Consider the following 69124-nt stretch of genomic DNA (forward strand, 5'->3'; position numbering starts at 1 on the left):
GTGGTTAAACCGTCATTAATTGCAGATTTTAAAGAATTGTTGTTTATTTTCACAAAATGGTGTTTGGAGACAACACCGGCAACCGAATAGTCTGGTGCACGATAATATTGTTACTCCACTCTGAAACTAACCAAGAAAATGGCCTCCGAGGCTGCGACAACTTTGTCCTCGCCAGCCGCTATGATGTGAAAACAGCAAAATCTTCCTGTACCGGACTGTATTCGGTAGCCGGTGTTGTGTCCAAACACCAATTCGTCCAAATCAGCAATTACTGATGGTTTGAGGCTGGGTTCACACTACTACACTACTTTCATCCTACTTTGCTCTGCTACATTGGTCCTACATTTATCCTACATCGGTCCTACATCCATCCTACTTTCATGAACAGGATACTACTTTGGTCCGACTTCAATGATATTCAATGGGTTGAAGTAGGATCAATGTAGGACCAAAAGTAGTACAGGGAGCATTTTCAAAGTCGGACCGACTTGTGTAGGACGCTACAAGACGCTCTCATAGGGAAACATTGAACACAGAACAAAGTAGGATGAAAGTAGTGTAGTAGTGTGAACCCAGCCTGAAGCAGTGGTCACCAATCCTGTCCTCAGGGCCCACTAACAGGCCAGGTTTTAGGCATTACCTTGGGGAGATGCAGACTAGAATACTGCAATCATTGAGCAGCAAATGATATCACCTGTGATGTATTTCAGTTATCTTGCAAACCTGGCCTGTTAGTGGGCCCTGAGGACAGGGTTGATGACCACTGGTTTAACCACTTCAATACCAGCCCATTGTCATATGACGTCCACAAAGGACCTCTACCGATCCGGGTGGACGTCATATGACGTCCTGGGCTTTATGGGGGGATATCTGAATGATGCCTGCAGCTAGAGGCATCATTCAGATATCCTTCTCTTCTGCCGGCGATTCTGTGCAACATAAGAACGATCATAGCGGCGGTTCCGCCGCTGGATCGTCTTATAGGCGGCGGCCATCCAGTGCTTTTCCGGGTTCTCCCGTGCCATCGGGGGCCTGGAGAACGAATCGTCCGGCGCTGGCAGGAAGCATAGAGATGACTGGTGACCAGATGGTCACCAGTCATCTCTATGACCGTCGGAGGACCCGGGCGCGATGTGATGACGTCACGCCCGGGTCCCGGTAAGTAAACAAAGCCGCGATTGCGGCTGCTAAGCAACAGTAATCATGAGATCGGTGAATTTTTTTCACCGATTTCATGCTTTCAGGCCTGGAGGAGAGATGCGGGGGTCTTATTGACCCCGCATCTCTCCATAAAGAGTACCTGTCACACACATTCCTATTACAAGAGATGTTTACATTCCTTGTAATAAGAATAAAAGTGATAATAAAAAAATAAAATAAAAAAAAAAAGTGTAAAAAAAATAAATAAATATGTAAAAAAAAAAAAGAAATAAAACATTTTTTTTTAACGCCCCTGTCCCCAGTAGCTCGCGCGCAGAAGCGAACGCACACGTAAGTCCCGCCCGACATATGTAAACGCCGTTTAAACCACATATGTGAGATATCGCCGCGTGCGTTAGAGTGCCAGCAACAATTCTAGCACTAGATCTCCTCTGTAAATCTAAAATGGTAACCTGTAAAAAATTTCAAAGCGTTGTCTATGGAGATTTTTAAGTACCGAAGTTTGGCGCCATTCCATGAGTGTGCACAATTTTAAAGCGTGACATGTTAGGTATCTATTTACTCGGTGTAACATCATCTTTCATATTTTACAAAAAAATTGCGCTAACTTTACTGTTTTGTTATTTTTTTAATTCATGAAAGAATTTTTTTCCAAAAAAAAAGGCGTTTGAAAAATTATTGCGCAAATACCGTGCAAGATAAAACGTTTCAATGACCGTCGTTTTATTCCCTAGGGTGTCTGCTAAAAAAAACATATATAATGTTTGGGGGTTCTGCGTAATTTTCTAGCAAAAAAATTATGATTTGTACATGTAGGAGAGAAGTGCCAGAATAGGCCTGGTATGGATGTGTGTATAAAAGCCCGGTATGGAAGTGGTTAAAGAAAGCGGAAATGACGTGGTTAGTTTTTCTGCCAAATTGCCTACTTTGTCAGGACACCGTAACTAGTTAAAGCGGGGGTTCACCCAAAAAACAAGTATATAACATTACATTCAGTATACCTCAAACATGTACAGTATGCTGGTTTTTTTTGGGGGGGGGGGGGGGGGGGGGTTTACATATGGTATTATCTGTATTTTCCTCCTGGCTTGCGGGTACTCATACCCGCGGGACTGGGCGTTCCTGTGCAGTGCCGCAATGTCATCTGGGACTTCGCCTATATGATTGACATGCCTGAGAAAAACTCCCACTGGCGTATAAGGCGCGTCATGACTTTCCGAAAATAGCCGAACTGCGAGTCGGGTCTATACGGCGCTTGCGCAGTCAGCTCTACACGGCTCCTAGTCGGTGCGCAGGCGCCGTATAGAGCCATCACGCAGTTCGACTATTTTCGGAAAGTCATGACGCGCCTTATGCGCCGGTGGGAGTTTTTCTCAGGCACGTCAATCATATGGGCGAAGTCCCAGATGACATTGCGGCACTGCACAGGAACGCCCAGTCCCACGGGAATGAGTACCCGGAAGCCGGGAGGAAAATACAGATAAAACCGTATGTACACCCCCCCCCCCCAAGAAAAAAACATGATGCATTGTGGGAGTGTAATCAAATGAGTTCTATGAGTGGTGGAGAGAACAGAAGGAGGCAGGTGGGCAGCTTTGTAGCTCTCAAAAGAGCGGATTGCGCTTAGTCGAATTTCCTTTTGCTTTCTTTACTTATCACATTGATCACCAGGACAACTAGAGAGCGGGAATTCCCCCGGAGGGGACACAGACAGCAATATAATCCTGAGAGAGGTTCTAACCCTTCTCCACTCCATCAAAAGAAAAAAAAGAAAAAGTTTTGGCTTTAGTGATAAAGACCTCTCAGGTCGACCAATGTCTGATATAGGGGGACTTATTCACATTTGCAATATACGTTTGATCTTCTGGTCACTTTGGCCACCTTCCACCTGATGGTGACAGGGCGGTTCTCTTGTTCTGGGACTCCATCATATGACATCGCCCCAGTCTCGCAGCACGGACATTGGCGGTGCTGCGTCCCTGGGAGGCGGCGCGTCCCCGATTTCGGTAAACAGCTAATGACGAGGCCCTTTACCCATGTGATCAGCTGTGTCCAATCACAGCTGATCACATGTAAACAAGGAAATGCTGGTTATCGGCTCGGCTCTCCTCACACTGACAGCGGAGGAGAGCTGATTAGCAGCATTTCCTCATAGGGAAGATGGGCACTGATTATCACTGATAGCAGACAGTGCAGTCCCAACAGTGCCCAGAAGTGATGCCAGTCAGTGCCCAGAAGTGATGCCAGTGCCTGCTCATCAGTGTTGCCTAATAGTGCCTGCCAATCAGTGCCACCTATCAGTGTCTATCAATGCTGCCTATTAGTGCTGCATATCAGTGCCAACTCATCAGTGCCTATCAGCGCCGTCTGATCAGCGCACATCAGTGAAGGAGAAAAATTACTTATTTACTGAATTTTCTAACAGAAACAAAGAAATTTTGTTTACTGATTTGGATTATTTTTACCAAAGAAATGTAGCAGAATACACGTTTGGCCTAAATTTATGAGGAACAATTATTTATTTGCAAAATGTTATAACAAAAACATGTTTTTCTAAATATTCTGCCTTTTTTCGTTGTTTTTATTTAGCACAAAAATAAAAATCCAGTGGTGGTTAAATACCACCAAAAGAAAGCGCTGTCTAAAAAAAAAAAAAAAAAAATAGTTTGGCTACAGTGTTGCATGACCACGGGCACAGTGGCGGCATTTGACGGGCACAGTGGCGGCATTTGACAGGCACAGTGGCTGTATATTATGGGCACAGTCGCTGCAATTGATGGCACAGTGGCTGCATTTGACAGGCACAGTGGCTGCATATGATGGGCACAGTGGCTGCATATGATGGGCACAGTGGCTGCATATGATGGGCACATTGGCGGCATTTGACGGGCACAGTGGCGGCATTTGACAGGCACAGTGGATGCATATGATGGGCACAGTCGCTGCAATTGATGGCACAGTGGCTGCATTTGATGGGAACAGTGGCGCCATTTTTATGGGCACAGTGGTGGATTTTGACAGGCACAGTGGTGGCATCTGATGGGCACAGTGGCAGCATATGATGGGCACATTGGCGGCATTTGATGTTTTTTTCAGTATTTTTCAGAATTTTTTAGTTTGTTTGCACCTCCCCAAAATCTTTGAGCACCAGCCGCCACTGGCACCAGTGTGAGAGCTCTGAAAGCTAAAAATTGACCTGGACAGGAAGGGGATAAAAGTGCCCTGTATTGAAGCGGTTAAAGGTATAGTGCACTATAATCAGGGGTCAAGTCCTGGGGAAAAAAGTGTGGGAACTCCCACCCAAGGTCCACTCCCCCACCAAAAAATAAAAAATAATGATATGCTCATATGCATAATTACTAAACCGCATGTTTGTTTTTTTCGATCCACTGTACCTTAGTAATAAGCAAGTTCTTTCTAAATCCCGCGATAACTCGCGGCAGACCTCCGCAGTGTCTCCTGGGAACAATGACAAAGGCTCCCAGGAGACATTGCGGCATCGAGGAAGTGACGGAATACCCGCACACTACTATCCGCACACTACCCGATGAATCCATATACAGGAAGCGGCCAGTAACATTAAGTATTACTAAGGTTTGCCTGCCCCTGACAGTGACACAAGCTGGGCATCGCCGCTTAGTGAAGGATTGGCTCGGGCGGCTCGGCTGCTCTCGGCTGCTCTAGTCCTGCAAAGGGAACCGAGTTCCTGCTGTGAAAAAAGTGCAGGAGCTCCGTTCCCACGCGTTCCCGCAGGACTTGAGCCCTGACTATAATGCACAGGCTGGCATTGCTGAACACTTTCCAGAAATGCCAGTTGCCTGGCTGTCATGTGAGCCTTTGGATTATAGAACTGTATTTAAACATCAATGCTGCCCCAGGTGCGGCAAAATAATGGTTCTGTTTTGTACAAGCCCCGCCCCTTGTGTCATGGGATCATGATGATTTATTCTTACTATTTGGTAACATCCAGTGTTGGGATGACGTATTGGAGGAAACATGGAGTGCGCTGTATATGCGGCCTGTATATTTTATCATCAAAGTGAAAGAATGGACAGCGAACAACACTTCACTATTCTCTCTACAACGCTACGGGATATGTCAGCGCAATAGATGCTCAGGTGGTACACACAACTTGCGCTCCACCCCTAGCAGATCTCTGTGCTTGCTGATTGGTTGGTTGTCAGCGGTAGCTCCCCCCAGTTTAGTCAGGACTCCCTTGCATGACATCATCAGCCCGCCCCATTTCAATGACGCACGTTCAATGGCCCGCCTAGCGCCGACCCCCAACGCGGATTGGCTGACGGTGACGTCATGCGGCTCTTCTTCCCGGTGAGGTCATCGCAACCGTCCGGAGGACGGTGACCCGACTGCGAGGCCTGATCGCCCGAGAGCGGGTGAGTACAGCGAATGACGTCATTGGGGTGATATCGGAAAGTTAGAGGGGACAGCTGTCACCTAGACATTCCCCTTCCCTCAACTGCCCCCCACCTGTCATTTGTGCCCCCTTTCTCTCTGTCTGCCCAGATCACCTCCAACCCCGATCATCAACAATCCCACCTTATAGAAACTTTATCCAAAACTTTCCCCCCCCCCCTTCTCCCTAACCAACTATATGCCCCTCCCCCTTTCCCCCCACTATCACCTACCATCTCCCCCTCTACCTTCCTTCTCCTCCCTTTCTTCCCTGTTGCCCCCTTTCCTCCCCTCACTATCCTGTTTGCTGTGACCCATCTCCTTCCCCTGTTATCTGACCACCCCCACCCAACTATCTGCCCCCCCCCCCTTCTCTCCCACTATCTGCCCTCCTGTATCCCCCCTTCTCTCCCACTATCTGCCCTCCTGTATCCCCCCTTCTCTCCCACTATCTGCCCTTCTGTATCCCCTCCTTCTCTCCCACTCTCTGCCCTCCCATATCCTCCCTTCTCTTCCACCATCTGACCTCCTGTACCCCCCCTTCTCTCCCACTAACTGCCCTCCTTTTATCACCCCCTCTTCTCCCCCACTATTTACCCTCTTCCTCTCCCCTACTATGCCTTCCTTTTCATCTCCTACTATTTGCCTTCCTCCCCCCCCCCCTCCCCCCTCTTATCCCCTGCTGTCTGCACCCCCCCACACTCTCTTCTTCTTCTCCCCCCACTCTCTTCTTCTTCTCCTTCTCTTCTCCCCCCACTCTCTTCTTCTCCCCCTACTCTCTTCTTCTTCTTCTTTTTCTTCTCCCCCCACTCTCTTCTCCCCCCACTCTCTTCTTCTTCTGCCTCCCCCCACTCTCTTCTTCTTCTGCCTCCCCCCACTCTCTTCTTCTTCTGCCTCCCCCCACTCTCCTCTTCTTCTGCCCCCCCACTCTCTTCTTCTGCCCCCCCACTCTCTTTTCCTTCCTTTTCTGCCTCCCCCCACTCTCTTCTTCTTCTGCCCCCCCCACTCTCTTTTTCTTCTGCCCCCCACTCTCTTCTTCTTCTTCTGCCCCCCCACTCTCTTCTTCTTCTTCTGCCCCCCCCACTCTCTTCTTCTTCTGCCTCCCCCCACTCTCTTCTTCTTCTGCCCCCCCCCACTCTCTTCTTCTTCTGCCCCCCCCCACTCTCTTCTTCTTCTGCCCCCCCCCACTCTCTTCTTCTTCTGCCCCCCCCCCCCTCTCTTCTTCTTCTGCCCCCCCACTCTCTTCTTCTTCTGCCCCCCCCCCACTCTCTTCTTCTTCTGCCCCCCCCTCTCTTCTTCTTTCCCCCTCCCTCTCTTCTTCTCCCCCCCCCCCCCCTCTCTTCTCCCCCCCCCCCCCTCCTTCTCCCCTCTCTCTCTCCCCCCCCCTCCTTCTCCTCTCTCTCTTCTCCCCCCCCCTCCTCCTCTCTCTCTCTCTCTCTCTCTCTCTCTCTCTCTCTCTCTCTCTCTCTCTCTCTCTCTCTCTCTCTCTCTCTCTCTCTCTTCTCCCCCCCTCCTTCTCCTCTCTCTCTCTTCTCCCCCCCTCCTTCTCCTCTCTCTCTCTTCTCCCCCCCTCCTTCTCCTCTCTCTCTCTCTTCTCCCCCCCTCCTTCTCCTCTCTCTCCCCCTCCTTCTATCCTCTCTCTCCCCCCCCCTCTCTCTCTCTCCCTCTCCCTCCTTCTCCTCCTCCCCCCCCTCCCCCTCCTTCTCTCCTCCCCCCCTTCCCTTCCCCCCCCCCCCCCTTCTCTCCTCCCCCCCCTCCTTCTCTCCTCTCCCCCCCTCCTTCTCTCCTCTCCCCCCCCTCCTTCTCTCCTCCCCCCCCTCCTTCTCTCCTCTCCCCCCCCTCCTTCTCCCCCCCCCCCCCCCTCCTTCCCCTCTCCCCCCCCCCTCCTTCTCTCCTCCCCCCCCCCCCTCCTTCTCTCCTCTCTCTCCCCCCCCTCCTTCTCTCCTCTCTCTCCCCCCCTCCTTCTCTCCTCTCTCCCCCCCTCCTTCTCTCCTCTCTCTTCCCCCCCTCCTTTTCTCCTCTCTCTCCCCCCCCCTCCTTTTCTCCTCTCTCTCCCCCCCTCCTTCTCTCCTCTCTCTCCCCCCCCCTCCTTCTCTCCTCTCTCTCCCCCCCCTCCTTCTCTCCTCTCTCTCCCCCCCCTCCTTCTCTCCTCTCTCTCCCCCCCCCTCCTTCTCTCCTCTCTCTCCCCCCCCTCCTTCTCTCCTCTCTCTCCCCCCCTCCTTCTCTCCTCTCTCTCCCCCCCCTCCTTCTCTCCTCTCTCTCCCCCCCCTCCTTCTCTCCTCTCTCTCCCCCCCCTCCTTCTCTCCTCTCTCTCCCCCCCCTCCTTCTCTCCTCTCTCTCCCCCCCCCTCCTTCTCTCCTCTCTCTCCCCCCCCTCCTTCTCTCCTCTCTCTCCCCCCCCCCTCCTTCTCTCTCTCCCCCCCCCTCCTTCTCTCTCTCCCCCCCCTCCTTCTCTCTCTCTCTCTCTCTCTCTCTCTCTCTCTCTCTCTCTCTCTCTCTCTCTCTCTCTCTCTCTCTCTCTCTCTCTCTCTCTCTCTCTCTCTCCCCCTTCCCCCCACCTACCCTCCTGTCCATCCCTCTTTCTTTCCTGTGTCCTCTTCTCCCCCCTTATTCTGCTTTCCCACCCCCCTCTCCTCTACTTTCTTTCTTCCTTCCTCTGCCCCCCCCCCTCTTCTCCACTATCTGCCCTCCTTTGTATCCCTCTATTCCCTCATTTTTTTTCCCCTCCTGTCCTCCTCTCTTCTCCCCTACTATCTGTACTTCTGCCCCCCCTCCCTTCTCCCCTGCTGTCTGCACCATGTCCCCCTCTTCTCCACTATCTGCCCCCCCCCCCACTCTCTGTACCCTGTTCCCCCTCCCTTCTCCCCTACTATCTGACCTCCTGTCACCCCCTTCTCCACCATTATTTGCTGTCCTGCCCCCCCCCCCTCAATAATCTGCATTGTGTGCAATGGTTTGTTTTAGTTTAAGAATGATAAAGCATGCAATGTGGTCACTTGTGTGATGTAGTCACATATCGTCATCTTGGTACAAAGCTCAGTCTGTTCACATGTCTGAAGTTCTGAACCATATGCAATTTTTTGTGTTCTTCAAGCTTTGGACTTTTGCCTCGGAGCAGCTCCAAAACCCACAGAAGAACACTAAAAATAAAAAGGATATTTTTTAACGTGGTAGATCAGACGTTACCTCTATATTAGGATGAGAAAAGGAGAAGGTGTTTTGTAGTCCTGTCCTAGTGTGACAACGCTGCTGACAAAAGTATAGCAAGTGAACATTGTAACTTTGAAACATGAAGTGTTTTTACTGGCAAGATCACCAAATGTAACGGGGGGAAAAAAAAAAAGCCTGGAAAGAGAAAACGAATGCAGCCACCATATCTAAGGCTAGGTTTAGATTATTGCGGGTCAAAAACGCACTCACAATTGCACACGTTTCCAACACGTGAGAGAAACGCGCTTCTCTTTACTAATGGCACCCCCATACATGGGTAAAACGCTCATGTTTTTTGCACATATAAAACTGCATGGTGCCGAAGTTCCATGCAGCATGATTTTAAGAAAAGGGTCAGGTACTTATTTCCCTGTGATTCTACATGTAGGGCGACCCGTTGAAATGATTGGGCTGCCCTACATGCAGAACACAGCCCACACAAGTGTGAGCCAAACCAAAGTCATGGTAAGTTGTATTTTATATTATATTTCTGTTTTATTGAGTTCCTATATGCTTTAAAGTGGTTGTAACCCCTTTACATGTACACAGTGTAGGGACTATCCTGAGGTCCCTACACTGTGTACATGTAAAGGGGTTACAACCCCCAGGAACAGAGCTGAGGCTGACAATCAGTTGGAAGTCCCTCCCCTGCCACCTTTTTTCTCTTGGTGTCAGGAAATCTTGTTAGAAGGGACTCCTGCTGATGGCAGAGGAATGAAGCAGCAGACAGAAATCGCACTTGGTGCTTTTAATTGAGACACACTATAGAAGTATATGCTTTGCTCATATTTCGTGGTCTACAACCACTGTAAGGCTCTGTTTCTACCCCAAAGTCGCGCAATTGTGCCGCGATTTTGATGCAACTTGAAGCAATGCCTGTGTATTCCTGAGGTCCTGGACCTCAAATCGCATCAAAGTGGTACCAAAGTAGTGCAGAGACTACTTTGAAGTCGCTGCTACTTGAAGTCGAACAGATCTGAACAGTACTGATTGGAAATCATGGGGTACGACTTGTCATGTGACTTTGCAGTCCCAAGCCGCATGAAAAGTCGCACAGGTGGAAGCCGAGCCTTAGTATACGGGTCGGGTTAAACTTGAGATAGTAGTTTTTTCCTTTTTTGTTTTTTTTCAGGGCCCTTTTACATCTTAGTGGTACTTTTAACATTCGTTATGTTGTGCATTGCAACAATCCAGATTATTCTATTGAATTTGCTGCCTTATGTACTAAAATGCACCAAATAAAGGCACAGGTGGCATTTTTTGGCAGAGCCCCATGATGTATGTTGCACTTCTATCAGAAAACTGTGGGCTAGATTCAGCATTGATTTACGCCGGCGTATCTATAGATACGCCGCGTAAATTCAAAGCTGCGCCGGCGTATCTTCTTTCTGTATTCAGAAAGCAAGATACGCCAAAATTAGCCTAAGATCCGACTGGCGTAAGTCTCTTACACCGTCATATCTTAGGGTGCATATTTACGCTGGCCGCTAGGTGGCGTTTTCGGCGTAGAATATGCAAATGACCTAGATGCGCCGATTCACAAACGTACGTGCGCCCGGCGGAATTTATTTACGTCGTTTGCGTAAGGCTTTTCCGGCGTAACGTTGCTCCTGCTTCTATGAGGCGTACGCAATGTTAAGTATGGACGTCGTTCCCGCGTCAAATTTTTTATTTTTTACGTTGTTTGCGTAAGTCATTCGCGAATAGGGCTGGACGTAATTTACGTTCACGTCGAAACCAATACGTCCTTGCGGCGTACTTTGGAGCAATGCACACTGGGATATGTACACGGACGGCGCATGCGACGTTCGTAAAAAACGTCAATCACGTCGGGTCACCATCCATTTACATAAAACACGCCCCCCTCACTCATTTGAATTAAGCGGGCTTAAGCCGGCCCCATTTACGATACGCCGCCGTAACTTAGGAGGCAAGTGCTTTGTGAATACAGCACTTGCCTCTCTGATTTACGGCGGCGCAGCGTAAATACGATACGCTACGCCGCCGTAACAATGCTCACGGCTACCTGAATCTAGCCCTGTGTTGGCATGCCACCCAAAATAAATAACACTGCAGAGCACCAACACGCATAACGTGCGTTGTGTGTCGCCGCAATGTAATAATGTATGATGATTGTTTGTTTTCAGTACAAAAACATGTGTGCCAAAATCTACCGAAAATACCGTGGGGCGTGGGCACAGATGGCCTATGTAAGGTTGTCATGTCCTGACCTCGCTCCTCTACCATGACATGGGGCATAGGTTGGGCGCAGGAAGCAAATTTGGTCTTTATTTTTTTTTCTCAAGCACATTATCAGTTAAATTGGACTGACACTGATGAGCCCCAATATACAGAACACATGACACAGTGTATATATAATATACCGCAATAATAGCTGTCACCTGTCCCTGTCTGTTACTCCGCTCTGATGCTTACTCCTTCTACTCCTGCCATGTGATAGTTTAAACTTCCACTACCGTACTAGAGACGCCCTTCAAGTGGCGTATCCGGAGCTCCTTCAAAAGTGTGTTTTGATTTTTTTTTTTTTTTTTTTTTTTTTTGTGAGCAAAAAAGTAGTGGCTGCTAAGCCTGGATTCACACCTATGCATTTTTAGTGCTTTTTGCAGATTTGCACCACAGTCCATGTAACATGGTTTCCTATGGAACACGTTCTGTGGTGCAAATCTGCAACATGCAAAAAGCACTAAAAATTTATAGGTGTGAATCCAGCCTAAGGGTGGGTGCCAGTTTCCCTCTTTTTTTGATTATCTTCACACAGGTACCACATTCGCTCTTTGCAGCTTTTTTTAATGGAAGGACTTTGGGGGTTATTTACGAAAGGCAAATCCATTTTGCACTACAAGTGTAAAGTGCACTTGAAATTGCGCTGAAAGTGCACTTGGAAGTGCAGTCGCTGTAGATCCGAGGGGGACATGCAAGGAAAATAAAAACAGCATTTTAGCTTGCACATGATTGGATAATAAAATCAGCAGAGCTTCCCCTCATTTCAGATCTACCCCTCAGATTTACAGCGACTGCACTTCCAAGTGCACTTTCATTACAATTTTAAGTGCACTTTGCGCTTGTAGTTTGCACTTGTAGTACAAAGTGGATTTGCCTTCCGTACATAACCCTCTTTGTTTTGTCGGTACATTCTGGCAGAGTGATACCTAGAAAATATGCATAAAATTAGTAAAACAATCAGATGGTCCGTCTGAACCAACAGTATTGGGCTAGTGAGCATAAACACAATTTAGAAATAAATAATAAAAAATTGGTGAATAAATATATAAATAAATAAAGTCCATTCAAAAGTGTTGAATAAAGTCCATTCAAAGATGTTCTTATCAGATTAATGCTGAAAGTTCAGTGTAAAAGGTGTCCACCTCCACCAAGAAGATCCCCCAAAAGTGCGCTAATGGATGGCTTCTTACCACAAGGTGTTGACCTAATTGTTTAGAAAAGGTCAAATAAAGCAGTTGGTCACTAAACCAGTTCAGAGATTTCCTAGACTCAGGTACTCTCATGATATTTGAACAAAGAGGGAGAGGGAAACCACGAAACGTACGTCGAGGCGCCTGGTTATGTACGAATGACGCACTTCCGGTCCCGCTGGCTCTCTGGCCTGGAACGCACGACAGTTCCCCAGCGAGGAAACTCTCATCTGGCTTGGAAAGCACGCCAGTTCCCCAGCGAGGAACTTTCATCTCATTTGTCTATCAGCCATGCCGACTAGCCTCAGTGCCGGGTCCAAGGCACTACAAAAGTAAGAAGCCATTTGGCGACGTTGTTTATATTTTTGAAATATTTTATTAAATAGTACTTCACTATGATTGTTTCCCTCTCCCTCTTGGTTCAAATATCATGAGAGTACCTGAGTCTAGGAAACGTAGAGCCGCGCAGCTGAATCTCTGAACTGGTTTAGTGACCAACTGCTTTATTTGACTTTTTCTAAACAATTAGGTCAACACCTTGTGGTAAGAAGCCATCCATTAGCGCACTTTTGGGGGATCTTCTTGGTGGAGGTGGACACCTTTTACACTGAACTTTCAGCATTAATCTGATAAGAACATCTTTGAATGGACTTTATTCAACACTTTTGAATGGACTTTATTTATATATTTATTCACCAATTGTTTATTATTTATTTCTAAATTGTGTTTATGCTCACTAGCCCAATACTGTTGGTTCAGACGGACCATCTGATTGTATTACTAATTTTATGCATATTTTCTAGGTATCGCTCTATTACTTATTCACAATATATCAGACAGCTTTTATTTCAAACCCTTTAATAGTTTCAGGCTGAATATATATTTTTTTCTTTCTCCAATATGAATGTTTCCTATTTTTCTTTTTGCAGCCTGGTGTACAGAAGAGGGATCAAAAGAAGCGTTTTATTCGGCACTGAGATACAAAGAGCCATTAGACCGCCAAAAGAATTTCCAGGTGAGATTTGCTGTTTCTGGTCACAGATGATCTCTGCTCAACGCGTTGGGCTTCAGTAGTATACTAGGAACTGCATGAAGCTGATCGGTCGTTGTAGTCAGCAGACAGTTCTTCTTTTTTTTTTTTTTTTTCTACTCGTAACTTGCAAAAAGTTTAAAGTGGACCCGTCTGCATAAATAATTTGTGACATATCACAATATACAAACACAAGGGCCCAGACCATTTCATGTGGTGTGAACTGGTCCTTATTGCAGAAAAGATATACAGTGAAATCTTTTGAGAGTAACTTGGTGCAAGACGAGCAAAATTGTTTACATTTTTGACTTGATATACCAGCAACGTCTTGATATACAAGTAGCGTCATGTCACAACTGAGTATTAAAGCGAAGAGAGGCGCCTCTAAGTGTAGCAATATGGTTACATTTAATGAAGGTACAACATTTAGCAACTCACATGGTTGATGATTAAAACAGGCACATCCAAGTATGCAGGCATCCGGGGTAAATCTGTCCACATAGAACAGGGATATGCAATTAGCGGACCTCCAGCTGTTGCAAAACTACAAGTCCCATCATGCTTCTGACTCTGGTGTCTTGCTTGTGGCTGTCAGAGTCTTGCTATGCCTCATGGGAATTGTAGTTATGCAACAGCTGGAGGTCCGCTAATTGCATATCCCCGACATAGACCATCCTCCACACCGCCCTCAACGTTGTCCCTTCCACGAGCTGTTCAAGCCTCACTTTCAGATTGCTCTACTGCAGGGTAGTCTTCTGGTCACGATTGCAGACTGACAACAGTGGTACAGAGGATGATCTATGTGGACCTCTTTAGGGTCCTTTCACACGTGCGGATCGTTTTTTAGATCAGTTTTTTATCATCAGTTGTCATCCGTTTTTTTCATCAGTTGTCATCCGTTTTTTTCATCAGTTGTCATCCGTTTTTTTCATCAGTTGTCATCTGTTTTTTTCATCAGTTGTCATCCGTTTTTTTCATCAGTTGTCATCTGTTTTTTTCATCAGTTGTCATCTGTTTTTTTCATCAGTTGTCATCTGTTTTTTTCATCAGTTGTCATCCGTTTTTTTCATCAGTTGTCATCCGTTTTTTTCATCAGTTGTCATCCGTTTTTTTCATCAGTTGTCATCCGTTTTTTTCATCAGTTGTCATCCGTTTTTTTCATCAGTTGTCATCCGTTTTTTTCATCAGTTGTCATCCGTTTTTTTCATCAGTTGTCATCCGTTTTTTCATTAGTTGTCATCCGTTTTTTCATCCGTTTTTTCATCCGTTTTTTTTGTTTGTTAGAACTCTATTTTTATTACATATTTTGATGAAAAACGGATGTTAGCGGATCGGATGTTAAACAGATCGTCCGCTAACATCCGTTTTTCGTCCGTTCCGTTTTTTTGACGGAAGAAAAATAGGGTTTTCTTCTGTTCAAAAAAACGGAGCTTAACGGATACAGATGTTAACGGACGTTAGCGGATGCTCATCCGCTAACGTACGCTATCCCATTGGAAAGCATTGCAGTCCGTAAACGGACGTATGAAAAAATGGACGAACGGTCCGCACGTGTGAAAGGACCCTAACTCCAGATGCCTGCATACTGCCTCTTTTAATCCTCAACCAATTGCTAAATGCCGTTAAATAATGGCACGTCTGCCAAAGAGTAGCATATTTTGGTGTATGTCGGGAAAGGGTGCGGTTTTGCGTGTGTTCCCGGCACACATAAATGTAAACTAAGCCTTCGATAAAATCTGCAACACTATATTTTGCTGTTCTCCATACAGAAGATTATGTTTGCCTCTAACCTGCACAGCAACGTTATATAGATGTGAAATATATCCGCTATGTGTCATAGTGATTCTGTACCGTGTATCTCTACATTATCCGGTCTGTTACATGATGACCAGAATATTATATATATATTTTTTTAAGCAGCCTATTAAAGTAGATGTAAACTCAGTCACTATAATCACAGCTTAAAGAGGAAGTAAAGGCGGAAAAAAAAATACAGCCTGAAAGACAAAGGCATAATACGCTAGTATGTATAGCATACTAGCTCATTATGAATTACCTGAGGTCAAAGCCCCCGCAGCGGTCCTTGTGCCCCTCCTCTGTTGCCGCCATGTCTCCCAGAGTGACTTCCGGGTATCGCGACTCCGGTGCTGTGATTGGCCGGAGCCGCAATGACGTCAATCCCGCCACTAACGGCATGATCGCCGTTAGTATCGGCACGCTCAGTGCTCCTGCGCGCCGTTGTCTATGGCGCATGCACCGTAGATATCGATGCCTGTCTATTGCAAATATTTCCTAAACCGTGTAGGTTTAGGAGATATTTCTTGTACCTACAAGTAAGACTTCCCCCTTGCCCCCCTTTTCTAGTTACGACTACCTGGTTACAGCAACAGAACCCAATAGGGTACATGATGCACTATAGGTTTTTTGACACCAACTACCTATATATTAGTGGTTGTCTTGCGCATTCCCCCCCCCCCCCCCCCCCCATTTTCCCTCTATATTTGATATGAAGACTTTATCTAGGCTTACCTGTAGGTAAAAGTGGTCTGTAAGGGTTTACTATATATATATATATATATATATATATATATATATATATATATTATTTAGTGTGTGTTTTTTAGTATTTTTTTGCTCATTCATGGTGGAGTCCTGGTTTTGCGTTCTCCATGTGTCAGACCACATGCTCCTCATTACATTCACCCGAGACACAAGAGGGTCATTAATAGGAGTTTGTTTGCAGGAAGATTCTGTTCACATGATTCCACTTCCTCTGATTGCATCTTACATAACGCAGCTCCATTTCCCAGAACCTATGTATCAGTTCTCTGCTCATTTAGCTTCATTCTTCTTTGCGAATTTCCCGCAATCATTTGATGGGATTTCATCAGTAATCCTTTGGCAGGTTGTAAATCGGCACAAAGCTCTCATGGGAGTCACTATATTTGATTGTCCCCGCCATTGTTGCTGTGGTCATATTTCTCACCACAATGGTATAAATATTGCAGGAGCTTGGGTGAGAAGGGTCAGGTGAAGTAGACATTGGATCTTCTACACTGCAGGTAGTCTGAGGTGTCCTCAGGCACTGACCACCAAGGTTCATGGGAATGGCAGTCATTAAGGGTGGACTAGGCCAGGGGTGTCCAACTCGGTTTCATTAGGTACTGCATCAGCATTAGAGTAGCCAGTTGCATATGTAAGACCCAGTGCCCCCCCCCCCCCCCCCACTAAAACCAGCTGTCAGGATTCACACACCCTCCCTTACATCACAGTGCACCCAGTGGCGTCACTAGGGTTGGTGTCACCCAGTGCGGTAAAACATGGTGTCACCCCCCCCTCTGTCTAGGCTGCCCAGCACCAAGCAGACAGCGCATGGGCACAGGGCGCACCCCAAACCAGCCCCTGTTAATGATAGTATAGTGGCAGGTTAGGGTAGTATAGAGTGGTATAGTGGCAGGTTGGTGTAGTGGGGTGGTATAGGACAGGTTAAGGTGGTATAGGGCATGTTGGGGTGATATAGGGTAGTTTGGGAGGCATAGGGCAAGTTAAGGTTGCATAGGGCAGTTTGGGGTGGTACAGGGCAGGTTGGGGTGGTATAGTGCAAGTTAGGGTGGCATAGGGCAAGTTGGGATGGCATGGGAAAGGTTGGGGTGGTATAGGGCAAGTTATGGTGGCACAGGGCAAGTTAGGGTGGCACAGGGCAAGGCTGTGGTGGTACAGGGCAGGCTGTGGTGGGGTACAGGGCAGGCTGGGGTGGTACAGGGCTGTTTAGGGGGGGGTACAGGGCAGGCTGGGGTGGTATAGGGCTGTTTGGGATGGTACAGGGCAGGCTGAGTTGATACAGGTCAGGCTGGGGTGGTACAGGGCAGGCTGGGGTGGCACAGAGCAGGCTGGGGTGGTACAGGGCAGGCTGGGATTGCACAGGGCAGGCTGGGCATGTCAGCTAAAAAAAAAAAAAAAAACGGGATGGTGTCACCCGGTGCGGACCGCACCCCCCTAGCAACGCCTCTGAGTGCACCTCCCTTACTTGGTGCTGCTGTGGGGAAGAAGCTCAGGTAGAGCTGGGAAGCAGAAAGTGCAGGGTCTAGCGGAGGATCAAAGGAGCTGAATGCTGAGACCGGGGAGGTGGAGATGAAGAGGTGCTGCGGCTGCAGAGAGGCACAGGATCTGTATCATCAGTTCTGCCCCCCTCTCTGCTGCTGACTGCAGAGATGAGGGGGGCAGGGGGCAGAGACGAGCCTCTCCACAGCTGCATGGAGAAGCACAGGATCTGGAGGAGGCGTTCTGTTCTCCTCTTTGCTGCAAACTGCTGAGAAAAGGGTGGGGGTGGAGAGGAATGGGGGTTTCGCAGCTGCAGGAGAGAAGTGTGACGGGCAACATGTCTCCTGGAGTTATTTCCGGGTTGCGGGCTCTGGCGCTGTGATTGGGCACGGCTGCTAAAGAAACGGCTTGAGTGGGCCGCTTCTTCAGTACGCATGCGCCGATGATGCGTATATGGACAGTTTAGGAGATATTTACAGGACCTACATGTAAGCCTTATTCTAGGTCTACCTGTAGGTACAAGTGGTGTAACAGGGTTTACTACCACTTTAAGCATTTCTCTAGAATTTTCCAAATTCTATTCAGTCATTGTCCCTTTATAAATGGCGGAAGAAGGAAAACCATGCCGTCGCAGGTACACAACGCGTTTCATTGCCACCCGGGGAATCTTTCCCAAGTGGAAGCAGACACAGTGTCTTTATTCCCTGATTGCATTTTTAATCGTCTCTAAATAATATGTTGCAGGTAAATCTTCCAGTAAGGACACTAATGCCGCGTAAAGACGGTTGTTTTTTGTGATGAAAAAAAACGACGTTTTAAATCATGAAATAAAACGACGTTTTTGAAACTTAATTTTCAAAAACGACGTTGCCTACACACCATCGTTTTTTCAAAATGCTCTAGCAAAGCGCGGTTACGTTCAGCACTCTTTTCCATTGAAGCTAGCTTCATAACTAGCTTCTGAGCATGCGCGGGTTTAAAAACGTTGTTTTAAACGTTGTTTTGCCCACACACTATCATTTTAATTGACACAAAAAACGACGTTTTGAAAAACGACACCAAAAAATTCAAGCATGTTCGAATTTTTTTTTTGGACGTTTTTAAGAAGATATAAAACGACGTTTTCCCCACACACGGTCATTTTAAATGACGTTTTCAAAAACAACGTTTTTTTTCATCACAAAAAACGATTGTCTGTACGCGGCATAACAATAGGATTTCTTTCTTTTGTGTCTTCGAGCCCACACTTATCTTAAAAAGGTGCCCTTTCCTAATGCATGTAAAACAAGCAAAAAGTTTTGGTTTTTAGATCCACCTATATACCTTCAGATCTGATGGGTTCGTGAAACTCGGCTTTTTCTCAAGGGATGTTGTTATAATCTCCTTTGCTCATATTTTACAAAAGCTTTGTTGTGAATTCTCACTTTCTAAGACCGGTTTGTCGCTCAGACCTAGACTCTCGCCTTGTGTTTTGCCTCTTTCTGTCCTGGCAGGCAAGGGGTTAAATCCCATGGAGGGTGACATCATGTGTTAGTGGGATCACAGCTGCAGTGGCGGGTCGGGGGGAGGAGGGGGGGCGTTGGACCCCTGGCTGTGGCGGGCTGCAGAGCCATGATGTCATGGTGAAGTTATGTTACATGTAATGGTGGGGAGGCTCTGTTCTCCTGCAGGCAGCGTGCAGCATAATAAATGACGGTGGCTGGGCGCCTGGCATACAGAGACTACAGTGCCACTCGGGGGTTAATCCCCACTCCAGAGACATTGGGGGGCCCATTCCTCAATGTGTCCATGGGCCAGAGTCTGAGGTGCTTCATACTTCGCTGGTAACAGGAGTGTGAATAGCAGTGCTCCGTTCAGAGACGTTGGCAGTGAGATTTTAACCCCTGTGTTGCTCTAAAGTCTGTCTTTTTCGGAAGTTGTAACTAAAGCTTTCCTAGTCGCCTTCCCTATTCAACATGCTTATGACATTTTTTAAATAAAAATGTTGTTTTTCTTTCCATATTTTATTTTGCATCCAGTAATGTCATCACTGGGACTCTGTGATTCTCTGTGCAATGCAGGCAGATAGGAGAGGCCCACAACCCTTCGTCTCAGCCAGCCAACCACTCCCACCCCCTTCGCTCGCTTGATCCCCATTCCAATTCCCCCCGATCGAACAATCAATCACCACACTCTGCTCGCCCATCAGGCTCCCCGCCAGCCCCGCACTTACCCCCTCCAGGTCGCGGCTTCGGCTGTCCCACCCCAAGTCCAAGCAATTGCTTCTCCTCGCGGCCAATCGGGTCTCAGGACCCGCTTACTGATTGGCCGGGGGGAGATCAAGAAAGACATTAGCAAATATTAATTTGATAATGTCACACAACTGGGTGGGCTCGGGGTGTCCCAATCCCACCCTTTTTTAAGCCAATTGGAGCCTCATGCTCTAATCATGCTTCAAAAAGAACCCCAAAAAAGAAAAATTTTTAAATCCATGCGTCCAACGCCCTGCATGTAGATTAGGGGCCGGGAGCATGGATTGGAGCAGGGATCCTCAAACTATGGCCCTCCAGCTGTTGTAGAACTACACATCCCATGAGGCATTGTTACACACTGATATTCACAGACATGACTAGGCATGATGGGACTTGTAGTTCCTGAACAACTGGAGGGCCGTAGTTTGAAGACCCACGGATTAGAGGGACGCCCCTAATGGAACGGCCATGACTCCTCTATTCACACCAATGCATCTTTCATGCTTCTTTTTTTTTTAGAAACGCTGGACATGTTTTTTTAACATGGGTTCCTATGGAACATGTTCACATCAGTGCATTTTTGTGCCTCTGCGGTTTTGAAAATGGTAAGGGACTTTTGTGTTTAAAAAAAAAAAAAAAAAAATGCTTATTTTTTTGAGGGTTCAATAGACTTCAATGGAGACGTTGCAGAAAAGCATGTAGTGCATTTTTCATGCGTTTTGCATTATTTAATCTGCCCAACAACAAATTGGCTAAATTAAAAAAGGGGGGGAGCATAAAAGCGCATCAAAACACGTGTCCAAAAACAGAAAGCACTGCAGAAACATTCAAAAGCAACATGCATACATTTAATTCCAGCCTTGCACCCATATGCGATATAGAGCCTTTTGAAAGAAGGGAAATCCAATAAATAAAAGGGGCGGGCCCAGTCAGTTTGGGGAGAAAAGGGCTGGATGATGCTGGAATGTCCACTCCTCTAGACTAACATTGACCCATGAAGACGTTTTGATATTTGCTTAAAGGGGTTTTAAAGGTAAAAAAAAATTCCCTAAATGGCTTCCTTTACCTTAGTGCAGTCCTCCTTCACTTACCTCATCCTTCCATTTTGCTTTTAAATGCCCTTATTTCTTCTGAGAAATCCTCACTTCCTGTTCTGTCTGTAACTACACACAGTAATGCAAGGCTTTCTCCCTGGTGTGGAAAAAGCCTCTTGAGGGGGCGAGCAGGAGGGTCACAGCTCCTTTCTCTATCTGCAAAGTAGAGAGTGTCCTGACCCTCCTGCTCGCCCCCTCAAGAGGCTTTCTCTAAACCAGGAAGAAAGCCTCGCATTACTGTGTGGAGTTACAGACAGAAGAACAGGAAGGGAGGATTTCTCAGAAGAAATAAGGACATTGAAAAGCAAAATGGAAGGATGAGGTAAGTGAAGGAGGACTGCACTGAGGTAAAGGAAGCTATTTAGGGGAATCGTTTTTTTTTTACCTTTAGCTCCTCTCAAGAGCAATTGCATAGAGAAGTACAGAGACCCATTGAAAAATCACTGGGTCGCAACTACAATATGTAAAAAAAAATGGAAGGATTTTAGTTGTCATTGTTGATGATCGGGGCGGAAGAAACCATAGGAGGGAAAATATAGGTAGATAATTTAAACCTTAAAGTTGCATTCATCTACCATTGAAGGCCCCTAACCAGCAATCTCTGGCCACCTATTTTATCTCCTACTAATGTGGCTGAATTGGCAGCTTTTTAGATGCAAGAAGCTCAGAATACGGCATCTGGGAAGTCCCGGGTCACGTTTGTGTGATTTCATATATTCAGCTGTCCTTGTTGGCTCTTCAGTTCTCATAATGTCTTCTAAGGACCGCGCTGCTGTAGTCAAACCCCCATTATTCAGATAATCGCAGATTTAGCATTTTGTTCTCTGATAAGTCTGTGTATAATCCATTCTGAGAATAACAGGATCGTCTAATGCTGCATGACGATCGGTTTTCGGACCACGATCAGCTGAACACCAGGGCATATAATGTTCCCAGAGCTAACCAGTTCTGCTCTCACACCTGTACACTCCCGATGGACCAGAGCAATTGTAAGGACTCGTGCACAATGGTAGTCAAAAATACCACTTTTAAGGGTGTGGGTTTTTTTTTTCTGTCTCTGAACACCCCTTCATGTTACCCTGTGGGGGTTATTTACAAAAGGCAAATCCACTTTGCACTACAAGTGCAAAACTGTAAATCTGAGGGGTAGATCTAAAAATGAGGGGAAGCTCTGCTGATTTTATCATCCAATCATGTGCAAGTTAAAATGCTGTTTTTTATTTTCCTTGCATGTCCCCCTCGGATCTACAGCGACTGCACTTCCAAATGCACTTTCAGTGCAATTTCCCTTGTAGTGCAAAGTGGATTTGTCTTTCGTAAATAACCTCCTGTGTATTCATGCACACAGCATTTAGAGGCAGAAGAAAAAAAACGGATCCAGCACATTCAGGAGAGGAGCATTTTGCCGCAAACAAAATTGCGGAACACATCTAAATGCATGTACATGCTTCTAAACGCACAGCACTTGAGCGTTCATTTCAGTGGCCCAAAAAAATGTCATACGGTGAGTACAGTTCATTTTGCACAGAGTGGCCCCGAAAACCGACTTCTGGGGTCCCTCGGTGGCTCTCGCAGCTCCTCCCCACATCAGATAACCCCCTAGGAGAAGTGCTCTCACGGGGGGTTACCTTGCGGGCATGCTTCCGAATCCATCATTCGGCACCCGCGTCATTGGATTTGATTGACAGCAGGGGGAGCTGCGCTGCTATCAATCTATCCAATCAAGTACCGAGAACCCCGGGCAGAGGGACAGCGCGTTCTCGCCAGGTGAAATTCCAAGACTCTGGTAAGTAAAACTGGGGGGGGTGGGTCACTGCCAGGTGTTTTTTCACCTTAATGCATAGGATGCCATAAGGTGAAAAAACATGAGCGTTTACAGCCCCTTTAAGTGCTTGACGTGATTAAACGCGTTAGTAGAAAACTTGGTTTTAGGCGCATTTTTTTTGACGCTGCTTTTCTCCTGCCAGGAGAAAGGAATGTAAAAGCGCTTGGCTTGCCCAGTGTGCATGGGGCCTTACATTTCTCCTTTTGGGCTTGTTGATTCCATGAACTTTATCTTTTTTATGTAAGATAACAAAGTAAAGTCTCCAATTTCGATCCCTGTCAGCACGACCTGGCTCAACAATAGTCCAGTTCATTTTTGCCAAAGGAAAATTCTTTGCCAAGCAGCTCCTTCATCCAGTAAGATGTTCTTTCATCCTGTCGGCAGGCTGAACAAAATAAATCTAGAAGTGTATATCTAGCTTAACCCCTTCGCGTCAACTGCCCCCCACCAATTTGAGTTCTAAAAGCCGTAAGGCAGGCGTTCGAATCATGTGACCGCTGTAATTGGTTGTTACAGCGGTCCCATGATCGGAAAGCTCCCAATCTCAAGTATGCATCAGGTGCTTACCAATCCCCGCGCCCCCCCCCCCGGCTCCCATGCTGGGAGCGTGCTTTCAGAAGTCTAGCGCTAAAAATAGCGCTGCTATACCGCCTGATAAAATCGTGCCCTGCAGTCTTCAATGTGAAAGCCCGAAAGCTTTCACACTGAAGCTGTGCGCTAGCAGGACTGCTCCAAAAGTCCTGCTAGCCGCATCTTTGGAGCGGTATAGGAGCGGGGTGTTTACTGCTCCTATATCGCTCCTTCCCATTGAAATCAATTGGAAACCGCGGTAATACCGTCAGCAATGCGCCTCTGCCTTTTTCGGCTGCTAGCGGGGGATAAAACCGCACCGCTAGCGGCCGAATATCGTGGTAAATACGACGGTGAAAGGGGTCTTAGTGATTTACACAGGGCGGCGTATATGTGGGCACTTGGCGTTAAGGCCCTCCCGCCAAGTGGGCACATATGTGTTTGTGTGGCCAGTGTCAATAAGAGGTTAAAATATATATATATTTCTTCTTTCTTCTTTTTTTTTCCTTTCTTTTTTTTTTTTCTTTCTTCTTCTTTTTTTTCCTTTCTTCTTCTTCTTTTTTTTCCTTTCTTCTTCTTTTTTTCTTTTGGACAAAAAACAAGGCTTTCTTTTGGTATTGTATTACAATAAATTAAGAGGGTGAAGGCACTAATTGCATATGGAATGGAAACCAACTTTATTTACAAAAACAAACTCTCATTTTCTTTATTTTTTATTTTATTTCTATGTCAGGTCTTTTTAACTGACATATTCATATTTGATCTGCAGATGAGTGGATCAGTCTTACATTGTGTCTATCTTCTGAACAATGTTTATAAACAGTGTCAGACAGTCCATTGTCTGACAGTAGCATATTCTACAGCAGCTATACTTACACAGCAACTCCCAGCTGTCAATTTGACAGCCGGGAATTGCCTGCAATTGCACAGCCTTTGTTGAAAAAAAGCATCGTCCATGTCTTGCTCTACCCAGCCTGTTTAAGCCTATGGTGGTTCTGCAGGCCACCCAGAGGAGTACAGCTCCAGCCATAGCAATGATTAGCCAGAGTGGTATGTGGCACAGTTGGAGCTGGACGCACAGGCTGTGTGGCAGCAGGTAGATGGTTGGGACTACCTAAGTATAAAGTGTAGGTCGTGGCTAAAGGAAAGAGGGGGACATTTAAAGGCCAACTTTATGTAATGTAAGGCTCTACTCCTTTCCTGCTTCATCCAGATTTAAATGCAAAAGTTTTATTACAGTTGTGCTTTAAATTTCAGACAGTATTGCCTGCAATATTTCTATACAAAATATATAGATCTTTCTCCCAGTGAATCTAGTGCCCACACAAACGGTTGGTACTCCATATGAGGGGAGTATTTTTTCATGCTGATGCTGTACTACATGTCCCAGTGTTCCTAGACTCTCCCTGTTCACTATAACCCCTTATTTTCTGGTCCCTGGAAGTTATCGATAATCTGCGCTCTCCATCATATGAATGCTGTACTAGATTTGTTCGTCTTCATATTGTGAGACTCCGGAGGCTGAAATCATGCCAGGATGAGTCAGCGGCGGCTGTGCGCCATTAACCCTCTCCTGCCTTTATGCAGCTTTTATTTTCATGTCATCTTCCATCACTCTTGGACCCAGAATGTTGGATTCGTACGAGGACAGCAGCAACATTTTATTTTTTGTCTGCTCCTTTGGACTTCCACAGATGACAGAGCAGGGGCATTGCAGTCGATGACTTTGTTCCCCAGAGTCAATATTTGTATATCTGAGTTATTTGGGTTTTGGGCGCGCATTAAGAAGGCATGGAAAGCTACCTTTCCTTTCCAGACCTACAGGGTCAGGGGTACTTTCATACATGGACTGGCTTTTGGAACTGTCAGTATCTTATTATGTCCACACGAAGAAATACTTGACATGTCACAGTATCATTTTTCATAAAAATGGCATGATTAAAAAGCTATCCTTGTCTGACTTGAGATGATGTTCTGAGTTCATTGCAGGCAGGAGGAAGCAAGTCCTTCCCCAGTAGTCGGACTGCAGCATTGTGGCTTTGTAACAAATCATTAGGTGAGAGGCTGCAGCAGGGGCTGATCTTTGCCAGAAGTTTGTTAACACAGCCAAGAACTGAACAGGCACCAGGATTTGCCCGATTGTCATCTTTGAACAGGCATCTCAGTCCAGAAAATAAATGGTAAATGAATAAATGATGCCTGAATAAAGATGGCCCCATACTTCTGGAGAGAAAAGCAGATGAAGGTTTTGTCAGGGAGGATTACTGTGATCTCTGAGTGGTAATAAATGTATGGAAGGGTTACACCGACCCATTATTAAAGGGGTTGTACAGGTACAATTTATTTAATTTTTTTCTAAATGGCTTCCTTTACCTTAGTGCAGTCCACCTTCGCTTACCTCATTCTTCCATTTTGCTTTTAAATGTCCTTATTTCTCCTGAGAAATCCTCACTTCCTGTTCTTCTGTCTGTAACTCCACACAGTAATGTGAGGCTTTTTCCCTGGTGTGGAGTGACGTGCTCGCCCCCTCCCTTGAGGGGGCAAGCAGGAGAGTGAGGACGCTCTTTATCTACGTTGCAGATAAAGAAAGGAGCTGTGTGTTAGTGGGCATCCTGACTCTCCTGTATTCCAAGGGAGGGGGTGAGCACAACACTCCACACCAGGGAGAAAGCCTTGCATTACTGTGTGTAGTTACAGACAGAAGAACAGGAAGTGAGGATTTCTCAGAAGAAATAAGGACATTTTAAAAGCAAAATGAAAGGATGAGGTAAGTGAAGGAGAACCGCACTAAGGTAAAGGAAGAAAAAAATGATTTGTGGGACACAGCTAATCAAATCAAGACACCACATCCCATAAATAGTAAAAAGACAGACAAATGGGAAAAGGGTAACAAACCCTGGGACTTTAAAGGTGTCAAATTAAATAACTCATATAAGCATAGTAAAAAACGAATTTTTTATTTAACAAAATTAGACATTAAAATTTAGACAACAAAATAGCCACCCCAAAGGACATAATATGCTCAACAAGGAGCCAAGAACCTGTGCCGGAATTGCTCTACATGTTTCGCTCTAATCGAGCTTCATCAAGAGCTGTACAGGTAATGCTGAAAGTGATAAAGACAATCAATGAGGGATGGATCAGTATATATTATACATCAACAAATGTTAATAAATATGTTAGAGTAATTAAATAGACCATCACAGCCATAATGTATAATTATACAATCAATAATGGCAAAATCCATAGATGTATACGTTTTGATAAGGGAAGTAAGATAGTTACAGATAAAAACATCAACACATGTCAATATTTAATACTGAACACCACTCACCACTTTGGGCCAGCTTTAATCCACAAAGAACAATTAAAAGCAAGAGAGATTTGATAAGGAGTCTATAGAATCAAATGTAGCCACAGCTTGCCATAGGAGCCATGCATAACCAATCCGCCCACTATTCAATCATTAGGTTATAGTGTATAGGAACGGAATCTAAATATAAAGAAGAATAATAATAAATTACATAATCACTTGTATGCTGAGCAAAAATCCAAGCATACAAAAAAATGATAATTTAAATACTACATTGGAAAGTAAGTGATTGAAAATACCTGGATATTCCTAAATGAATGAATAGGATCAATAATTTGTTCCAAACAATGCTGGGAAAGATATCCTGCGGAATTAACGATAATTAATCGTGTGCTGCAAAGGTGTTGCATGGAGAGCCATGCCAAACTGCAAGTCAAGTAGCTGTCAAATCACAGCACAGAAAGCCATCGTTATAACTTACCCAGAATCGAGTTAATAACCAAACACTATGAGGGATATGGCAAACAATCAAGGCCATTCCCTCAAGAAGTCAAAAAAGAAAGGACGTGAAAAATCGGTCCACAGCCATCACTCTCCTCGGATAATCACTCCGGTGAGATTGAAGGGCACTAGACCTTGTCACAAGTGTTTTTTTTTTTTTTGTAGGTACGTCCATTTGGCCTCTACTTTTAGGCTTCCTGATGGGACGCATCTACAAGCCAGAATTTTCAGTTGCGTGTCAATCGGTGGGCATAGTTTATATTATGCAATGCGAATGCATTTTATGTCGGTAAGACAAAGTGTCCTTTCTTTCATCGCATTAGGGACCATGTATGCTCTTGATTGTCTTTATCACTTTCAGCATTACCTGTACAGCTCCTGATGAAGCTCGGTTAGAGCGAAACATGTAGAGCAATTCCGGGAAAGGTTCTTGGCTCCTTGTTGAGCATATTATGTCCTTTGGGATGGCTATTTTGTTGTCTGAATTTTAATGTCTAATTTTGTTATAGAAAAAAATCTTTTTTTACTATGCTTATATGATTTATTTAAATTGACACCTTTAAAGTCCCAGGGTTTGTTACCCTTTTCCCATTTGTCTGTCTTTTTAAGGTAAAGGAAGCTATTTAGGGAAAAAAATTGTGCCTTTTACAACCCCTTTAAAGCCATAAACTTTGGGAAATTTGCTCTGTGGTCACCTCCAGCCTGACATCCTTCAGTCAGCATCAGTCATATGCAGCTGCCATTTGGGTATACTAATTTCTGCCACTATCATTGTGGGTAATTGTTTCCACCTATTCTGTGAAAGGGTTAAACAGCGTTTCCAGTCAGGTCACTTTTACTTGCACCTCGTATGGACGCAGAACACTCCCATCTGATAGAACAGCGTCCACGCCCTATGAGCTCACCGCTCACCTTATCTGACAATACTTTTTTATTGCAGGCCAGAAATCCCAGTGACTTCACCTCCCGCAGCCTCCAATTACAGCTGGGAACGGCGGTCATTATCGCAGCGCACTCAGGTGGCAATTAACCAAACTTTATATAAGACGCCTCATGGGTTACTAGCGTTCAAGTATACAGCAAACATCAAATGTACCCGGTGTAATGATTAATTTGATCTCAGTGACTTGTGTTGCTTTATGGTTTATAGAACTGTATTCTGATAATTCATTTCGTCAAGATAACCAGAATATTTGATGGGACAAATGTGACAAAGCCGTGTCTGCGTTTTACATCTCTTTAAATAGCACTGGTCTCTGCTGAGCTGTAGCAACTATGTAATAAAGTGCCCCTGTGCCCAGACTATGTACAGTGCATTCGGAAAGTACCGTATTTATCGGTGTATTGCGCGCTCAGGCGTATAGCACGCACCCCTAAAGTGGACCCGCATTCCTGTGAAAAAAAGATTTTAGTACTTACAGTTTTGGTGTCTTGAGCGGCGTCCATCGGCGGCCTTGTCGGGTCCAGCGTCCGTCTGCGGCTTCGGTGGTGTCCTCCTCGTCTGGTCCGGCGTCCTTCTGCGGTGTCCTCCCCGCTCGATCTCCGCTTCCTGCGCTGAGTTTGAACTACTGCGCCGGCATATACCGAGCGCAGTACACTCGTGTATAGTCGGGCAGGCTCGGCTCCTCTCGCGGTCACGTACATCCAGGACGTGACTGCGAGAGGAGCCGAGCCTGCCCGACTATACACGAGTGTACTGCGCTCGGTATATAACGGTGCAGTAGTTCAAACTCGGCGCGGGTATCGGCGTATATCACGCACCCACGATTTTGCCCTGAATTTCAGGGCAAAAAAGTGCGCGGTATACACCGATAAATACGGTATTCACATCGCTTCACTTTTTTTTCCATATTTTATGTTACTGCCTTATATCAAAATAGATTCAATTCCTTATTTTCCTCAAAATTCCACAAACAATACCCCATAATCACAACGTGAAAGAAGGTTGTTTGAAAACAGACAAACAACCAAAAAACTGGTTTGGTTGTCAGGTTGTTTTTTTTTAGGCGGACCTGATCGGAGGCTCAATTTACCCCTATGGGGCAGCAGATTTTAGCGGTGACCTATTCTCTGACACACGCTGCTATCCAATCATGTCCGCCAAATCCAGATGGTTTGTGACCCTATCTTCCATCCGTCTGGCAGATGGGATCGAATGAAAACGGTCTGTTTTTTAATCCGATCTCCCCATAGAGGAGAATGGACTCTTGACGGGTCCGTCTCAGCACTGTGAGCGGAGATGGACCTGTCATCCGCCAACATTACCAAGAACTGGACGTCCCTCCAAAATTGATGAAAGCTGGGGAAATGTGTTCTGGTCTGATGAAACCAAGGTTGAACTTTTTGGCCATAATTCCAAAAGATATGTTTGGTGCAAAAACATTATTGCACATCACCAAAAGAACACCATACCCACAGTGAAGCATGGTGGTGGCAGCTTCATGCTTTGGGATTGTTTTTCTTCAGCTAGAACAGGGGCCTTGGTCAAGGTAGAGGGAATTATGAACAGTTCCAAATACCAGTCAATATTGGCACTAAACCTTCAGGCTTCTGCTAGAAAGCTGAACATGAAGAGGAACTTTCTCTTTCAGCATGACAAAGACCCAAAGCATACATTCAAATCAACAAAGGAATGGCTTCACCAGAAGAAGATTTAGGCCTGCATGCGGCTCACAGCAGGAGTCTGGTCTGTGCGGGTTCACCGGTTCAGGTCTGATTTTAGCCAAAATTTTGGGCTGAAATCGAACCTGAAACGCACCAAAAAAGCACACGTTTTTCCAACACACTGCACCGGACCCGCTGTTGATATGTTAACCGACTCCATAGAGAGCCAGTCACATTATTCTGCTATGCAAATTGAATGCGGGGAAACGCGCATTCAATTCGCATAGTTGGGGGAACCGGTCTTAAAATTTTAGAATGGCCCAGATCTGAATCCGATTGAAAATCTGTGGAGTGATCTGAAGAGGGCTGTGCACAGGAGATGCCCTCGCAATCTGACAGATTTGGAGAGTTTTTGCAAAGAGTGGGCAAATATTGTCAAGTCAAGATGTGCCATGCTGATAAACTCATACCCAAATAGACTGTAATAAAATCAAAAGGTGCTTCAACAAAGTATTTGTTTATGGAGCCATTTGTTTTTACTTCCCTCCACCTAAAAGATTTCAGTTTGTTGTTCAATTGAGTTGTACAGTTTATAGGTCACATCAAAGGTGAAAAAAGTTCTGAAATTTTTTTTTTTTTTTTCCTCCATCCTGACTCCCAGTTCTTGCCAATGAAAAACATCCCAGCAGTATTATGCTGCCACCTCCACGCTTCACTGTAGGGATGATATTGGCCAGGTGATGAGCGATGTCTGTTTTTCTCAAGACATGAAGCTTGCCATTCAGGCCAAAGAGTTCAATCTTTGTTTCATCAGACCAGAGAATTTTTTTCTCATGGTCAGAGTCCTTTAGGTGCCTTTTGACAAACTTGATGGGCTGTCATGTGCCTTTTACTGAGGAGTGGCTTCCCTCTGGCCACTCTATCATACAGGCCTGATTGGTGGATTGCTGCAAAGATGGTGGTTCTTCTGGAAGATTCTCCTCTCTCCACAGAGAAATCCTAGAGCCCTGTGTGTAATCAAGTCTCCGTATAAATGCACCTGCACTGTGATAGTCTCAGAGGTCCGTTTAAAGCACAGAGAGCATCATGAAGAACAAGGAACACACCAGGCAGGTCCGAGATACTGTTGGGGAGAAGTTTAAAGCCGGATTTGCATACAAAAAGATTTCCCAAGCTTTAAACATCCCAAGGAGCACTGTGCAAGCGATAATATTGAAATGGAAGGAGTATCAGACCACTGCAAATCTACGAAGACCTGGCCGTCCCTCTAAACTTTCAGCTCATACAAGGAAAAGACTGATCAGAGATGCAGCCAAGAGGCCCATGATCACTCTGGATGAACTGCAGAGATCTACAGCTGAGGTGGGAGACTCTGTCCATAGGACAACAATCAGTCGTATACTGCACGAATCTGGCCTTTATGGAAGAGTGGCAAGAAGAAAGCCATTTCTTAAAGATATTCATAAAAAGTGTCGTTTAAAGTTTGCCACAAGCCACCTGAGAGACACACCAAACATGTGGAAGAAGGTGCTCTGGTCAGATGAAACCAAAATCGATCTTTTTGGTGTAAAAGCAACACAGCTCATCACCCCTGAAACATGGTGGTGGCAGCATCATGGTTTGGGCATGCTTTTCTTCAGCAGGGACAGGGAAGATGGTTAAAATTGATGGGAAGATGGATGGAGCCAAATACAGGACCATTCTGGATGAAAACCTGATGGAGTCTGCAAAATACCTGAGACTGGGACGGAGATTTGTCTTCCAACAAGACAATGATCCAAAACATAAAGCAAAATCTACAATGGAATGGTTCACAAATAAACAAATACAGGTGTTAGAATGGCCAAGTCAAAGTCCAGACCTGAATCCAATCGAGAATCTGTGGAAAGAACTGAAAACTGCTGTTCACAAACGCTCTCCATCCAACCTCACTGGGCTCGAGCGGTTTTACAAGGAGGAATGGGCAAAAATATCAGTCTCTCTATGTGCAAAACTGATAGACATACCCCAAGCGACTTACAGCTGTAATCGCAGCAAAGGGTGGCGCTACAAAGTATTAACTTAAGGGGGCTGAATAATTTTGCACGCCCAATTTTTCAGTTTTTTATTTGTTAATGTTAGAAATATCCAATAAATTTCGTTCCACTTCATGATTGTGTCCCACTTGTTGTTGATTCTTCCAAAAAATTAGTTTTATATCTTTATGTTTGAAGCCTGAAATGTGGCAAAAGGTCGCAAAGTTCAAGGGGGCCGAATACTTTCGCAAGGCACTGTACCTGAGCTCAATTTTGAGTGTCATGACAAAGGCTGTGAATACTTGTGTACTTTCCATTCAGTTCCATGTGCTTTATTTCTGCACAGAAGTCATGCACAGTGTTTTCCATGTATTCCAATGGCTCCAGTTCACACCATGCAGTCAGTTTCTGTACCGGAAACTGACCAAAAACTGACTGCATGGTGTGAACTAGAGCCATTGGAATACATGGAAAACGCTGTGCATGCATTTTTAGTGCAGAAAAAGCGCACACGGAACTGCATCTGGTGTGAACTAGCCCTAAATAAATTTGCAAAGACTTCAAACAAACTTCTCTCACACTGTCATTATGGGGTATTGTTTTGTAGAATTTTGAGGAACATCATTTAATCCATTTTGGAACAAGGCTGTAACATAACAAAATGTGTAAAAAGTGAAGCGATGTAAATACTTTCCGGATGTACTGTATATTAAAACCGTTACGTATTCATAACAAACAGTAGAAAAGCTTTAGGGCTCGTTTACAGTTTAATGCGATTTTAAATGCAGGAGGAACATGCATGAAAGAAAAACGTATGCATTTCAGTACGCCTAGTTTTCACCATTGCTGTGCTGTCACATACATTTAAAAAGCACAGCATGCTGTATTTCTTTTGAGCCAGAACACCCACTGAATGCACGTGAATGCAGCCCAAACACATGTAAATGAACAGCTGGTTTAGGCTCTTGGCGACTCACTCAGAGCATGAGGAATGTGCTGCAGCCTATCCAATCACTAGAGACTGGTGAGGTTACATTACTGAGAATACAGCCTATCCATTCACTAGAGACTAGTGAGGTTACATCACTGAGAATACAGCCTATCCATTCACTAGAGATTGGTAACATCATTGAGCATGCAGCCTATCCATTCAATGGAGACTGGTGAGGTGACATCACTGAGAATACAGCCTATCCATTCACTAGAGACTGGTGAGGTTACATCACTGAGAATACAGCCTATCCATTCACTAGAGATTGGATAGGCTGCATTCTCAGTGATGTTACCAATCTCTAGTGAATGGATAGGCTGTATTCTCAGTGATGTCACCTCACCAGTCTCTAGTGAATGGATAGGCTGCATTCTCAGTGATGTTACCATTCACTAGAGACTGGTGAGGTGACATCACTGAGAATACAGCCTATCCATTCACTAGAGATTGGTAACATCACTGAGAATGCAGCCTATCCATTCACTAGAGACTTGTGAGGTGACATCATTGAGCATACAGCCTATCCATTCACTATAGATTTGGTAACATCATTGAGAATGCAGCCTATCCATTCACTATAGATTGGTAACATCATTGAGAATGCAGCCTATCCATTCACTATAGATTATTAACATCATTGAGAATGCAGCCTATCCATTCACTAGAGATTGATAACATCACGGAGAATGCAGCCTATCCATTCACTATAGATTGGTAACATTGAGAATGTAGCCTATCCATTCACTATAGTTTGGTAACATCACTGAGCATACAGCCTATCCATTCACTATAGATTGGTAACATCATTGAGAATGCATCCTATCCATTCACTATAGATTGGTAACATCATTGAGAATGCATCCTATCCATTCACTATAGATTGGTAACATCACGGAGAATGCAGCCTATCCATTCACTAGAGACTGGTAACATCACGGAGAATGCAGCCTATCCATTCACTAGAGACTGGTAACATCACGGAGAATGCAGCCTATCCATTCACTAAAAAGTGAAAGCCGAAAGATTTTAGTGATCTTTCCCAGCATGCCTTCATTGGTCACATGATTTGGGATGGTGTCAGGTCCTGGACTGCCTATTGGGTCAGTACGTGGCTGGTACAATAAGGAGAAGCATTAGTTGGTGTTTTGATCTAATTTTTCAAGCAATACGCAGATCAGAATCTGCCCAGTTGGGATATAATCGCAGCTCAGACACAGACGCATGGGTTGCATTATCTGTATTTCTTCAGATGGAAGGAGTCATATTGCAGAGAGCTTTGAGGACATCCACTAGGAAACGTGTGCAAGTGTAAACAGGCTGTCATCTCTCACCTCCTTTCCAGGACTTTATCGCTGATGTCACTCAGTTAATATTAAACTGTAGATTTCATGTTGTTGTTGCAGACTGAGGCGGCTGAGACAGAGGGGGGAAAAAAAAACGTGCGCTTTTTATGAACCAGGCCACCTGTAAATGTTATTACCAAATAGGAACTTTATTCACCTAAAAAAGATGTGATTCTTATGGGAAGATAGATTCCTGTGCATTTAAAGAATGCTGAAAGTAATGTTTCCTTAACCACTGGAAGACCAGGCTTTGTCTGGCACTTTTTGTTTACCAGTTTTTTTTTTTGCTAGAAAATTATTTAGAACCCCCCAAACATATTTTTATAAAGCAGAGGCCCTAGAGAATAAATTGTAGGAGTTTGCAATTTTTTTTTTGTCACACCGTATTTGCGCAGCGTTTTTTCAAATTGGGAACAAAAACTTTTTTGAATTCTAATGCAAAAAAAAAATGCAATACCTAACCCAATTTAACATATTTTTTTTTGTAAAATATTAATGATTGTTATGCCGAGTACATAGATGCCAAACATGTTGCGCTTTAAAATTGCCCGTGCAGTGGCGACAATCTATGCAAATTTTACTATCCGCAGGCAACACTTTAAGGGCCCTTTCACACGTACAGACCGTATGTCCACATTTTCATCCGTCCGTTGCAGGTGAAAACGGGACATACATTGATCGTGATTACGGGTGTCAGCGGATGACCATCCGCTGACACCCGTAATCGTCCGCCTCCGCAAATATCCGCATTTGCGGACGGAAGAAAATCCTATTTTTTTCTTCCGTCTGCCGGATCGGATGAACACGGACATACGGTCCGTGTTCATCCGATCCCCCATAGGGGAGAGTGGAGGAAAGACAGGGCGGTCCCTGAACAGTGTGCGGGGACCGCCCTGTCAGCTGCCAGCTCAGCAGGGATTTTACGGAGGATCCCCGCTGAGCTTTTTCGGACACACGGAGCAGATCATTACTGATCCGCCCGTGTGAAAGGGCCCTTAAAGCCTTTACAGATACGACTTTAGATTTAAAAAAGAGGTCTGGTGCTGGAATTACTGCCCATGATCTAATATTCACGCCTATCATGTGCGGGACAATCGCTGTTTGTGTGCGTGCGGGTCCGAAGCATGCGTACGCCTTTGCACGCAAGCATGGGGGCACTTTAAATTGTATTTTTTATATATATATATATATATATATATATATATATATATAATATATTTTTTTTTACACTGTTGCTATGACTGTTGACTGTGACAGCAATAGGCGTGTGACTGGTACTCTTTATAGAGGGATCTGGGGTAAAGAAGACCCCAAATCCAATTGCTGCACTTAAAGGCATTCAAAACACCAAGATAGGTGTTTTTTTAAATGCTTTTGATTCTTTTTTTTGTGCACCTTCGCCTTCCCCTGATTAGATCCAGTGCTGTGCCCAAAAGCAATGGCACTACTCTCTATCTCCTCAATGGACTCAGTAAGAGCAGTGGAAGCTGTTGGCTCCTGCTGCCGTCAATCAAGTTCAGTGATGAGGGCGGGGCCGAGCTGCACTGTTTGTCAATAGATGCACGCAGTGAGGCTTGGAATCAAGTCCACAACAGTGCCCCTTACCATACAGCTTGCTATGGGGGCACTCGGAAGGCAGGAGGAGAAGGGGAGAATCGGAGCTGCTCTGTGTAAAACCATTACACAAAGCAGGAACCTAGCCAAGCATACCTGACCAAGCATACGTGGCTGTGCCTTGTAGGGGAGTTGAGAGGGCAACAGCCAAGGAGCCCAGGTGTAGTAATTGTCTAAAACTCAGCCCAGTCAATGAATGTTCTCCTCTATTACCCATAGATGGGAGGATCATCCACTCAATCATCTCATACAAGAGATATTTAAATTAGATCGTATTACCTCATTCTAATCCACTTATTTATTCCAAAAGCAAAAGATCAACATTTGTATGTTTTACAACTGCATGACCTTCATGTTCTGTTCCTTTGACATGTTTCAGTTGCTGGGAGCTGCAGGGTGATCCACTCAGGAAGCTTAGAGAAGATATGGAGGTCTTCAGCACTGCAGTTGCACTCCTCTGTAGTCCATTGAACAGGTCACACTGAAAGCTGACACGGTGAATAATGGTGTCGCCTATATAAAGTGTGATTGGGATACAGTAAAACCTTGGCTTGCAAGCATTATTTGTTCCAGAAACATGCTTGTAATCCAAAGCACTTGTATATCAAAGCATTTTTTTTACAGGGTATAAAAGAGAAGAGAGGCATCTCCTAAGTGTAGCAATAAGTTGCTAAATGTTGTACCTTCATTAAATGTAACCATATTGCTACACTTAGAGGCTCCTCTTCTTTTTTATACTCAGTTGTGACATGACGCTACTCTTATATCAAGACATCGCTTGTATATCAAGGCAAATTTTTATTAAAACATTTTGCTCGTCTTGAAAAACGCTCTCAAACCAAGGTTTTACTGTATTTGGATCAGAAGACTTGCTTAGCAGACTTACAAATATGTTTACCTAGAAAGCTATTGACATGTTCTGTACGTATTTTGTCTGGTGTTCTGCTTTTACAATGGCAGAACCCTGGGGTGGCAGATGATCAGAATATTCCACTATTGTGGTGCATTAACGCACTCGCTTTGTAATGAAAGGGTTGCCTAACGCACCAAATTGCACCAAAATGGTGCATGTCCTAATTTTCCAATACATTGCACCACACTGCACCATAGTGTTACTGTGCATTAAAGCTGTCCATACACTATGCAATGTGATTGGTGCAGTCTCATTTTAGAGTGATTGTGCAGTCTCCTACCACGATTTGGTCCTGTAAATAGAATTCAAACAGAATGGATTATTAATATTTGCCTTCATGTTACATAGTTTTGGTAAGTTAAAAGTACTGTATATACTTGAGTATAAGCCGACCCGAATATAAGCCGAGGCACCTAATTTTACCACAAAAAACTGGGAAAACATATTGACTAGAGTATAAGCCTAGGGTGTCCATCTGCATGCCTCACTTTGCCTCACTGTGTCCATGTGCATGCGTCACTGTGCCCATGCCTCACTGTGCCCATGACTAGACTGACGTTTAACATGGGAGTCTATGGAAGGGGTGCCCAGCTTTGAAAAATCTGTGCTCCCCAGCCGTAGGTCCCCCAGACAACAAACTTTGCACACTTGTAGAGGAGAACTAGTGCTATATGTATGTATTTTTTCCGGGTCCAGGGGACCTACGACCGGCCGGTACCAGGTCCCCAAAATCACCGGAGAAATGATCATTTAACATGGAAGTCTATGGAAGGGGTGCCCATCTTTAAAAAATCGGTGCTCCCCGGTCGTAGGTCCCTCGGACAACAAACTTTGCACACTTGTAGAGGAAGAGTGGGACTATGTGTGCCAAGATTGGGGTCCAGGGGACCTACGGCCAGCCGGTACCGGGTCCCCAAAATCCGGGAGATCAGGCGCAAAAAGGTGACTCAAGTATAAGCTGAGGGGGGCATTTTCAGCACAAAAAAAAAACTGCTGAAAAACTCGGCTTATACTCGAGTATATACAGTAGATTGCACCATCAGATTGTAATGTGTATGGTCACCGTAAAAAAGAATGGTATCGCAGCACACCAACACGGGCATTACGGCAGCACAACAGGAAGAACTACGCCTAAGGGGTCAGCTGTCTCTGGTTGTCGTCTTGTATCAGGTTTTCTTCCTCTATGTTGTACATAAATCTGACAGTTCTAAAAGCAGCATGTAATCTGTCTCTCCTGGTAGTGTGTGCGCACGCGGTGTGTGTCCTGCCCCCCTGCAGGCAATGACCTCATCTGTTTGCAGAAGCCGTGTCTGCTCTCTGCGGTTTGGTCTTGGCTCATTCTGGAATTTTTATGTGTGAAGAGTCATTGATGAGCTCAGGGGCTGTATTGTGTTATTGGACAGAAGGAAGTTTCTTTCCTTTTTTTTCTTATTTGCCTTCTCAGAAATGTTGCAAAAAACACTTTCTAAGGTGTCTTCATACTCCTGCCAGGTACATGTTTTTTTTTTTTGGGTGGTTCTCCACTTTTTAATATAACTTTTCAGTATTTTTTTAAATCGTGCAGATTTCTGTTTTCAATGTGTTTATGAAATCAGTGGGGCAGGGGTCACAAAAGTGCTCCTGTTTGGGGTGACCCTGTCGGAGAGGAGACCGCAGTCTCTGGAATTGTACGTTAGACTGAGCCTTTACAAACCTGTTAGATAGAAATGTGTTGCTTATGTTCCTTTATTACTATATCAACGTCGTTGTAATTGTATGTACCAATTAACCACTTAAGACCCGGACCAAAATGCAGGTAAAAGACCAGGCCCCTTTTTGCGATTCGGCACTGCGTCGCTTTAACTGACAATTGCGCAGTCGTGCGACGTGGCTCCCAAACAAAATTGGCGTCCTTTTTTTCCCACAAATAGAGCTTTCTTTTGGTGGTATTTGATCACCTCTGCGGTTTTTATTTTTTGCGATATAAACAAAAATAGAGCAACAATTTTGAAAAAAATGCAATATTTCTTTACTTTTTGCTGTAATAAATATCCCCCAAAAAGATATATAAAAAAAAAATGTTTTCCTCAGTTTAGGCTGATACGTATTCTTCTACCGATTTTTGGTAAAAAAAATCGCAATAAGCATTTATCGGTTGGTTTGCGCCAAATTTATAGCGTTTACAAAATAGGGGATAGTTTTATTGCATTTTTATAATTTTTTTTTTTTTACTACTAATGGCGGCGATCAGCGTTTTTTTTTTTTTTTCGTGACTGCGACATTATGGCGGACAATTTTGACACATTTTTGGAACCATTGTCATTTTCACAGCAAAAAATGCATTTAAAATGCATTGTTTATTGTGAAAATGACAATTGCAGTTTGGGAGTTTACCACAGGGGGCGCTGATGGGGTTATGTGTGACCTGAAGTGTGTTTACAACTGTAGGGGGGTGTGGCTGTAGGTGTGACTTCATCGATTGTGTCCCCCTATAAAAGGGATGACACGATCGATGCTGCCGCCATAGTGAAGAACGGGGAAGCCGTGTTTACACATGGCTCTCCCCGTTCTTCAGCTCCGGGGACCAATCGCGGGACTCCAGCGGCAATCGGGTCTGCGAGTCCTTCGGATCGGGTCGTGGGAGCGCGCCCGCGACCCACGGCTGGGTACTATTACAGGACGTACCTGTACGTGGATGTGCCCAGCTGTGCCATTCTGCCGACGTATATGTGCAGGAGGCGGTCCTTAAGTGGTTAAAATCAATAATACTGATTGAAGAAAAAAAAAATCAGGGGGGCGGCACAGTGGCATAAAGCCCCGTACACACAATCGGAATTTCCGATGGAAAAAGTCCAGACAATACCGACCGTGTGTATGCCCCATCGGAGTAATTCCATCGGAATTCCGATGTGAATTTGGTCGGACAAAGGTCCAATCGTGTGTAAGATGAAAAAACGAAGGTCCGCTTTAACGTTTGGGCATGCTAAAGTGAACCTGTCCTCCCCGTTTTTTTTAATCTTTCACTGAGCAAACCAGAAATCACAAGTTCAGAAATGCCCCTAGTGTGCCCCTTTCTGATTTAGTTTCAGTGATACTGGTGCCTGATTTCACAGCTGTACCTGCCAACTGTCCACCGCCATCCTCTTCTAAAAAGAGTCCCCTTATTGGCCACTGAAGCAATCTAATGGGCAAGGGAAGAAGACAGTGGGGCTTAGCCACAAAGTCAGGGAATTCCGGCCCCAATAACAAAGTGAAACTAAATCAGAGAGGAGCACACAAGAGGCTGTCGATCCTTCTGCCTGTGTGGAGCAGACGGGGTTAAACTGACACAATCTATGAGCTCAGCCCTCTGTTCCTGGTTTCCTCCTTGTGATTAAACATAATACTGATGACCTCATTGTGTGTTTTCTTTCTCTGTCGCGGCTTTAATTGCCTTCGTGTTCCTGTAACTTTTTATTGACGGATCTCTTGTCTGTGTTTCCCACCCCCTAGAATTCTTCCAACATCCCGGGAAGTACCCCCTGCGCTCCGGGATCGACACTCTGATGATGTCATAGTCGCACACGGAGAAAAGTTTCTTCTCGGGAAGCCCTTTAAACTCTCAATCGGGTGGAAAATCTTACTGGTTCCTTGTTGCGGTGCCAGCAGCATTACCCAACCTGCAAGATGCCCTGATGCCGGAGAACGCAGCATGTGCTGGACAGGGTCGTGAGACTCCCCGATTGCTTCACCCCTCCCCACATCTGAGGGCAGAGGTGCCGCCATGGCTTCCGAGGGCCTCCGGTGTCGGCAGGTGAGCGCCGACAAGCTGGTGGCATGGATGGAAGGAGGGATGGAGAAGGTCCTCCTGATAGACAGTCGCCCCTTTGTGGAATATAACACCTCCCATATACTGGACGCCATCAACATTAACTGCTCCAAGCTGATGAAGAGGCGGCTGCAGCAGGACAAGGTGCAGGTGGCTGAACTGATCCATCATTCCGCCAAGCAAAAGGTGAGCGTTGTGGCCTGAGTGCGTTGCGGGTGAAATACGCCGCCATGCTCGTACAGGAAGGGTTGCAAGGTCAACAAACTGGAAAGTAATAGCTGGAAACGTATTTGTTGCTCCCGGAATACAGACACTTACCTATGAAAAGTGTCCAAACCCCAGAACAAAAATGTAATACTCATATATTGCAATGTAGAAGTATATGATGTGGTGGTTCCCTTATTTTTATTTTTTTTATTTACCTTTACTCTTCTCCTTCCTGTATTAGGGTGACAATGCTTGCTCCCTTTACTGTATCTGTGGAGGAACAGCATTGTCAAGCTTAGGGCAAGACTACAATACACCTCCCACTGTCTTTATCTCCATCACATATCGAGGAGGTGTTCTGTAGTTCATAGAAAATAGCTTGGAAATATGTTAACATTGAGATTTTCAGTTCAGATCAAAGGAAGAGACAAGTACCGTATTTATCGGCGTATACCGCGCACTATTTTGCCCTGAAAATCAGGGCAAAATCGATACCCGCTTTCCCGCCACGAGTTTGAATACTGCGCCGGCATATACCGAGCGCAGTACACTCGTGTATCTTCGGGCAGTCTCTGCGCCTCTCGCGCTGACGTCCTGAGCGTACAGGACGTCAGCGCGAGAGTTGCCGAGCCTCCCCTACGATACACGAGTGTACTGCGCTCAGTATATGTCGGCGCAGTATTCAAACTCTGAGCGGGGAGGACGCCGCAGACGGACGCCGGACCCGACGAAGAGGACACCCGAACCCGCAGACGGACGCCGGACCCGACGAAGAGGACACCCGAACCCGCAGACGGACGCCGGACCCGACGAAGAGGACACCCGAAGCCATAGAAGGACGCCGGACCCGACGAAGAGGACACCTGAAGCCGCAGACGGACGCCGGGCCCGACGAGGCCGCCGATGGACGCCGCGCAAGACACCAAAACTGTAAGTACAAAAAAAACTTTTTTTCCACAGGATTCGGGGCAACTTTAGGGGTGCGCGGTATACGCGGGAGCGCGTTATACTGCGATAAATACGGTACATTGGAATTCTGGGAGGATTTTTGCTTGCAGAAATTGTCCGTAGCCTGAAAAAAGAAAATCGGTGCAGCCATCACATCTAAGGACTGGTAAACTGCAATATATTAAGCTTTTGTGTTTGGATTTAGATACTTTTATACAGGAGCGATGTTTGGTAAAGTTATTGAGAGCATTAAAGTGGTTGTAAACCCTTACAGACCACTTGGCCCTACAGGTAAGCCTAGATTAAGGCTTACCTGTAGGTGCAAGAAATATCTCCTTAACCGTAGACAACAGCGCAGGCGCACTGAGCGTGCCGTTAATGCGCATGCGTGGGATTGACTTATCGCTGCTCTGGCCAGTCACAGCGCCGGAGCAGCGATACCCGAAAGTCACTCCGGGTATCATGGCGGAGGAGAGGAACGAGGGTCGCTGCGGGGGCTTTGATCTCAGGTAAGTAATTCATAATGAGCTAGTATAGCTAGTTTTTTTTTTTAATACTTTTAGAGGGTTTACCTCCTTTTTTAAAGTTTAACTCGGGAATAAGCAAATATTGTCTATACACAAGTGGCATGTGTATTCTTAGTTGGTATGCTTTGTGTATTTCTTCCAGATCTGTCCAGTAATTGAGTATGAACCTTTACCTCTATGCAGGATCTTCCTGTAATAAAGACCTGTCACTGCTGCGCTCTCTCCTTATGTAGGGTGACTGGTCTTGTCTCCGCCCCCTCCTGTAGTCTTGTGTAGTGGCTGGAACTGCTGGGCCCCTCCCACAGTTCTTCTGTCTGCACAGGCTATGTACAGCACAGTGATGATGTTGCGGCTATTTTTACACAACAATATCAGCACACAAACTGAATTTATATCCTTTGTGGCTATTGAGGAATATATTTAAAGTTTTTGTGCCCCAGAGTTCAGCTTTAAAAGCTGACTTTGGCTAAATCTGATATTTCAGTTGTGAACGGGTTGCTGGTAAGTGAAATCACATGCTGGCTTTTGGTATTTGTTTAGAACCCCTTTTCCCACCCAGACGAATTATGAAATGATGGTGTCATGCTGTTCCTGTATTTTATGTAGTTTAGCTGTGTGAGAGTGGCACCCCCTTGCTGCAGGGAGACTTCACCCCAAGAAGCTGCTGGTGAAACTGTAACAGTTTATCTATAGCCAAAACCTGTGGTTTTTTTTACTCAATTGCCAAAAACAAAACAAAAAGATCTTAATTTTTATGCTGTCTGTGTCCCATCATGGAGATTGCCTTTCCCTTTCTGCCCCGAAGACCCAACAGGAAGTCAAAGGAAACATGCAAATTGGGGCAGTTGAGGGTGACTCTCCCCAGCAGGGAGACAGGGAAGATCTATGTTGTTCTGCTTCATGTTTCTGTGACAGGTCCACTTGTTCTGCAGACAATGGATATGTGGACCAGTGATGAAGATGAAGGTTTTACTCTTGTGTGTTTTTAGGTGGAGCTCGAGTGCCAAGCCCAGCAGGTGGTGGTGTATGATCAGAGCTCATCCGATGTCTCCTCTCTGCCCTCCGACTGTTTCCTGACGGTGCTGCTCCGCAAGCTGGAAAAGCTGTTCAGCAATGTCCACCTACTTGCAGGTAAGTGTCCGGGCCCAGCCATGGTACTATAGAGGGAACTCTCTCACCTCTCTCACATCCTGCCACGGCTCTGGGAATGGCCAAACCTTCTATGTGGGGTGGTGGAGCCCTGACTGTGCAATTAAAAGCACACCTCTGTGAAGACCGTTTTTCGCTCCTAGAAGCAGGTTGATTCTGAAATGTCGATAATTGATTCAGCATAGCTGAACTAGCCAGATCCAATGCTATGTCTGAGGACCAGGTGACGCCAACTGATATTACCAGTCTGCAACTCAATCTGTGACAGATAACCACTATTTTGACAGGTCCTTGAAAAATCCGAACTGAGCTGTATCTGAGCACCTCAAACTGAAAACTACTATTTAATAAATTTTTTAATATTCAAAGTCGACGTGATTGTAGCCGTATTAGTGCAATTGTGATAGAGAAAGCGGAGTACTGTCCGTGATACTTTTTTTATTTGCACTAACATACAATTTTTCAGGACAAGCTTTCGGGGTGTTACCCCTTCTTCAAGGTCCAAGCAGTACTGATTCACAATTCACATGTTGAGGGCATATGGCCTGGTACGGTGTAGGAGGGGGGGGGGGCGCTCGCTCGCCCCCCTTCCTGACCTGCCGGGCTGTGTGCTCGGATAAGGGTCTGGTATGGATCCTGGGGGAACCCCCACACCGTTTTTTATTTATTTATTTTTTCGGTGTGGGGGATTCCCCTTAAGACCCATACCAGACTGAAGGGTTTGGTATCATCCTGGGGGGAACCTCACGCAAATGTTGTTTTAATTTTCGCGGGGGTTCCCCTTCAAGATTCTCGGCACACGAGTCTCCCCGCAAGTCGGATCATCTTGATCCGACTTCTGGTGCGACCTCTATTCAAATCAATGGGCTCCTATAGTGAACCATTGATTTTGAATAGAGAAAAAAACGCCGGACGAGGCTTAACACAGCGTTAAGCCTCGTTTTCCGGCGTCTGACGTCTTTACAGCTCTAACGCTGGAGCTTCAGAACGCACTGGTGCTGTTTTTTTTTTTTTTTTGCAGCTTAAAAACGGCTCAGCCATTTACAGCTCAAAAACGTCATGGTGGGCATGAGGCCATGGGCTAACATGGAGAGCCGCTTTTAAGCTGCTAAAAACGCTCAGAAAAGTGGCTGTAAAAACGTCCGTGGACATGAGGCCTTACAGTGACTTTGCCAAGGCTGAGATGATGTCCTCCGTCTGCTGCAGCATCACCTTCCCTAGTGATTAGGCTGCAATATTGTAACTTTGAGAGGCTGCAGCAGGGACTGATTTGCATTCAACATTTTTAACACAGCCGAGAACTGCACAGGCACCAGAAATTTAGGAAGAAGATGGTAACCCAGGATGATGTCTGAATATATATATGGATCCACCATCTGGAGAGAAAATGGGATGAAGTCATTGTTAGGGCAGTACTGCATTCTCTGGGAGGTTCTGACTGTGAGTGATAGGGAAGGTCCTGGGTCGCCTGCTACCATTGGTATTCTTGTTCCCTCCTAACCTCTGCTGTCCCATTAACAGGTGGATTCTACGAGTTCTACTCCTGCTACCCTGGACTGTGTGAAGGGAAGGCCTCCATGGTCCCCACCTGCATCTCCCAGCCATGTCTTCCCATCTCCAGTGCCGGCCCCACCAGGATCCTCCCTCACCTCTACCTGGGTTGCCAGAGGGATGTCCTTAACAAGGTGAGACCAGTACAGCACAGTACATTGTATAAACGGCAAATCTGAAAGGGACATCCTCATTATCATTGTGTTTGTGTGTAGTTAAAGCTGAACACCAAGCAAACGGCTAACGCAGATAAAATCCATATATGGGAACTGTTTCACCTGCCGAATTATTCAAATTTTTATCCATCCAGTCCTGAGATTTACACAGTTCTGCTACACTGCACATCCCTATGTGGCAAGAGAGACTTTTATTTTATATATTCTACTGTAGTTGAGTTACACTTACAGGTCTTGTACCTCCTGGAGCCTGTGTTTGGACAGTAAGAAAAGAAGCAGCAGAAAATTGATGAACCCATGTCGCTCTGTTCTCTACTTCAGTGGCCATCAACCCTGTCTTCAGGGCCCACTAACAGGCCAGGTTTGCAAGATAACTGAAATACATGACCGGTGATATCATTTGCTGCTCAGTGATTGCAGTATTCTAGTCTGCATCTCCCCAAGGTAATACATAAAATCTGGTCTGTTGGTGGGCCCTGAGGACAGGATTGATGACCACTGCTCTACTCCTATCAACATGTTCCTTGTAAGCATATGAGCAGTGCAGCACAACTGATTGACTCCTTGTGCTGCTTCTTTCTCTCCCATGCTGAGCTCTGTTGCACATGCATTGCAAGAAGCTGATACCAAGTCCTATTCCGGTACTTGCAGCGCTTGCATTAAAAATATGCATTTGATGATTATCGATGTGCTTTATTTTGTGTCGTTAAGAAATCTTGCATACAGGTGATGTGCGTCCCTCCTGGCGCGGTATTGTATACCCTATAATGACCCGTACACACGATCCGAATATCGGACAAAAACGATCGTCCGATGAAGAATCGTACGATTTTCGGATCGTGTGTACACTACTTTCGAGAGCCGATCACGACAGTTCATCCGATATTATTAGATCGGACATGCACGAAAATTTTCCTGGTACGATTTTCATTTAGTCAGTACAGTTGTCGTCCGAAAATACAATACAAATACATTACAATACATGACATCACTTCCGATTTTTTTTTTGGTCGTACGAGAATTTTCGTGACTATAATAACCTATTTAATTTTACTTGCGACTATTAAGCGAAAAAAGTCGTACGATTCGTCGTACGATATTCGAAACGTGTGTACGGGTCATAAATGTGAGTACCAGTCGGTACAGCGTTCAGGCCTGCCCAGTTGCAGGCTGCCTTTAGCACTGCATTTGTCCCTCTTGGGCACACTAAAATGCTGGGAGGGATGCTCCTGTATGGAAAGGGCCTTGTATGTGCCTGGAGTTCAGCTTTACCAAACTGGCAAATCTCGCTTCTTGATGCAGGAGACATAGGGGGTTATTTTCTAAAGGCAAAGCACACTTGAAATTGCACTGAAAGTGCACTTGGAAATGCAGTCGCTGTAGATCCGAGGGGGACATGCAAGGGAAATAAAAAAACAGCATTTTAGCTTGCACATGATTGGATAATAAAATCGGCAGAGCTTCCCCTCATTTCAGATCTACCCCTCAGATTTACAGCGACTGCATTTCCAAGTACACTTTCAGTGCCCATTCAGACATTTTTGGCAACCCAGTGCACTGCCGCGCTTTGTAGTGTGTTGGCGTGCTTTATGGTGCCCTGCAAAGCATGTGCATTAAAGATAGGTTATATAAATACGAATGGCACCATAATGCACAAATGTGCCTAGAGCGGCTGAAATGACAGCACTAGAAAGATGAGAAAGTTTCCACCTTTGCAAAAGCTTAAAGCGTAATTTTTATTTATTTATTTTGGAGGTGGGTTTGATCTACAAATGGGTATGAGTTTGGATGTTCAGATCCTGCTTGCCTATTTTTTTTTTTTTTTTTTTTTTAAATTAAGGTAGTTGTAAAGCCAAAAATGTATTTGTTTTTTTGGCTACACCTATACTTTAATACTGGATGGAATAATATTCATCTGAAAATCTTAGGTAAAGGTGGAGTAAACATGGTTGTACCTGTTGGATCTTACAAAGACCTCGGCTTGCCTTAGACGGACTTGGTTCTGTGTTTACAGTGGAGACTCAAGTTTTTTTTTTCTCTGTAGATTTGGACTGGAAGTCAGAGACAGGGCCAGACCAAGGTGTAGGCAGAAAAGGGCCAGACCAAGGTGTAGGCAGAAAAGACAGCTGCCATGGGGGTGCTTCAGCAGGAGGGGAGAGCAAAAATGTCAGAACCTGCAACTGAAGCTGCTGAAGTAGTTCAAAGTGATTCTAAAGGCTGAAGGTTTTTTTACCTCCATCATATGTGCCTGGCCTGGTGTTTTTGGTCTGATCATCCAGCAGTAAGTCGCGCAGAGAAAATGTAATGTCAGACATTTCTGGATTGGGGTGATGTCTCTAGCTCGCCCACTTCTTGGTACCCTTCTCACCGCATTGCCCATGTTTCCCATCCAGGAACTGATGCAGCAGAATGAGATCGCCTTCGTGCTGAACGCCAGCAACACCTGCCCCAAACCCGACTTCATCTGTGACTCCCACTTCCTGCGGGTTCCCGTCAATGACAGTTTCTGTGAGAAGATCCTCCCATGGCTAGACAAGTCTGTGGATTTTATAGGTGAGGAGCGGGAAAAATGATTGGCTAAGGCGATCAACTAGGAACATTTTTTATATAAACAAAACATGCAGATGGAAGCTCATCCCTGATCTGCAGATTAATTAGAGTAGATACAAAGTTACATTGTTAAAGGGGTTGTAAAGGTACAATTTTTTTTTTATTTTCCTAAATGGCTTCTTTTACCCTACAAGGCTTTCAACAGGCGAGTCAGGACGTTCTCTACGTTGCAGATAGAAAGGAGCTGTGTTAGTGGGCTTCCTGACTCTCCTGTAGTCCAAGGGAGGGGGCGAGCACGACACTCCACACCAGAGAGAAAGCCTCTGATTACTGTGTGGAGTTGCAGACAAAATAACAGGAAGTGAGGATTTCTCAGAAGAAATAAGGACATTTAAAGGCAAAATCAAAGGATGAGGTAAGTGAAGGAGGACTGCACTAAGGCAAAGGAAGCTATTTAGGGAAAAAAAATTGTACCTTTTACAACCTCTTTAAATTTGTATCTCCTATTTTTTGTCTGAACAATGTTTATAAACACTGTCAATTATTGACAGCAGAATCTTCCACAGCTGCTGTATTTACACAGCAACTCTTGAAGATCATTTTCACAGTCGGGATCATTTCCATTGCCAGTGTTCAATCGGATAGTCCATCAAAAAGTGCGCAGTATTGAAGGGCACTCCAGCTGATTTGCCGATCAGCTGGCCTGACGTAACTATGGCGCATGCGCACATCGTAGGAGGTGTCTCTCGATGGGAGATACCATTTCACGGGCACAATTGAAACCTATACTAATAGCAGAGGGAGACCGTAGTTCTCAGATTATACCTCGCTATTGCGGGGTGGCTTTACAGTGTGCTGATGGTCTGGTTTTGTCTGTGTTGCAGGGTGGGTTTGGTGGGTTGAATGGCCGGTTTTGCCTGTGTGAAAGGGCGGGTTGCAACACAGACAAAACCAGCCCTTCAACACAGCCACTAGCCGCCCTCCAGCAGCAGCGATGCACAATCTGAGAACTACGATCTCCCTCCGCTGTTTGTATAGGTTTCAATTGTGCCTGTGAAATGGTATCTCCCATCGAGAGACACCTCCTACGATGTGTGCATGTGCCATGGTTACGTCAGGCCAGCTGATTGGCAAATCAGCTGGAGTGCAATTCAATACTGTGCATGCACGGGCACTTTTCGATGGTGGGCACTATCCGATTGAATACCGGTAAGTGTGAGGAAGGCTGCAACAACAGGGGAGAAGGTCAGGATGTACTTCAATGCAGGTTTTTGGGCATATGTAGTACTACACCCAACTGGCTAAGCTGAACCCTCCCACCTCCACGACTTCTGGAGCAACATTGTGAATTGAGCCACATACCAACAGTGTATGAAAAATCCACCCTATTTATTATGGCTTTCCCAGCATCAGCGCATTGTTCTTCCTCTTTAATTCCTGCCATGCTTTGATCTGAACACAAAAAAAATTGTATAAAGGCAATGTAACAATAATTATGAATAGTCTCCAGGCAGAGCTCACTGTCAGCACTCCTGCAGCACAAACCAGGATTTTTCTGGTATGCCCAAGGTCCAAAACTTGCAAATGCCATGTTTTTATGAAAATCTTTTTATCCCCTGGAATAAGCATTTGGTATAGATCATGTTGAGATTTTCAGCGGACATTTCCTTTTGTCTTGCCACAGAAAAGGCCAAAGCCTCTAATAGTCGGGTCCTGGTCCATTGTCTGGCTGGAATCTCTCGCTCAGCCACCATCGCTATAGCGTATATTATGAAGCGGATGGACATGAGCCTGGATGAAGCCTACAGGTAAGTAACCTTCTTTTCTGCTGCCTACACACCCAGACCTAAAAACCTGTGCAAAATAACCAGTAGTATTGCAAATAATTTTTTCAGTGACAAGTGTGTTAGGACTACAGAACATCTTATCCTATCCAAATCCTAGGGGAGGAGCAAAAGAGCAGCACAGGAAGTCAGCTGACACGATTTCTGTCAGGATTAAGATGTGTGTATATCATCCCGGTATCGATCTTTTCAGCCAGCGATTCTGCGCAAGGCAGAAGTGATCCGAGTGGCTAATTGGCCACTCAATCACTTCTGCGGGTGGTGGAAGGGGGTCACACCCGCTGCCGCCATCGTCGTCTCTCCCATGCTTTTTGGTCCCATCGCGGAGGCCGGGAGCGATTGCGGTGATGACTGCCCTGTACAGAGAGAGTAACTGACGTCATTCCTCTCTCTCTGTAACCCCAGAAACCGGAAGCGACGAGTAATTTGTCACCTCTGGTTCCGCCCCTTTTTGTTTACCTGGCCACCAACGGCCAGGTAAGTAGCCCATCAGACCGATCTGTGTCTGATCGGCTACATGGGAGGCCAGAGGAGAGATGTGGGGTCTAATAGACCCCACATCTCTCCATAAAGAGGACCTGTCACGGCCCATGCTATCACAAAGGATGTTATTCATCCCTTATGATAGCAATAAAATGAATAATAAAGAAAACTTTTAAGGCGCCCCTGTCCCACCGTGCTTGCGTGCAAATGCAAACGCATACATTACTGCCACTCGCATATGTAAACGGTGATCGAACCACACGTGAGGTATTGTCGCGAACATCAGAGCGAGACCAATAGTTCTAGCACAAGACCTCCTGTGCAACGCTAAACAACCTCTAAAGGTGTTTGAATCATCGCCTATGGAGAATTTTAAGCGTCGTCCTTCCACGGGCAAACGCAATTTTAAATCTTGACTTGTTGGGTATCTATTTACTTGGCGTAACATCATCTTTTAGATTATACAAAAAAATTGGGCTAACTTTTTTTTTTTTTTTATTATTATTATTTTTATTATTATTATTAATATATTAATATATATATATATATATATATATATATATATATATATATATATATATATATATATATATATATATATATATATATATATATATAAAATAATAATAAAAAAAAAGTTAGCCCAATTTTTTTGTATAATCTAAAAGATGATGTTACGCCAAGTAAATAGATACCCAACAAGTCAAGCTTTAAAATTTATATTTTTTTTATCATGAAAGTGTGTTTTTTTTCTCCAAAAGAATTGTGTTTGAAAAACCACTGCGTGAATACTGTGTGACATAAAAAATTGTAACACCCACCATTTTATTCTATAGGGTTTTTGCTAAAAATAAAATGTAATGTTTAGGGGGGTTCCAAGTAATTTTCTGTCAACAAAAAGATTTTTACACATATGGGTGTCAGAAATGGCCTGGATGGCAAGTGGTTAATAAAATATTTGACAGACAAAAAAGGCTTTACAATACACTTCATGGTTATCTCTGCAGTCCTTGATATACACACGATCACTAATGTTGGCATTCTTGAATCTACGTGAAAGAAACTTCTTAGAATGTAAAATCTGTAAAGTGTGTGTGTGTCTATACAGTGGGTATAAAAAAGAATCGCCCCACCCCCACTTTTTGCAGAACTGCTCAAGGTCAGCTACATTTAATGGTGACCTTTTGTGGACTGTAGCCTTCAAGTTGTTCCACAGATTTTCAATGGGGTTTAAGTCTGGGCTTTGACTAAGCCTTGCAAGGACATTCACCTTTTTCTCCTCCAACCACACAGGTGTTTTTTTTTTTTATAACGGAATATGTGAGACAGCAGGGGGCCTGTGGTGACCTTTCTCTCCTTCTTTTTTTCTTTTCTGCAGGTTTGTCAAGGAGAAAAGACCAACCATCTCACCGAACTTCAATTTCCTGGGCCAGCTACTGGACTTCGAAAAGAAGATCAAAACTCAGGGAGATCAGGCACCCGCCGCCATCTGCAAACTGAAATTGCAGCTGGAGCTGGGCTGCAGTGCCAGTGAAAACCACCTCCCTCCAGTTGCCATAGAGGTGCCTCAACCACAGAGTCCACAACACGCTCACCCTACCTCAGAGGAGCCACCACAAGCCTTGTACCTCGAAGAGGCTCCACTCCTGCAAGGCCTTAATGGACTACATGTGTCACACAGGGAGGACAGCAATAAAATAAAGCGCTCTTTCTCCCTAGACATCAAATCGATGTCTTACTGCAGCCTGTCTGCTGCAGCGTCGCTTGTTTCTGCACCGGAGGACAGCAAAGAGTTCTATAAACCTGTGGCATCCATGGAGGGTGGCAGTAAGATGTGCCAATTCTCACCTGTGGAGGAGGTCTCTGAGCAGACTCCAGAGGCCAGCCCTGATCGGGAAGAGGCAAAGAGAGTCCCGGAGAAGCCCACCAGTTGTCGGCAGACTGAAGACAAGCACCGGCAAGCACAGCAGACATCATCTCGAAGCAGCTTCCTGTCTCAGCGCTCTCTGGCTGCACCCCTTTTCCGCAGCGGCAGCATGGAGGACCACCGCAAAGCTAACTTCCTGTTTGGACTGTCTAGCAGCCAGCAGCACCTGGCCAAGCCAGCATTGGGCCTTAAAGACTGGCATTCTGACATTTTGGCGACTCAGGCCTCATCGCTTACAGGCAGCTGGTACTTCACCTCTGATGCCCCCCCGCACTTTTATTCTGCCTCCACATTGTACAGCGCTGGTGCCTTTGCAGCCTACAGCTGTGGCCAGCTGCCCACAGACCCCTCTTGCGCGGTGCGTAGGAGGCAGAAGCCCTGCACCCGTGGGGACTCTAGGCGCAGCTGGCACGAGGAAAGCCCTTTCGAAAAGCAGTTCAAGCGCCGCAGCTGCCAGATGGAATTTGGGGAAGGCCTAGTGGACAGCAGGTCCCGGGAAGAACTGGGCAAAGTAGGCAGCCAGACTAACTTCTCCGGCAGTATGGAAGTCATTGAAGTTTCTTGAGACCCGCCAATCACGGGGAGGGTGGGGGGGGACTGGGAGGAGCCAGCAAGCTGGACTTCTTGGGTGGTAAATTTTAAAATTTTATTTTTGTGCTCATCTTGTTCCCTGTGAAATCTGAATGTTGTGTTTAGGGAAACTCACTATGAAAATGTTGTACAGATGCTTTTGGTTGGGTAGCCGAAATCTATTCTGGTTTTGTTTGGAGCCTCCAGAACATTGACGTACGATTTTGAAGATGTACGGTTAGAGCAGGCATAGAGAGTCTTGTCGAGGAACTACAAGTCCAAGCATGCCTTTTTAACAGAAGAATGCTGGAACCTGTAGCGCCTTTTGGCTGGTGGGACAAGAGTACCGCCTGCCTGGACTACAGCGGGCGCTGTTTGGCGATTTTGACACTTGAACTCTTTATACGCAGCACTTGACATGAACAGAGTTGGTACTCATCGAAACTCTCTTCAATTCCTGAGGGCAAATGTGTGTTCATTTTTAGTTTCAATTAGTTTTAAATTTTGAAAGAAATTCGTACCAATTGCCGTGATATGTAACCAAAACAGAGTCTTGATTTTAGGAGGTGGTAGCAGCTGAAATCTTAATTTTAATCAATTTATATCTGGGGGTTAGAAGGAAAAATTTTCCTCCCTAAAATTTTATTTTTTTCATAATAAATTGTGTTAAGCTGGAATCCTTTAGATTTGTTGGAAAAGGAATCGGATGCCTGAGGTCAGAGGCTGTTTGGAGGAAAAGGGGTGCAAATTACTTTGCCATCCTTTACCAGGGACCGTTTCGCACGTCTGATGGTGGCAGAGATTTTTTTTCCCCCTCCTAATCTTGATTTGTTGCCATGTGTGCGCTAAGGACACCTTTTAAGGGTAAATGAACATAAGCAAGTTACAGGTGGATGCAGGGCTGTCTTAATGAGAGGGCACTGCCCAGGGGCCCCAGCTGCATGGGGGGGGGGCCCTGTACTTTCCCCAAAGCAGCTTGTCCTTGACCTGACGCTGCCCCATGATGGCACTGAGAGTGATGGATACACAGGGGCAGTCTGCCTCCTACCTACTTTATGTCTGTTTACCTGCACTGTCATCATTGTAGGGGCCCCAGATCATTACTTTGCCCAGGGGCCCATGATGCTATTAAAGACGGCCCTGGATGGATGTACAGCGTGAATGAGATGCACAGAAATTCAACATTTCTTGCTGCATCTTTCTGCAGGTCCAAAGTAAACTTGTCACAAACCTTCTGTACCTCCTGCGTATGATCCAAAGAGTGTATGCAGAGGCAATATTTCATGAAAATGGCCTATTAAAGCAATCATTATTGCCACAGATCTAAATAGATGAGGTTATGTGCAGATTTTGACACTTTCTGTAAAGACCCCGCCTCCTTTTAGGGCTCCCTTATGGTCCTTTAAAACCTGCCACAAGGTTGAAGAAAAAAAGAGGGTGGAAAGGTACAGATCTGCTTTAAGCTTAATTACCATTTTGTAGATGTTTACCTTTTTTTTTTTTTTTAGTTCAGTTTCACTTTATGGTCTGTGTTTAAAGTAGAATTAAACCCTCACAATAAATTAAGCATTTCTCAGTCATTTTATTTTGTTAAAATTCTAATCGCAGCACTTGCAGTTTACAGCTCCTGCACTTTCAGTGCTGCTTCCCCGAATTTCTGGTCTTCACAGGAAGGTGTCAACAGTGGACAGTGCAGTATCGAGCCAGTCTGTTAGCTTGGAAAATAGAAAAGGGGAAGGAAGGAAGACAAGGGAGTATTTTGCCATTCTAGGCTTTTGGGCTGTGTCTTTCTATTGATGCACACAATGTAGGGGGACAAAGCTCTAGTCTCCAAATGCAAAGGTGACTCCATAGGACACTGCAAAAGAAAGGAACCACCCTGAACCAGGAAGCCTAAAGCAGCGGTCATGGCACCAGCTTAATGTCCCTGAAAACACAGAGCATTAAACAGTAAGGATGAGCTCTGGCATGTTCGCACAGTCCACATGCAGAGCCCGCCAGGAAGTCTGCAGGGGGACTGTGCGAACACGCCAGAGCTCATCCCTACTAAACAGTGATGCCACTCAGTACAGCAAGGCTGGACACTGCATCTGTCCCTCCCGGGTGCACTGCAGCTAGACAGCCCGGTGTGCTAGGGACTTTGGGAGGGAGATTAGGGCCAAGGACCTAACTCGGCTTTTCCAGATCCAGGAAATTGTATCATTGCCTGTTATCTGTGGAACAAATGATTGTTGGTAACCTACGCTTATACTTTTTTTTTTTATTATTATTTATTCAAAGGTTTGTTTGAATTATCTCTGACGAGTTTTCTTGCTGACCCGCCAAAAGCAGCAGAGAGGAACCTTTGGGGGGAATTTATCAAAACTGGAGCAGACAGAATGTGGAGGAGCTGTGAATGGCAACCAATCAGCATCTAGCTTTCATTTTGAAGGCTGAAAGTGGATATAAACCTGATTCATGAAATTTGAGCTGGGCACATATATCTGCAGTATTTTATTTCTTTTCAATGAGCTAAGTCTTACAGCTCTCTTCTGAATGGTTCCTCTGTTATCAGCCTGAGAACTCCTGACATATTTTTTGACTTTTTAGACAAAAGCAGCCTGAATCTTTTGTCAAAGGAGTTTGCTCAAATAGAGTAGCAGAGAGCAGCTCCTATTACAAAACAGCTATGAGAGTCTCTGCCTATGATGAGAGGGGGTGTGTGCCTTTCCTCCAATCAGCAATGTTAACTATCTTGGCTGTATGCCCAGACATCACACTCTGTGTTAACCAGGAAGAGAACATCTCCTAACATGATCTCAACTTTCTAACAGTATATAAATGTTAAGACAGCAGATATACATATACAACCTATGTAGGGAGATTTGGTTAATCTCTGTGTATCATCTGAGGCTGTTTACTTCACTGGGTGTATGGAGGGTTTACATCCACTTTAACTAAACAAGAATACAGGGATTGGTTGCCATATACAGCTGCTCCTGATTCCATCTGCTCCAGTTTTGAGATATTCCCCTTTTGAGTTTTCTGTGATTTCGTCCTGACTTGTATGAATGTCTTGAATTTGTAGCTAAGGGTGTATTGAAGTCAACGGAATAACTTGAAATCTAGGCAACAAACATCAGATGGAGTTCACCAGTGCCCTTTTAGTTGGTGGTTTGTGTGGCATGCTAAAATTTGTTGTCATTTTGGGGTGGTTGGTGGGTTGCTGGCAATTGAGGTAGCCATACACTATACAAGATTTGATTTTACAATCCCCTTTAGATTTACCAAAAATATATACTAGGAGGACACCCCTAATCTATCCAGTCAGCTGTATCCAATCTGGCAGGCTTTTGCACCACATATTTAATGGTAGATCTAAAGGAGATTGTATGGTGAACTATAATGTGGAACTGATAACCCTAGGAGGAAGGGTACAGCTGCCCTGTGAGTGGCAATACAGATGGCGTATGTATGGTTACGCCTGTTATTGACTAGCTAATCATAAATGAGGACTGAGGAGTTTTTGGCCCTAGATTGGGGATATACCTCTGCAAGATGTCTGAAGGTGTACCTTTCACTAAAACCAAATGGAGAGGTCTGCCTGCACAGAAGAAATTTTCATTTATTTGCTATATTTTCGTTTTGGTGAATTTAAGTTGAATATTGCTTCAGCCGGCAACTACCTTGTTGACTGTGAAGAGTTTCACTAAACAGCTGCATAAAAGGCGATTTGAAAAAAGAAAAACGTGGATAAACAAAACCACAAGTGCCCCACGTGTAAGGCAGTCTTTTTTTTTTTTTTTTTTTGTTTTAACCAGTGGGTTGAACACAAAAAGATCAGATTCTCCCATCCACGCATTTGATGTTGATGAGGGTATCCTTCATGCTGAGTTATTATATTCCGACACCTGGGAGACTTCCCTGCCGTCACAATATAGTGATCAGTGTCATCAGCTATAGCCGGCAGCACTGATCATTCGGGAAAAACCCAACAGGTTTGTTGTACACAAGTCACAAGATACAAGTTGTACACAAGATAGATCGGATTGGGCACAACAATCTAGCCCAGTGATGGCAAACCTTGGCAGCTCAGACGTTTTGGAACTACACTGCAGAGGGCATGAGCATCATGGGAAATGTAGTTTCAAAACATCTGGGGTGCCAAGGTTCGCCATCACTGATCTAGCCCATACTTGGATCAAAATTTGGGCAGTCCCTGCTGAACTGGCTGCATTTTGATCTATATATAGCTGGCTTAAGGAGTGCAGCCAGGGAAGGGAGACTATGGGGAGAAAATCTGAACTTGGGTTGCTCATTTTTAGTTGTATGTGTTTTTCTGGTGAAGACCCAATTTATTTACTAAAGGGAAACAGGTCAAGTAGAATGTTAATTTCCCTCTAGCGTGACTCTCTATTATGCAATCAATGAAATTATATAAAAAAATAATAATATATATATATATAGCACAAATCTCCATGCCAGTTTAATGAAAGTTTCTGTTTTCTAGATCATGTAGCTTTAAACAGGGCCACACACAATGCCTGCTTCCCATCCATACGGCCCTGGAACACTGGCTCACTTTGGGGCTGCTGTAAAATGGATAATAAATGACAAAACTTTTACCAAAGTAGATTAAATCCTTCATTTGTGTAGAGAAAACATGAAATAGATGATATACCATAGTAAGAAATGTGACCCATCTCTCTTATAATATTTTTCTACCCTCTGCTTACAGCTCGTCATTGGGCCGAGCAGAAAGGAGACCTCAGTGACTGGCAGCAGTGTGAAAGGAACTAATGTGACTGATCACCAAAGTATATACAATATAGATGATTTAAATGTGTTTTTATGTTATGTACTAAAAAATAGATTTACTAAATAATGAAGATGATAGCTAAACTCCAAGCAAACACACACTCACACAGATGAAATATTATACAAGCTGTTTTACTTGCCAAAAGATTTGATTTTCTGTCCATCCAGTTGCGAGATTCACAAAACTCTGCCACACAGCATTGTCCTGTCTGGCAGGGCGGGAGACGCAATTATTCTCTGCTGCACCTCATTAATACTTACAGGTCTTGTCCCTCCCTCAGGTCTTTGACTGGATAATAACAGGAGAAGGAGTCGGCTAAAAGCTCTACTGTCACTATTCTCTTCTCATCAGCATGTTCATTGTTTGGCACATGAGCTCACCTGTCACTCTGCTCTCTCTTCCTATTGGTATGTTCAGGGGAGGGCTGGCAGCCTTAGGCCTGGGGGGCAGGTTCAGTCAATTGGCCCATTGAACCGCCAAATCAGCTCACCATCCATGGCCCACCTGGTTTTTCAATGCAGCCTCACTAGTGCTAACAACTTCAGTGCCCATCAATGCAGCCTGATCGCTGGGGCAGGTTACATGGGGTGTATGGGGGGGGGGGGGGGTCAGCTATGGGTGTCAGGGTCTCTCACCACAGGGATCTCAGCAGGTCCTTGCAGGCCATGGCCTCCTGGGGGGGGGGGGGGGGGCGTCCCGACTCCCTTGCACACCCTGCTTCCAAGAATCCGGTCTCCGGCAGTTGTTTGTAGTTTCCTCTGCACTTCTCTGTTTTCCACCCACCGGGAGCTTGGACTACAACTCCTGGAATGCAACAGCTAGGGGTTGGCCGCCGAGGCCATGCCCCCGGCCCAACTTCCTAGACCAGAATAAAAAAAAATTATAGCGGGCAGCAGCTGCCGGCCATAAGTCAGGGCGGCCTGGGAGGCAATTGCCACCCTGCCCTCCGGCCCAGCCCTCCCCTGGGTATGTTTGTTCTTGGTGCATGAGCTCACCTGTCACTCTGCTCTCTCTTCCTATTGGCATGTTTGTTCTTGGCACATGAGCTCACCTGTCAATGCTCTCTCCTATCGGCATGTTTGTTCTTAGCACATGAGTACACCTGTCGCTCTGTTCGCTCATTCTTGGCAGATTATTATTATTATTATTATACAGGATTTATATAGCGCCAACAGTTTGCGCAGCGCTTTGACCTCATCTGTTACTCTTCTCTCTCTTCCTATCGGCATGTTTGTTTTTATCACATGAGCTCACCTGTTACTCTGTTCTCACCTGTCACTATGCTCTCTCCTCCTATTGGCATGTTCATCTCTAGCACATAAGCAATGCAGCACAACCGACTGTCTCCTTTATGGTACTTCTTCCTCCCAAAGTCTGAGCTCTGCTGTGCAGGGATTGCAAAAGGTTGATACCAGGTCACAATCAGGTTGCATTTAATGAATACAGAGCTGAATTCAATTGTATTATTTATATCTGTCTGGAGTTCAGCTTTAGGGCCAGCTCACACATGTGCATTGTCCTAACACACTTGTATTGAATGTAAATTATCAATTTATTTTTTGCATGCGTTGCATTAGGAAGGCTTTTCATTTTAAATGACCCCCAAACCTTAATGCAACACGCACTGTTCAGATCTGTGTATTACGAGTTGGGCTGCTATTCGAAGTGAACGGCACTACAGTAAACACATTGCTGTTTGTGGCAATGCACAGTCAAATCCGTTTTTATTTTGCAGTGCATTAGTGCTACACACCAGTGTGAATGGGCCCCTAAAGTACCCCTATCCTTTTCACATGATCATCTCTGTGATGCAAACTGGTTTTCTAGCCTGGCATGAAACCCTCTGGTCTCAGAAGTGATTATTTTATTAGCCGGCTTTCTGGAAACAAACGCATTTGTGGCTTTTCCTGTGACGGGATTGCAAAGGTGCGACAGAAAGCTGAAATGGAGTGCCTTTTAACAAAGGCACTGAACCGAACCAGAATGATGCTGCGTACACACGATCGGAATTTTCGACAAGAAAACTGTAGATTTTTTATTCCGACGGAATGTTGGCTCAAACTTGTGTTGCATACACAGTCACACAAACGTCGGAAATTCTAAACATCAAGAACGCGTGATTCCGAGCATGCGTAGGATTTTTGTGCGTCGGAATTGCAAACAGACGATCGGAATTTCAGACAAGAACTTCTCCCGTCGGAAAATTTGAGAACCAGCTCTCAAATTTTTGCTATTGGAAATTCCGACAAAAAATGGCCGATGGGGCCTACACACGGTCGGAATTTCCGACCAAAAGCTCACAAACTTTTCTTGTCGGAAATTCCAATCAGACGTCTGTCACACCCTCGGATATGAGGACACCAAGTCAGTTTCGTGTTCCCCTTTCCCACCCACAACAGTGCAGAATAGCAATGATCCAGGTACATGTTGTCATAGCGAATGACGGTTGCGTGCCTTTTTCTTGTTCCATCGTGTGATAAAAACGCCCATTGTGTGAGATGTGGATCTTTGTATGGTTTGTCACATGGGAGATCTTTCCAATCATTTTCTCTTTTTCAGGGACTCGAAATGTTTATTCTTGTTGATTTTGTGTTTTTTTTTTGTTCAGCCCATAAAACTGCAATTTTTGCATTGGAATTGTGGAGGCGTTTCTGACGCCTGGGTTGTCATTTCTGTGTCATCTGTCACTTGTTCAGTTTGGGTCTTGAGCCTTAATTTGGAAATATCTTGAACCAAACATTAAAGAAAAATCTCATTACCCCAAAGTGTCCTGTGTTCACTAAACTAGAGGTGTGCTTAGTGCAGTAACCCCTAGCAACTGAATGTTACTGTATTCACTCTAGCCAAAGAAGACTTTGGATTGGTTATTTTATAAGTTGCATGTGTTGTACATATTGCTCTGCCTCATTAAATCTGAGCTCCACCCAAAAGGGGAAGTTCTGCTTTAGGCACTCCTCCCATGCCACATTTGGCATGTCATTCGCCTTTTTTATTGGGGGGGGGGGGGGAGTGGGTACCTAGTTCTGACAGGTCTCCTCTCCCCATCTCCCCCCATTCTTCTTTTGGGACACGTCACAGGTCCCAGAAGTTTGCCTGACCATTTGGGAGGCACAGTGCCCACCTGGCTGTAAAGCTGCCAGCTGCCCACAAGTCTAATGCCGAGGAGAGGGAGAGAATCGATTGATCGGGCAGCCACATCACTGGATCCTGTGACAGGTGAGTGCATGTTTATTAAAAGTCAGCAGCTACACGTTTTTTAGCTGACTTTTAATAAACACAAAAATGACTGGAACTCCGCTCGATTCTTCAGGTACCCCTATTGGAAGATTTATCTTCATCTATTATCCTGGAGATGAACATTTTTGGATTCCCCTCCTCCTCTCATGCCTGTGACAATGGTCAACACCATGAATTTAAACCTTGTAATCTTAAAGTGGTTGTAATGACAGAAGGTTTTTTATTTTAATGCATAAAAGCCTTCCGTGTGCAGCAGCTCCCCTTAGCTCCTCTAATACTTACCTGAGCCCCATCTAGATCCAGCGATGTTGCAGCAGTGTCTCGGCTGCCCAGGACTCTCCTCATGGCTCCTTCCCGCAACTGCTAACTCCTGGTTTGGAAAGCGCTCTCCCAAGGGGGTTAGCTTGCGGGCGCACTCCTGTGATAGTCGGCGGCCATAGCCGCTGACTATATCACTCGGCCCCGCCCCCACATCATTGCTTTGATTAACAGAAGGGGGAGCCAATGGCTGCGTGTTATCAATCTCCAATGAAGAGCCGCCTCAAGCTGGGGGAAACCATTGCAGGATTGTGCCCATGGAGTTTTGTGGCTCAGGTAGGTAAAGCAGGGGGGGGGCCCCGACAGTGCAAGGTAAAAAAACATGAAGATTTACAACCCCTTTAAATACTTACTTACATAATAGAAGTAGTGAATTCGGATCAGTGCAAGCTCCCCAATACCCTTTTGGACCATGACCCTACGCTGCGGGATAGGCTTTTAATGTGGCTTAGGGAACTGGATCCTGCACTGGTGCTCACCACGACAATTTGTTTAATGTGTATAGTCAGCCACAGGGTGCTATACAGCTCCAGAATCATTGTCCATACCTATGGAACACAGACGAGTCTTGCAGGAGGTATGCCCATGGGACTGATGAAGCCTGGACTTGATATAGAGTCCAATTTCATGGACAGGTAAGAAAGGGTCACCCTGTATCTTTGACTTGCTATAAAAACTGGGGTTATATTTGGAATGTATTCACAGTTACAGTGCAAACTTTTCAACCTTAAACTGAACCACTGTGCGCTCAGTTTCAGGTGGAAAACCCAGGTGCTACATCACACCACTGATTGCAAACTTTACCTCCACTCCCCTCTAGAGCCCTTAGAACGGTACTCTGGGGGTTCCTTTCTTTCGCCATGAGGACTTTGCTACAGGATGGTCTACACACCCAGGTTTCTTTGTACTCCCTCTGGACACATATGTTCAGCAGCCTACACTATGGGTACCCTACAGAGGATTACCACCCATAGCCATGGCAGAAACCATTCAAAAGGGAGCCATAGCAAAAGATTAGACAAACATTTACTTTGCCTAAGTAGTGGTGTCACCTGAGGGGGGCAGATGGGGCCATGTGCCCCCCCCCCCCCGATTATATGAAAGCTGAAAACGCCACTGTGCCTAAGGCCTGCACAACACCAAGCCTCAGACTTATGTTTCCCTTGCAATGAAGCAGGACCTGATTTTTACCAATGATCTCTATATCAGTCTCTGTCCATCTCTGGCATGCCTAAAATGGCCTACCTGACAAAGGCAGATTTTTCTGCAACTATGTCACATTTTCATGTACATCTAATGGCTTTAATATAGTTCATTTCTCTAGGGTTCCAAAAGGCCAAACCCTTTCTCCAGCTAGCTCCTCTACCCAAAGTTTCATCTTCACTCAATATGCTTGCTATTGTGGATAAATGCACTTCTGCTGCGTGCAAAAGCCTTGGCATTGTCTCACTTGGTTATCCTCCTTCTGGCCATGCCCTTTTGGGTACAAAGAGGCCTGCAAAATCCAAAAGGGCATTCCCAGTTCATGAACAAGTAGAATGGGCCATCTATGATGATTGGGTCAATCCAGAAAAACATTGCAAACTCTATGCAGTGGAAAAAGTATATACTAATAAGTCTGTTCCTGTAGTTTATTCTGCCATCTCAGTCTTAAACATCTCGCGGCACCAACTGAAAATGTTCCTTCATTGAGAGATTCTGCAGATAAGACGTTTGAGACGCTCTTAAAGGAGTTGTAAAGGCAGATTTTTTTTTTATCTTCTTGCATTCTATGCTTACCTGAGCCCCATCTCTATCCAGCGATGTCCATGAGTCACTCGGCTGTCCAAGACTCTCCCGCCTGATTGGCTGAGACACGCGGCACCATTGGCTCCCATGGCTGCCAATCAAAGTTGGCTAATCGGGAGAGAGAGGGGGTTGGGCCAAATGGCAGCTGTGTGTCTGAATGGACACAGGGAGTTGCAGCTCGGGTGCCCCATAGCAAGCTGCTTGCTGTGGGGGCACTCGACAGAATGGAAGGGCAGGGGCACAAAAGAGGCATCTGAGAAGAGGAGGATGTGTGCTGCTCTGTGCAAATCCACTTCACAGAGCAGGTAAGTATAACATGTTTTACAATCATTTTAAATGCTCTCTTTACATTACTAGGCACAGTTCTGCAACCAGTTGCGATTTCTGTCTGTAAAACTGCAGATACAAAGTCTCGGGCAATGAACAACCAACATGATCCTGTATGCCAGAACCATGCCTTAACTGAGCAATTAATTCCCGCTCTATTCTTTTATGTGGTGCCCTTGAACATGCAATGAAACAACTTTCTCTTATCTCCATTCACATGCACAGAATCTTGTGGCTTAAACAGCCAAAGAAGCCTATAGAAAACACCCCTTTGAAGGAGGTATTTGTGGAGGCTTTTGATAAATTCATTAAATATGTGACAGGGGGGGAAGGTTCTACTTTCACAGCAGAAGACTCAAAACCCCTTTCCGCAGGCGCCTCTATCTCTTCAAAATGCAGAGCACCTAATTGCTCTACCCTGGCTTCAACTTCAAAACCCAAGTTCAGCCCTTCCATTTGGCGCAAGACTCAGCCCACGCAGTATTTCCCCCAAGCCTTTCCAATGAAGGAATGCCCTTACACCTAATGCCGCGTACACACGGTCGTTTTTTGTCTTGTAAAAAAACATTGTTTTTTCTCATGAAAAAAAACGATGTTGCCTACACACCATCGTTTTTTCAAAATGCTCTAGCAAAACGCGGTTACGTAAAACACGTACGACGGCACTCTGTTCCATTCAAGCTTGTGTCATAACTTGCTTCTGAGCATGCGCAGGTTTAAAAACGTCATTTTAAATGTTGTTTTAGCCCCCACACAATCATTTTTTTATGACACAAAAAAACGACCAAAAATTGAAGCATGTTCGAAATTTTTTTGGTCGTTTTTTAGAAGACAAAAAACGACATAAAGCCCACACACGATCATTTTAACCACTTGCTTACTGGGCACATAAACCCCCTTCGTTCCCAGGCGAAATTTCAGCTTCCGGCACTGCGTCGCTTTAACTGACATTTGCGCAGTCGTGCGACTTGGCTCCCAAACAAAATTGACGTCCTTTTTTCCCCACAAATAGAGCTTTATTTTGGTGGTATTTGATCACCTCTACGGTTTTTATTTTTTGCACAAAAAAAGAGCGACAATTTAAAAAAAATATATATATTTTTTACTTGTTGCTATAATAAATATCCCAATTTTCTTAAAAAAAAAAATATTTTTTTTCTCAGTTAAGGCCGCTACGTATTTTTCGACGTATTTTTGTAAAAAAAAAAAAAAAAAATCGCAATAAGCGACTGGTTTGCGCAAAACTTATAGCGCCTACAAAATAGGGGACAGAATTATGATTTTTTTTTTATGATTTTTTTTTTTTACTAGTAATGGCGGCGATCTGCGATTTTTATTGGGACTGCGACGTTATGGCGGACACATCGGACACTTTTGACACAAATTTGGCGCCATTCACATTTTATACAGCGATCAGTGCTATAAAAATGCACTAATTACTGTATAAATGTGACTGGCAGTGAAGGGGTTAACACTAGGGGGTGAGGAAGGGGTTAAATGTGTATCCTAGGTGTGTTCTAACTGTGGGGGGTGACTGGGGGAGGTGATCGATGCTGTGTCTCTATGTACATGAGACACAGATCGGTCTCCTCTCCTCTGACAGCACGTGGAGTTCTGTGTTTACACACAGAGCTCCACGTCCCTGCTGTCTTACCGACGATCGCGTGTACCCGGCGGACATCGCGGTCGCCAGGTACACGCATCGGCTCCCGAGTGATGTGCCGGGACAGTGTTTACCCGCTGCGCGCCCCCCAGTGGCGCGTGCGGGTAATGCTTTTAAATGACGTCCAAAGACGTCCAGTTGGCACTTGAGAGCCGCGCTGTTGACGTCTTTTGTCAATAGCGCGGGTCTCAAGTGGTTAAATGACGTTTTTTAAAATGTCGTTTTATTTCATCACAAAAAACGACCGTGTGTACGCGGCATAAGAGTGGGATGATGTCTGTTTCAGTTTGCCTGTCTCTGAGTCACAAACATCTCAGACCTGTAGGTTCAATGAGGTACAAAAGTTAAAAGCTCCACCCCTTACCATTTTCTTCTATCAAATCAACAAAAATCTGTCCACGGGCATTTAAATTTGCAGAATACCTTGAACCTTTTTTTTTTATCATAGGGAGTCGTTGTACCATTTCCCTCACAAGACATGTTTTATGGATTCAAACCTGTTCACAGTACCTAAGCCCAGTGAGGGTATTTTTCCTTATCCTGGGCCTAAAACCCCTAAACAAATACCTTCAAATGCCAAAATTTCACATGGAATCTGCAAGGTCAGTTATTGCCTCTCTGAAAGCGGTTGTAAACCCGCATCAAATTTATTTATTTTTTCTCCTGCAAGGCAAAAGTCATAATGAGCTAATATGCACTGCATATTATCTCATTATGAAATACTTACCTCGGAACGAGGTGTGTAGAACTTACCTGGTCCACGCCGAGCGAGATGTCCTCTTGCCTGGCGTGTCTTCCGGGTATCGCCGCTCCAGCGCTGTGATTGGCTGGAGCGGCGATGACGTCACTCTCGGGTGCGGGAGATTTAAATTCGGCAAGGTCCGGCGGCTGCCGGTCCTTTCGCCATAGATCCCCCCTGCGCATGCGCTACGGCGCATTGCGAGGGGAATATCTCCTAAACCGTGCAGGTTTAGGAGATATTCTCCTTACCTACAGGTAAGCCTTATTATAGGCTTACCTGTAGGTAAAAGTAAAAAAAGTGGGTTTACAACCACTTGAAACAAGGGGAAGACTTGGCATCCATAGACATAAGATGCCTGTCTCCATATTTGCATTTTATTATTATACAGGATTTCTATAGCGCCAACAGTTTGCGCAGCGCTTTTATCCACCCCATCGGCAATTTCTGCACTTTGCAGTGAAAGAAAATAATTTCCAGTTTGCTGCACAGCCTTTTGGCCTATCCTCTGCTCCCGGAGTATTCACAAGGTCCTAGTACCGTCTAAGAATTCAATAACATCTGGATGACTGTCTTCTCAAGGACCCTTTCAAAATGTCCTCAGGACAATGCAGATGCTTCAGGTTTTCGGTTCGGTGATCGATTTCCAAATAAAAATCTGCCCTCCAGCCTTTTCTTTGCCTGACATACTTGGGTCTGGTTCTGGACACATCCCAAGCAAGGGTTTTGCTTCAATAGAAGAAAATGCTCTCTCCAGAGCTCCTGCTTGGGGATTTTGGTCACAGAGACATCCAACTATGAGATTGTTATTGCGAGTCCTAGGCCTCATGGTAGCCTCCTTCAAAGTTGTGCTATTTGCCCAATTTCATTTAAATTCTCTCCACTCTCCAGCACAAGTTCTTGTTAATCTGGAACAAGCATGCTCCTTCCTTGACCTACTCGTGTCCCTGTCCAGCCAAGCAAGGAGGACCTCTCTCTAGCTTGGTGGATCTCCAGCCTGGCTCTAAAGTGGTTGTAAAAGTGGGGGGAGAAATAAAAAATTCCCCCAAAACAAAAAAACATGTCTATACTTACCTGCTCTGTGTAATAAAATCTTCTCGGGTCCCCCCCATCAGCGTTCCTAGCCCCTCCTCTTTTGCTGATGCCCCAAATAGGAAACCGATTCCCTTGGAGGCACTTGTGCAAACTCGCTCCAGAGCCATGCTGTTGCATCCATTAACAGACAGCGGGACTTTTTTACCTTTTAAAAGGGGTTGTAAACCTTAGTGTTTTTTCACCTTAATGCATTCTGACCAGCCCCCCCCCCCCCCTTTTACTCACCTGAGCCCGTTTGTTCCCAAGACGGGGACGGGTTCTACCTCTCTGCCCGTTGTCTCGGCTCTTGACTGGATAGATTGATAGCAGCGCAGCCATTGGCTCCCACTGCTGTCAATCAAAACCAATGACGTGAGGGCGGGGCCGAGTCCCACTTTCTGTGTAAATACATGCAGAAACACAGGACTCGCGCCTGTGCAGGTGTCCACCAAGGAGATCGCTTTCCTGACATGGACACCCATTGTGGGGAGGAGCTACCAGCACCGCCAGGGGACCCCAGAATAGGTGGATCGGGGCCACTCTGTGCAAAACTAACTGCACAGTGGAGGCAAGTATGACATGTTTTTTATTTTGTTATTTTATTTTTAAACGACCCCTTTAATGCATAGAATGGGGAGCTGTCCCTGTCGAGAAAACACAGTGATTATTGCTAGTGGCTACAGCTTGAAAAATCTGACATGCTGGTTGTACCCACGTTGATTGATTGATCGACTTGGGTACAATCAGCCTGCCATTACATGGTTCGAATCTTGGCCGGTCTGTGCTGAACTGGTTAAGATTTGAACCATCCACGGCCAGTGTCTTGTCGATAAATGCCCCCTGTCGAATAATGCCTGCCCGGTACTGTGCTTGCGCAGTACCGAGCCACCGAACATCCGAATTGACGATCAGCTGTACACGGCGTCTGCGCACTATACCCGACATGGTGCCACACACTCCTGATGCTCGTGCAAGGTGCGGACTTGTTCATGATGGGCGCATGGCAACAGAAGGTTGGCGTATTTTGTAATGATGGGCAGTGCTGTCACGAAACTCAAACACATCTCCTAAACAAATATATCTCTGCTATTCTTCCTACACATGTTGCCCTTAACACATGTAGGAAGAATAGCAGAGATATATTTGTTTAGGAGATGTTTGAGTTTCGTGACAGTACTGCCCATCATTACAAAATACTCCCTCTTCTGTTGCCATTACAAAATACGCCGCCTTCTGTTTCCATACGCGCCCATCATGAACAAGTCCGCCCCTTGCAGGCTTGCGAGGATCGGGAGCATATTCCAATGTTCGGCAGCTTTCGGCCGCTCCGTACTGCGCAAGCATTATTCGACAGGGGGCATTTCTCGTCAGAACACTGGTTTATCATTGGAAAGCGTAAAAAGCAGATATCAGTCTTTCTGGCTGGGAGGAGTGTTTCAATTCCTCACAGTTAAGGGGAACTTGGTCATTGGTGGAAACCAAACTCCCCAAAAACATACTGGAGTTCAGAGCAATAAGACAGAGGGCGTCTCGGAGTCTGACATTGCTACCTTGATAAAAAGGAAGAAAAGCTACTTCAGGAAAGATCTATTATTGTTCCTGGAGACTCTCCTTTGTCTGGTTTGAGCACAGGCACTTCAATCCCAGTAATCACTCTGTGCCATTCCGGCCTTCCTAGAAGCAGGACTTGACCTTAAGCACACTGACAGGACAGATTTTGGCCTTGTCAAAATATATCTCCACTTTGCATCATCCTCTGCTTCCTTGGAACCTCAACTTGGTTCTCTTTGCCCGGCGGAAACTCTAATTTGAACCCATTAGGGATATCCCCTTAGTTCAGGGTTTGTCAGCCTTTTTACCTTTGAGGAAACCCTGTCAAAAAGTCTGCAATACAGGGGAACCGCAGAAATAATTTTCATATCTACAGTTCATGAAACATTTATGTGATTAACAAACTGTAGACATAAAATATATTCTTAAAAATTGCTTTTTACAGTAGATTAAAATGTACCTCCTTAATGTGACCCTTAGGCCCCGTACACAGGGTCGGACCGAACCGATGAGAATGAACCGAAGTTCAGTTTCATCGGACCAAACTGACCGTGTGTATAGGCCATCGGTCCGTTTTCCTTCGGTCCAAAATTTTAAAACATGCTTCAAAACCGAACCGATGGACCGCTGCCCCATCGGACCAAACCGATGGTTAGTACAGAAAAGCATCGGTTCAAAACCCGCGCATGCTCAGAATCAAGTCGACGCATGCTTGGAAGCATTGAACTTTGTTTTAGTCAGCACGTCGTGTGTTTGACGTCACCGCGGTCTGACCCGATCAGATTGTGGACTGACGGTGTGTACACATATCAGGCCGTACGGCCACTTCAGAGGTGAACCGATGAAAACGGTCCGACGGACCAGTCACATCGGTTTGGTCCGACCGTGTGTACAAGGCCTTAGGCTTGCTTTTTTGGAACAGATGCTCAATTCTGGGTCAAACTTAATATAAGCAGTGTACAGGGGGACAGCAGGGCACAGGAGATCCAGGAGGAAACTGAAGGACACAATACTGGTATCTGTAGTAGTTTTCCATATGCAGAGTAGCTCAGGGAAGCTGCTGGGATGGATTGTATCTCATGTGCCGATTCCCAGCATCCCCTCCTCTACCCCACGTGATGTCACACACAGCCACCTGGGATGGAGTGGAGGGCTGCCCTGGATTGGCATGGGGCAGTGATGTCAGTTGTTTTTCTTCTGCGCTCTGCAGCCTGTCATCTATGTGGGGATGCGATCTACCGCTCACCTGCTTGTAATGAACTAGGTAGATCATGGCTGAACCCCGGTTGAGAAACACTGCCTTAGATTATCTCCACTGCAAAGTGGTCTTTTTGGTTGCCATCACATCTAACTTGACCGCTCTCTTTCGCAAGGAGCCGTTCCTCATTGACAAAGTAGTTCTGCGCCCAAGACTATCCTTTCTTTCTAAAGCTGGCCATAGAAGGATCTAAATTCAGCAGGAACCGTCTGGATTTCCATCAGTGTTTGACCGAAGTAAATTCCTTTATCCCCCCCCCCCCCCCATTCAGCCCACTGGCTAAGCAAAAACAAAAAAAGTTACACATGTATGGCCAGCTTAAAATGGGTTGTAAAGGTTTGTTTTTTATT

General features: G+C 45.2%; 1 protein-coding gene across 2 annotated transcripts; it reads left to right on the forward strand.

Moving 5' to 3' along the window:
* The first annotated feature begins 5423 nt into the window (after nucleotides 1–5423).
* Nucleotides 5424–52698, forward strand: DUSP16 (dual specificity phosphatase 16). Of its 2 annotated transcripts, XM_040345371.1 has the most exons (9): nucleotides 5424–5555; nucleotides 13147–13232; nucleotides 27763–27841; nucleotides 39774–40275; nucleotides 42761–42902; nucleotides 44442–44605; nucleotides 47041–47200; nucleotides 48882–49005; nucleotides 50903–52698. In XM_040345371.1, the coding sequence occupies exons 4-9, from the start codon at nucleotides 40045–40047 to the stop codon at nucleotides 52014–52016; spliced, it is 1935 nt and encodes a 644-aa protein (XP_040201305.1). In that variant the 5' UTR covers nucleotides 5424–5555; nucleotides 13147–13232; nucleotides 27763–27841; nucleotides 39774–40044; the 3' UTR covers nucleotides 52017–52698. The 2 variants fall into 2 exon arrangements, with proteins under 2 accessions (XP_040201305.1, XP_040201304.1); XM_040345370.1 differs by lacking the exon at nucleotides 27763–27841.
* The last annotated feature ends 16426 nt before the right edge of the window (nucleotides 52699–69124 follow it).

The sequence above is a fragment of the Rana temporaria genome, chromosome 3 (assembly GCF_905171775.1).
Source record: "Rana temporaria chromosome 3, aRanTem1.1, whole genome shotgun sequence".
Taxonomy (NCBI): Eukaryota; Metazoa; Chordata; class Amphibia; order Anura; family Ranidae; genus Rana; species Rana temporaria.

Bases quoted from the DNA above. Each gene is read 5' to 3' on its own strand.
- DUSP16 (XM_040345371.1), top strand. From the start codon at position 40,045: ATGGCTTCCGAGGGCCTCCGGTGTCGGCAGGTGAGCGCCGACAAGCTG. The intron at 40,276-42,760 runs GTGAGCGTTGTG...GTGTGTTTTTAG, and splicing joins ATCATTCCGCCAAGCAAAAG to GTGGAGCTCGAGTGCCAAGC. The intron at 49,006-50,902 runs GTAAGTAACCTT...TCTTTTCTGCAG, and splicing joins AGCCTGGATGAAGCCTACAG to GTTTGTCAAGGAGAAAAGAC.